Source organism: Apium graveolens, chromosome 4, assembly GCF_009905375.1.
Source record: "Apium graveolens cultivar Ventura chromosome 4, ASM990537v1, whole genome shotgun sequence".
Lineage (NCBI taxonomy): Eukaryota > Viridiplantae > Streptophyta > Magnoliopsida > Apiales > Apiaceae > Apium > Apium graveolens.
Window position 1 is genome coordinate 131,803,481 of NC_133650.1, and position 60,257 is coordinate 131,863,737.

Below are 60,257 nucleotides of genomic sequence, written 5' to 3' on the forward strand. Positions count from 1 at the left end.
TTTTTCCTTTGATTTATGCCCCCTGACCCTGGGGTGTTGTTGGGTACAAGTCTCCGGGGTTGTGTTTGGGTAGGCCCTTTGATTTTTTGTAACTTGGAATTTTTTTTGCATTTTTCCTTTGATTTATGCCCCTTAGCCCTGGGGTGTTGTTGGGTACAAGTCCCTGGGGTTCTATTTGGGTAAGCCCCATTATTTGACTGCTGGGTACAGATGTGACAGGTGCATAGTATTTTGGCATTTATTCCGGGGCGTCAGGCGGCGGTTGAGTTTCCTGTAAGAATATATGTACATATATGTGCATATATACCAAACGTTACAGTTTTCCCCCTCTTTCTCTCCTCAAAAGGCGTGATTGTTAAAAACTTACAGCTATGTAATCATTAACTGCACCAGTTATTACTTGGATGCCCAGGATCCTGCCACGTGGCATCAACCAATGGACACGATTGTTCAGTTGTTTGAGTGGGTTTTTTACCCCACTCTTGCCTATAAATACCTGTACTTGCACATTTCTTCATTCTTTATGCAACCAAACACATCAAACACTCTCTGGATTATTTCTTCAAAGCAAATTTGGAAGCTTTTTCTCATTGAAGCCGCTTTATTTCTCCTGCCTTCTTGTAAGTTTTCGAACTTTTCCTTTCGTTTTTGCTTTCTCGTGATTGTGTTCGATTCAAATGAATAGCATGGGGTGATTTTTCGAATGCATGTGTATCAAATGTCCAAATCGGTTTAATTTTATTGTGCCGAGTTTTGGCGATTTGAATGTAGGACTGTTATTTGATGTTTGGGGTTTTTTGTGCATGTGAACGTAGACCCGACTGTCATCATTTCGGTTTTCCTGACTATGCTTCTAGTGACTCTTCCCCGAAACCTAAGAATATGCCTCCCCGTCGCCAACCTGTAGTTGAGGAGTTGCCCACCTTCCATCTAAACCCCGGGCAGACTTTAGTAGAAGGGACGGGTCCTGGGCAGACATAGACCACTGTTTTATTCAGACCCGGGATAATAGTCCCCCACATGATTTTTATTTTAGGGACCTCTCTGTTATTTATAGGCTCGTGGGGAGGGAACCTTATGATGGGGCACGAATGGATGAGCTGTTTTACAATGCCCCGGGGACCGGGTATGTTCTTGATCCCCGTCACACTGACCTTGGCACATATACCCATGAGCAGATAGACGACCTTGTTATTCCCTAACAATACAACAAGCATTACAGAAGGGGGGTTGAATGTAATTCTAGCTACTTTTTGAGATTTAAAAAATGTTCTAACTCAATATATATAACAGTGTTTAATTTGCAGTAATGCGGAATGAAAGAACAATAGAAATCAAAACACTAAGTAATAAAACACAAGATTTAAAACTTTCTGGTGGATTCGAAAGTATCCACCATATATATATATTAGATAGAGAACTCTATGAAGCTTTGAATAGCTCACAGCTACTTTACAAGTTGAACAAACAAAACTACAGAGAAATTCTTACAAATACAGCCTTATCAGTTTCTCTGAAAATAAGCTTGCTTAGTTATTTGTTCTACTTGCTACACTTGGTTTATATATCACCAAGTTTACATGACAATAAGACAACAAAATAAAACAAAACTATATATTGTCTAACTCCATGCTATTTCATTACTCTATTCCAGCATCTTTGAATATCTTCTTAGTTGCATGAAAATGGTATTGTTTCTTTGTTCTCTGAAACCAGTAATTAGGATGCCACATTCCATTTGCATACAATCAACGCATGTGACTGTCAAGTCACTATCAACTGCTCTTTTGAATTTGAACAATTGTTTGAACTTTATTGGATCATCTGTTGAAGCTATAGTTGATCATCAGTTGATACTTTGGTTGATCATCCGTTGAAGCTTTGTAGATCATCCGTTGAAGCTTGATTGAGCATCCGTTGAAGCTTTGTGAAATATCCGTTGAAACTATTTTCTTGACAGTTAACTCCATTTCACTTATACAAGATTACAAGGCATCATCTATTTACAATTGACCAACCTATCTTGCATATCAATCTAGTAGTTAACATGACTTAAACATTTCTCAGAAATCTAGATCACTAAGCTTACACAAGTATGCAGAAATGTGCTACTAAACTTATTTACATAAGCTACTCTTTCAATGGATAGTGAAAGTAATCATCCGTTGAAAGCTACAAAATCACTAAGTTAAATCTACTAAGGTGTTTTGTTCATCTTATCATCAAGTTCACAACATATTCCTAACAATCTCTTCCAATTTATGTCTACTAGAATTGTAGCCATAAATTAAGAAAAAATTGATGATAAACAAAACACCCTAAATATACAGATTGAATTATAGTAGATAAAACTAATAAGTGCTACAACATTTATTGAAAATTGAACAAAGTAAAAGTGTACAAAGAGTTCTCACAATCATTATCAAGGTGCTCCTCTAGTTTGAGCAAATGGTTTCTATTTCCTTGATTGTCTGGATTTCTTCCCAAGCTTCCTGTTATTTTCCTCTATTTGATTTTGGAGCTGCCTGTGGAATTCAAGTTCTTCAACATCTGACAGATCCATCTTTTCTTGCATTTCCAATAGATTCTCGTTGCTAGAGATACTCAATTGGTCATCCAGTCTGAAGAATCTTCTAACACCCTTGTCATCCATGAATTCCATCATCCAATAAGGCCTCAAATGAACTCTATTTCATGTGAAGGGAATTGATAACATTTTTGGGAGTGCACCTTTGGCTTTATTACTCCTTAGATCTTCTATCTTCTTTAGGACCAATTTCCTTGCAGTTACATTAAAACCAAAGTTTTTCTTGAAGGATGAGAAGACCTTTATCAATACAGATTGGCTTTCTTGAAGAATCCTGTGAAGAGGCCATGTGATCTTTTTCCCTCCCTTGTACTTAAACACTAGTCTTTCAGGAAGATGTCTGTGAGCATCAATTTCTCTTACCTCTTTCAATTCATCCAAGTAGAGATTTATTTTTGAAAATTCCATGATGACACAGATGTATAGTAGATCTCCCTTGTTGACAGTTGGTTGAGTTTTGGCTTAGGTTTTGGTTCTGAGAGTCACAGGTTTGACCTTCTTGGTTGCTCTTGTCTTTGTTTTCTTTGGCTTGTTGAAGATAGGTAAATTTAGTTCAGGAATTGGCAAACTTTCCCAGTCTATTGGCTCATCCTTGGGAATTATAGGCTCGCCATGAAAGTTCTTTATTGGATCCACCTTGAATTCCTCTTGTACCATTGACGACTTGGATGTTTGAGTTGTAGACTGTTTGGGAATGTAGTCTTCCATTTCCTCATCACTAAAGTCTAATTTTCTTTTAGAATGAAGCTTGTATCTGAATTTTCTTTTCTATTGAGGTTTATTTTGCATTTATTGATCTTGAGCTTCAGTAATCACAGGTAGTTGAACAGAAATCTCAGTTGTAGTTTTCACAGCTTGAAGTTTGGCCAATATAGCAGCTTGCTTCTTCTTATGTTTGAGCTTTTTAGCATCTGAAGTAGCCTGCTTCTTTCCTTGCTTAATTTTTTCCTTTTCTTCCTTCTTTGCTTCTACAAACTGAGGGTGTCCAGCCACCACACAGATTTCCTTACCATTCATGTAGATCTTGGCGATTCTTCTTTTCAGCACTGAATCAGTTGGATCTTTGAAGAATGCAATTGACCTTGTCAACAGCTTCTTTTCATCTGGCCAAGGTGTCTCAAACATAAGATCCATATGATTTTTGTCTGAGACTTTGGATAGTTCTTTTTAGGCTTCAAAACCAGATTGGCCTTTGGAGACGTGATGCATGAAGATTGGCCCTTTTCCAAGCTACCTAGACTCATTTCATGTATAGAGATTTGCTTGACTTGTGAGTGGTGATGAAAGATCTTTTCTGGTTTCTGTATCTGACCAAATTCTTCTGAATTTGTTAATCTATTTTCCTCCACTTGTCATCCAATTCCTTCTCAACAGCTGCAACATCAAGCATCTTGAGATTTGTCTTTGAATCAAGCTTAGCAGCTGCTATTTGGATTAGATCAATGATGTCCAATACCGGTGGCTTTGGTAATGTAATTTCTGGAACTATTACTTGGCTGATTTGAACATTTAACACATGCTCCCCCTCACTGGTTTACCCTCCTTGACTAACTGGGATGATTGAATCTTTCTCCCCCTTTTTGTTATCATCAAATAGAGTGGAGGTAGAAGTTTTTGCAGCTACCAGCTTTTGAAGCAACCGAGTTTGCTATGCCTGATGTAGATGAATGGTTATGAGAGAGGCCTCTACTGATTTCAATCTTGTGTCCAAGGAATCCACTTTAGTTGTAAGATTGGAATTCTTCCTCAATTGTCTGTTGATGTCAAGCACTGTTGTATCTGGAAATTTAGCATCCAATCTTTCAGAGACATCCTTCTTGACTTGGTCAATCTTTGTTTTAATTGAAGTGACATCTTGATTGTGTTGAAGAGCTTGGATTTGATGTAGTTGTAGAGAGTTGAGGTGTGCTTGTAGAAGCTTCTTGGTGCTAGCATTAGTAGTGGCTTGAAGAGCAGTGTGTGTCTGTTGAATGATGTGAAAAAGAGTTATCTTGAAATGTTGCTCATCACACTCTTTAGAAAATACCCAGGATGGAATGTTTGATCTAGATCTAGGGCCTGTTTCTCCCCCTATGTTCATGAACTCTTCTTCATCACCATCTTCATCTCCAAAGAACTCTTAAGACTCACTAGTTCCATAGTCAACATCATCACCAGCTTTAGGTGGCATGACTGTGATGGCATCCTTTGCTCTTTGTATTGAAGCAGTTGTATGCACCAAGTTGACCATCTTTTCTGCAGCCACATTATCCTATTCATCTAGAACTTGATATGCTACCACAGGGTGAGTAAACACCTCAGCTTCAAAAGAAACAGAGTCTAAAACAGCTTCATATTCTTGCTGAATTAGTTGTCTCTTGTCAGCCTCATTGACATCCATTAACTCACTTACAATGGGCTCTTCCCATTCAGTTGTATCTAGTTTTCTCTCATTTTCTCTATGTTCTTTTATCAAGGGCTCCCCTTGGCTCACCACCCTCACACCCTCACCTTCACCTACTAAGGTGGAACTCCTCTCACTCTCTTTTGCCAGGCTAGAAGAAATAGCCTGCATGATTTCACTCATTTCCTCTCCTTTTGCCTGGGAGCAACCCGGCCTCTCACTCAATTCACTCCCTTCCCTCAGTCCTAAGAGTGATTGTACTACTACTAGGTCATCTGCACTTGTGAAAATTGTTAAGATTTGAAGTGGTGCAGTGGCTGTCAATGGATGAGGAACATCCGTCGAAGCAGTAGTTTTAAGTGTCAACAGATGACTACTGTTAAGCACATCCGTTGAAGGATAATCACTTGTGAACGGATGAACAATATCCGTCGAGATAGAAGAAATGAATGAGTTTGGAGTGGAAACTACTGTTGCATCTGTGGTGATTGATTTGAGATTTTGCACAGATGTTTCAGTAGACTCGGAAAGAAATGGAAAGTGAGCCAACAAATCATCTAAAAGATGATGCTCACTTGCTTGGATTTTTGGCTTCTCCGAGAGAGTTAAAGATGGAGAATTTTGAAGTGATGTATGAATCATATCTACATCCAGTGAGTGTGTGGGTGAATTTGGTATATTAGGTGCTTCTATAATTAATGAGTTTGGTTGTGACTCCACATTTGTCGGAGCCATATCAAGCTGACTTTGTGATGGTGCATGTACAAAGTCTTTGACTGCAGTAGGTACTGTGTGTGCACCCTGTATATCCCCTAGTTGGTTTAGATTTCTTCTTTCTGGCATAATTTTGGGGTGAGCTAGTGTCCCTTACCCTCTTGGCATGTGCTCTTGGCTGAGAGCTTTGTTCAATAGTTACATCCTTTTGGGAGGATGCAGCTAGCAATGAGCTTAAGTCCTTTTTAAACACTGCAGCTTGTTGGGAAACTGCAGTTTGCCTGGGCTGGGAAACACTCACCTCTCCAACCTTATTCTGAGGGCTTCTTTAATGTTCACCCTGTCCCTCACCTAACTCACTCACCTTCACACTCCCCTCTTGGTGTTTGGTAGATTTTGCAACTGGTTTTTTTTAGAGAAACCAAAAAGGGCTTTCTTTGATTTTGACTTAGAAATTTTAGGTTTAGTGGCTTGGACAGGCATCAGTTTGGTCACATTCACATATGTCATTGCCACTGTTGAAGGCAAAGAAATAGTTTGAGTAGTGGCAAAGACAGGATTAGTTACCTCTCTTACCTGAGGATTCTCCATGATTGTCATGTATACAAGTACAACATCCTTGTGATGATTAGCCATGTTCAAGTCAGCAATAATTTTCCTCTCTTGGACCCAACAATCTAACTTGTTTGTTGGTTTCTCAATGATGAGGTTCTCAGAAACAAAATTAGCTAGCATCATTAAAAATCTAGCATAGTAGATATTCTTATACCTCTTCTTGATATCTCCTAACTTACTCCCTATCTCAAACATGACAGAAGTGCTAAAATTAAAGTACTTATCACTAAGAAGCATATAGAGCATGTGCACAAGTGAGTAAGATACAACATCAAAATTATTGACTTTACCAGAAAATACTATGATAAAAGAGTCACACAAGAAACTCCATTCTTTTCTAAGGCCTAATCTTCTAACTTCACCTAACTTAGTGACAATTAGAGCATAACCCATAGAGACTAGCATGTTACTCACATCAGTGTCTGTGTGTGGAGCAAGTGTGTTATTTTCAGGCAACTTAAAGCACTTTTCAATTATATCACAGTTGACACAGTGTTCATTACCTTTGAGAGTGAAGGTAATAGTCTTGTCATTGGAGCTTAATACTGCAGTAGTCCAGATTTCCTCAACAACTTCACAGTAGATGGTTGGGGATTCAAGCATGGCATAATTCAATTTGCAGTTTAGCATGAAGTCCATCATCTTGTGATAATCTTCAGATGCAGGAATCTGCTTGTTCACCAAAGCTACAAAATTGTTCTTTTCATAGACAAATTCAGTTGAGGACATAATTTTGATTACGGGTGCCATTGCTGTGATTAAGTTTAGTTGCAGAGAGAAAGTATTCACTTTGGAGAAGAAGAGAGTTAGAGAAATTGCTTTGAGAATGATAAAAGAAAAGGATAAAAATGAATTTAGCTTTTATAGTATCTCAGAAATAAACTGTCAAAAGTAATAAAGTAAAATAAAGTAACCAATCAAAGTAGCCCAAAATAGCCGTTTAAAAATTATAAAAACTGTCAAAATTCTAAGATTATCCATTGAAATATACATACAGGCTGTAAGTAATTTCGATGGATAATGTTCAGAATCAACGGCTAAGATTGAGACACTTCAATGGATGATTATAAAATACCCATAGTGATAATTGATACTTCGACGGATGTTATGTTTCAACGGATATTTATTCTCAACGGATAATGAACATCCGTCGAGATACAAATTCTGACTTAGTCAAAATTTTATCAAGAAAGGAAACATCAATTTTAACTCTGGCTACATTATAACTTGCAAAATTATTAAACATGATTTAAGAGTAATTAAGCAGACCTAACTCACTTACCAACCTAGAGAAGGTGGATTTATCAAGTGGCTTGGTAAAGATATCTGCAAATTGCTTCTCACTTGGAACAAAATGAAGTTCCACAGTACCATTTATTACATGCTCCCTAATAAAGTGGTACTTAATATCTATGTGCTTTGTTCTTGAATGTTGTACTGGATTTTCAGTGATGGCAATTGCACATATGTTATCATAGAAAATAGGAATTCTGTCCACTTGCAGACCATAGTCCAATAGTTGGTTTTTCATCCATAAAATCTGTGCACAACAAATACCAGCAGCAATATACTCAGCTTCAGCTGTAGAAGTAGAAACTGAATTTTGCTTTTTACTAAACCGGGATACTAGCTTGTTTCCTAGAAATTGACAGGTTCCTGTTATACTTTTTCTATCTATTTTACAACCTACATAATCTGCATCTAAATAACCAGTTAGATCAAAACCAGAATCTCTAGGGTACCAAATGCCAAGTTTTGGTATACCCTTGAGATATCTGAAAATTCTCTTAATAGCTACGAAGTGAGATTCTCTAGGATCAGCCTGAAATCTAGCACAAAGACAAGTAGCAAATATTATATCTGGCCTACTAGCTTTTAAGTACAAAAGTGAGCCAACCATGCCTCTAAAGCTTGAAATATCCACAGACTTTCCAGTAGTGTTCAATTCAAGTTTAGTTGCAGTGGCCGTGGGAGTTTTTGCAGATGTGCAATCCATTAGATCAAACTTCTTTAAAAGATCATAAATATATTTGGTTTGACTAATGAATATTCCATCACTAATTTACTTAACTTGTAAACCAAGAAAGTAAGTTAGTTCTCCCATCATGCTCATTACATACTTACTTTGCATCAATTTGGCAAACTTTTTGCAAAGTTTTTCATCTGTAGAGCCAAATATAATATCATCTATATATATTTGAACAAGTATACTAAAGCCATTAACATTTCTAAAGAATAAAGTTTTGTCAACAGTACCTCTTGTGAAGTGATTTTCTAAGAGAAACTTTGACAAAGTGTCATACCAGGCTCTAGGTGCTTGCTTCAATCCATAAAGTGCTTTCAAAAGATAGTAAACATATTCTGGAAAATTTGGATCTTCAAAACCAGGAGGCTGACTAACATAGACTTCCTCCTCCAAATCTACATTCAGAAACGTACTTTTGACATCCATTTGATAGACTTTGAAATTGGCATGGGCTGCATAAGCTAATATGATGGCTTGAAGTCTTGCAACAGGAACAAAAATTTCATCAAAATCTATTCCTTCTTGTTGACAGTAGCCCTTAGCAACTAGCTTTGTTCCTGACCACTATGCCATTTTCATCCATCATATTTATGAATACCCGCTTGGTGTCAACTGGATTCTTTTCTTTAGGCTTGGGTACCAGCTTTCATACTTTATTTCTTTCAAATTGGTTTAGCTCCTCCTGCATAGCTAAAACCCAATCAGGATCCAACAGAGCTTCTTCTACCTTCTTTGGTTCTTCCTTAGAAAGAAAGCTGTGATATAGACATTCTTCGTGAGTTGTTTTCCTTGTTTGAACTCTAGAAGATGCATCACCAATAATGAGCTCAAAAGGATGATCTCTAGTCCATTTTCTATGTTGTGGTAGATTAGCTCTTGATGAAGAGGCCTCATTGTTGTCTTGATGATTAGTAGAGTTTTGAAGATCAGAAACTCCCCCTGAGTTTATGGATCTTTGTTTGAAGAAGGGGTTCTTTCTGATTGTGATCTTACTTGACTCCCAAATCCTATCTATCGACGGATGATGTTCTTTCCCTATCGACGGATGATGTTCTTTCCCTGTCGACGGATGATGCAGATTGTCTTGCACTTGGTCTTTCAACAGATATTGAGTTCTGTGCTCCATTAGCTGTAGATTTTCTGCATTGTCCTTGGATATAGGTTCTTGATCACTATCATCATCACTATCTTCACAGATCATCTCCACATTATCAAATTTGAGGCTCTCATAGAAAATCTTTTTATCATCAAACACAACATGTACTGATTCCATAACAATGTTGGTTCTTAGATTGTAGACTCTATATGCTTTTCCAACAGCATATCCAACAAGGATTCCTTCATCTGCTTTGGCATCAAACTTCCCATGTTGATCAGTCTGATTTATTAAGATGTAGCATTTATAGCCAAAGACATGTAAGAAATTTAGAGTTGGCTTCCTATTCTTGAATAATTGATAAGGAGTCATGCATTTGGCTTGATAAACCAAAGAAATATTCTGAGTGTAGTATGCAGTACTCACAGCTTCAGCCCAAAAATATGTTGGTAACTTTGATTCTTCAAGCATTGTCCTTGCAGCTTCAATAAGAGATCTGTTTTTCCTTTCCACCACTCCATTTTGTTATAGAGTTCTAGCTGCAGAAAACTCATGCATAATCCCATTCTCTTCACAAAATGATCTCATCACAGAATTCTTGAACTCAGTTCCATTGTCACTCCTGATTCTTCTTACTTTGAAGTCGGAATGATTGTTGACTTGCCTTATGTGATTGATGATGATTTCACTAGCTTCATCTTTGGATTTCAGAAAATATGTCCAAGAGAACTTTGAGAAATCATCTACAATTACTAGGCAAAATCTTTTTCTTGAGATAGACAATACATTGACTGGTCCAAACATATCCATGTGCACTAGTTGTAAAGGTTCTTCAATTGTTAAATCAAGCTTCTTTCTGAATGTTGCTTTAATCTACTTTTCTCTCTGGCAGGCATCACACAATCCATCCTTAGTAAACTCCACTTGAGGGATGCCTCTAACCAAGTCTTTCTTGACTAACTGATTCAAGGTTTTGAAGTTTAGATATGACAGCTTCTTGTGCCATAGCCAACTTTCATCTTGACTTGCTTTACTGAGAAGACAAGTTACTGATTCTGCATTTGATGAGTTGAAATCAGCTAGGTACACATTTCCTTTTCTCACACCAGTGAGAACCACTTTGTTGCTCTTCTTGTTGGTCACAACACAGGCTTCTGAATTAAAAGTGACTGAGTTGCCCTTATCACAAAGCTGGCTGATACTCAACAAATTGTGCTTGAGTCCATCCACTAGGGCAACCTTTTCAATGATGACATTATCCTTATAAATCAAGACATATCCCACAGTATAACCCTTGATGTCATCTCCAAAAGTAATATTTGGTCCAGCTCTTTCCTTGAACTCAATGAGCAGGGTAGAATCTCCAGTCATGTTCCTTGAGCAACCACTGTCTAGATACCAAAGATTCTTTCTATTTTCCTGCACCCATCCAAACCAAATCAAGTTGATTTTGGTACCCAAGTTCCCTTGGGTCCTTCCTTGTTAGCCTTTTTCTTTGGTTTCTTAGGTTTGACCTCATTTGATTTGGGGATCTCAGATTCATCCTTAGTCATTTGAGTTGGACCTTTGAAACCAGTCATTGAAACAGAATTATCATGCATATTTTAGTTTACATGAAAAGGCCTGCTATTTGCAAACATGTTATTCCAGTAAGGCATGATAAATGGCATTTATGGAAAACTAAATGTAGCATAATAGGGATTAGGTGCAAATGGCATATTAGCAAATTGTGCATTCAAATTCTGAGCAGGCATAACATTCATAGGCATGGCAGGCATGGTAGTCATGTTGGGAAAAGAAGAAGGTGCAGACATGGGAGTAGGCATAGCAAACTTGCAATTAATAGACAAATGATTAACACTACCACACTTAACATATATTTTTCTTGGTGCATATTTATCAGGTGTATAGTTGTTATGTTTATTAATTCCTACCTTCCCATTCTTTTTATTTTTCTTTTTAGATTCTGTTTTAACCTTAATCTTTTCCAATCTGTCATTCAATTGCTTGATAGACAGATGCCCAACATTAACTCTCTTTTATTTTCTCACTTGACTTGATTCTCCTGGAATGAAGTTTTTAGAAACTGATCCATATTTCTCATTCAACTTAGCAAGCTTAGCTTTGCTAATTGGCCTTTTCTCAGTCAACGGATGTGGTTCCTTGTCTTTCGACGGATAATCCATTTGGTCTTTCGACGGATAACATTCATCATCCGTCGAATCCATATCCGTTGACAGTCCTTCAATCAAATTGGACTCAAGATTCTCTTTACTCTTTTTCCAGGTTGCATCATAAAAGGACTCAATGTCTTGAACTTTAGTGATTTGAGCATGAACATCTCTAGATGATTTCCATGCCTTGATCACTTCCTGTTCTCGTTCAAGATGCTTCTTTAAAATCTCTTCTTTCTTCAAGGACTCAGTTAATTCATCTTTAGCAGTTTTACACTCAATTCTCAATTTTTCAAATTCAATAAATTGAGACTCTAGCACATTATTCCTCTCACTTAAAAATAAATTATTTTCTTTAATTTTAGCATTTTCCTTAGTGAGGTACTTAAGTGTAACACGCAGATGATACAATTCAGTAGACATATCATTTATTGCATCATTACACTCAGCTTTAGATAAATGTGCTAGGTTAGTTGTGATTACTTGATTACTTGATGAACTGGTCTCTGTTTCATCTGATTTGGTCATCAGGGCTAGGTTGACATAGCTTGTTTCTTCATCTTCATCCAATCCATCTGCAACCCAGTCATTCTCCTGTGTGATAAAAGCCCTTTCCTTTTACTTGAGCAACTCAAAGTATTTCTGCTTATAATCAACAGGCTGAAACTTCTTTGTGCTGGAATCAGACTTTCTACACTCACTAGCAAAATGACCTTCCAAGCCACATTTGAAACACTTGAATTTAGACTTATCAACCATGTTTCTGTTTGGCTTGGCTGCTCCAAAATTCTTCTTTAATTTGAGCTTGGAAAATATCCTGGATAAGAATGCTAGATGTTCATCAATATCATCCATGTCATCTTGGCTCAACTGATCTTCATTTTCAGCTAGCAGCCCTTTACCCTTGCTTTCACTGGCCTTTGATGTAGACTCAACAGCTTCTACCTTCATCTCCTTCTCCTTTTCCAACTCAGCAACAAGTGTAATGGATCCTCCCTTCTTCCTTTCTTTCTCCATCCTTTCATCTTGCTCTATTTCAAGCTCATAGGTTTTCAGGATGCCATACAGTCTTTCTAAGGTGAACTTCTTGTAATCTTGTGAATTTCTCAATGAGACGGTCATTGGCTTCCACTCCTTTGGGAGAGATCTAAGGAACTTGAGATTAGAGTCTTTTTTCTGATAGACTCTTCCATGCAGTTTTAGAGCATTCAGTAGTTTTTGAAACCAACTGAAAATATCAGTGAGTGACTCACTTTCTTCATAATGAATATGTTCATATTGCTGAATCAGGAGCTGCATCTTATTTTCTCTTACTTGCTCAGTTCCATCACAAATTATTTGAATTGTGTCCCAAACCTCTTTTGTTGTTTTACAGTTGATTATATTGTCAAACATATCACCATCAACACCATTCAACAATATGTTCATGGCCTTTTCATCTTTCCTGACTTGTTCAATGTCTGGATCAGACCATTCATGCCTAGGTTTTGAAACTGATGGTTCATTCCCTGTAGCAGCGCTCATAGGGACATGAGGAGCTCTTTCAATGCAATTCACATAAGCTTCATCTGGAGAAAGAAGGTGTAGGTGCATCTTCACCTTCCAGTGGTGATAGTTGTCTTTGTCCAGAAATGGAATTTTAACTCCAAAATCCTTTTTGTTTATCTTGTTGATTGTTGTGATCTTTACACTCTTTGTACTTCAAGAGCTTGCTCTGATACTAATTGTTATTCCCTAACAATACAACAAGAATTACAGAAGGGGGCTGAATGTAATTCTGGCTTCTTTTGAGATTTTAAAAATGTTCTAACTCAATATATATAACAGTTTTTAATTTGCAGTAATGCGGAATGAAAGAACAATAAATCAAAACACTAAGTAATAAAACACAAGCTTTAAAACTTTCTGGTAGATTTGAAAGTATCCACCAAAGATATATATAAAATCAGATAGAGAACTCTGTGAAGCTTTGAATAACTCACAACTACTTTACAGTTGAACAAACAAAACTACAGAGAAATTCTTACAAATACGGCCTTATCTGTTTCTCTGAAAATAAGCTTGCTTAGTTATCTGTTCTACTTGCTACACTTGGTTTATATATCACCAAGTTTATATGATAATAAGACAAGATAATAAAACAAAACTAAATCTAGTCTAACTCCATGTTATTTCATTACTCTATTCCAGCATCTTTGAATATCTTCTTAGTTACATGAAAATGGTAATGTTTCTTTGTTCTCTGAAACAAGTAATTAGGCAACCACATTCCATTTGCATACAATCAACGCATGTGACTGTCAAGTCACTATCAACTGCTCTTTTGAATTTGAACATCCGTTGGAACTTCATTGGATCATCCGTTGAAGCTGTAGTTGATCATCCGTTGATATTTTGGTTGATCATCCATTGAATCTTTGTAGATCATCCGTTGAAGCTTGACTGAGCATCCATTAAAACTTTGTGAAACATCCGTTGAAACTATTTTCTTGACAGTTAACTCCATTTCACTTATACAAGATTACAATGCATCATCTATTTACAATTGACCAACCTATCTTGCAAAGCAATCTAGTGGTTAACATGACTTAAACATTTCTCAGAAATCTAGATCACTAAGCTTACACAAGTATGTAGAAATGTGATACTAAACTTATTTACATAAGCTACTCTTTCAACGGATAGTGAAAGTAATCATCCGCTGAAAGCTATAAAATCACTAAGTTAAATCTACTAAGGTGTTTTGTTTATCTTATCATCAAGTTCACAACATATTCCTAACAGACCTAGTTAAGACAGTATTCCACTTCGGGAAAGGGATGAAGTGGAGGTGGCCCGAACCTTATGAGAGGGTTTAGCATCGTCCTGTAGGGGTTGGGTAGCTATTCCACTAGAGCACCTTCGCAGTATGAGGCCTAACCTTCACCAGTTCACTAAATCTCTTTGTCGTGATGTCTACGGGATCCCCTTCACCCAACTTGCCCCGAACTCGGTTAAGTGGATATCCTAGTTTCTTGCTTGCTGCCACGTAAAGGGTTATCTGCCTACCTTCAAACTTTTTCACTATATTTTTAAAATCATAAAGTCTACCCTTCCGCCCTTGTATGAGTTCACCTTTAATCTAGATGGTTGTGGGTTTCCTGTTGATGCCCGAAATTCTCCTATTTTCATGTTGAATTCGCTCTGGGGTTGGCATCAGGAGTTCATCTTCTTCCGGGGTGGGGACCTGGATTTTATGTCGATGTACAAAAATGTTCTTAAAAATAACAGGTTCCCAACCGAACGGCTCGGGAGAGCTACCCTGGCGAAGATGTACGACTTTGTCATGGCTCTTGGGGCTCAGTGAACTCGGGACACCTTTTTAAATAATCAAACATTATTTAATGTCGGATGTAAGTGTTTAATTATATGTAGCTTTTCATTATATCTCTTTCTGCTATGTACTTGTGTTCCTTCCGCTTTAATTCTCTGAATCATTTTTTAAAGTGCAGGTCTTCCATTGCTCAGCCCCTTCCATCACGAGATGTTGAAGCAATTTTAGGATTTTAATGGCAGGTTTAAGAAGATTGGCGGTGTTGTGCAACTTGATTCAGGAAAGAAGAAGGTTGACGGTGTGGCAAGTGGCTTGCAGATTCGGGACACCGGTTCATCCGGAAATAATGTGAGGCAGACGGTCCCGGAGCGTTCTGCTCCTGTTGTTGTTGAGCGTGAGGAGGTTGAAGTTCTGGAGCTGGAGGAAGAATAAGTTGGTGCCTTGAACCCTCGCAAGAGGAAGGCTGCTGAGGATGTTGCTGGCGGATCTGGGACCCCGCAGCGGAGGAGGGTGACAAACCCGACTCCAATAGAGGAGGAGAGTCAGAAGCTCGTAGAGGAGGAGGCCCTGAAGAACCTCCCGCCCGGTTGACTCTTGATGACCGCAGGAGCGAGATGTTCGATAACTACGCCACTCCCACTTACTTTGAGGTTTATGTTAAGGAGGATACTGATACCTTTTTGGATCATCTTGTCCGGGATGTCACAAAGGTTTGTGTATTTTATTATTTGTGCATTTTTTTCTGCCTTATGTTTTTGTTGAGCTTTTTCGCTTTTTTGCTTTCAGGCTAATGCCCGGATCATCAGCTGTTATACCATCATCCACAATTATCGGGTGAGGGTGGCTAAGGCAAAGACCGCTTTGAAGGATTTAGCTGAGGAGAAGGATAGGTTTGCGAAGTATCGGGATGCTAAGGAGAAAGAGTCCCGGGAGCACAAAAAAGCCCTTGCGGAGGAGGTGAATGCCCGGGAGGCTGCTGAGCGGGTTGTTGGATCCCTTCGGGCGGAGGTGGAGAATTTACAGAAAGAGCTTGCTGCCAAACCTCAGGCAGAGGAAGTCCTTACAGCCTTCCAGGGTACTCCTGCCTACTACGAAGAGCTGAACAACAAAATCTTCGAGAAGGTGAACTAATGCTGGGATATCGCTTCTTCTTATATTGCTGAGAAGCCTGATGGTAACCTGGAGGGCTTTGTTGAGCTGTACCTCGAGGAAGAGCTTCATAGCGAGAATGCCCGGGCTGTTGGAGAGGGCACCTCCAGGACACAGCCACCTCCTCCTCCCGAAGAAGGCCGTGAGAAGACTCCTCCTCCTCCCGAGAACTGACTGATGAAGATCTAGGCCTAGAGCCTTGTAACTTCCTTTCCAGCTTTTTTGTGTTTAAGACTTAGCCCTTATGGCATTTAGACTGATTGCTTGCTTTAATTTCCTGCATGGTGACTTTGGTTTGGATTTGGTCCGGGGCGGGTTTGCTCCGGATAAGCATGTAAATATATTTCCCTTTCCTTGCCTTTGTTATCAGTTGCTTTACTAAGTGCTTGTTTATTTTAAAAGTTACACATGGTTTGTGTATTCGTCCCCGGGATGGGTTGAAACCTTTAACTGAATAAAAATTTTCTAAGTACACATGGTTTTTGTATTCGTCCTCGGGATGGGGTTAAAACCTGTAACTGAATAAAAAATTTCTAAGTATACATGGTTTGTGTATTCATCCTCGAATGGGGTTAAAACCTTTAACTAAATAAAATTTTTGTGCATGTGGGTGTGCGAATGATAATTGAAATGTAATCATAATAACAACATCATTTTGGTTTGAACAAGCATGGCATATTTCATTGCAAAATATGTATCGAGTCTCGATTACATTCTGGATGGGGAAAATACAGATTTGCGTTTCTTATTGTTCAACAAAAACTATATAGCCATGCACACCTTTCTACTGATAGAATTTCCTGAGACGGGCGTCGTGCCAGGTGTTCGGGACCTTGGTTCCGTGGAGGTAGTTTAACTTGTAGGTTCCCGGGCGGAGCACCTCTTTAACTTTATAGGTCCCTTCCCAGTTGGGATGTAGCTTTCCTTAGTTGGTCGGGTCTGAAGCCTCGGTGTGCCGGAGTACTAGATCGCCCATTTCATATTCCCTGATCTTAACTTTCTTCGCGAAATAGAGCTTTGTCTTTTCCTTGTAGCTTTCCATCTTATCCACACTCAGATCCCTTACTTCATCCAAGAGCTCCAGGTTGGTTTTGAGGCCTTCAATGTTTGAGACTTCATCAAAATTAATAACCCTGTGGGAGGGGGATCCAGTTTCAATCGGTATCCGGGCCTCAATGTCGTAGGCGAGCTTAAAAGGGGTTTCCTCGGTGCCCGTCTTGGGGGTGGTCATGTAGGACCATAGGACTTTTGGGAGTTCATCTGGCCAAGTTTTCTTGGAATCTTCCAGTCTTTTCTCTAGGCCCCGGAGTATGGTCCTATTAGTCACCTCTACTTGTCCATTTCCCTGAGGGTGTGCCACATATGCCCTTTTGTGCTTGATTCTGAGCTCTTTGAAGTACGCTTTAAAATCTGTTCCGACGAATTATGGGCCGTTGTCTAACACTAAAACCACTGGGATCCCGAACCTCATGATGATTGAATTCATGAATTTAATGCAATCTTGCTGATTGATTATCCTCATCGCTTTCACTTCTGCCCATTTAGTCATATAGTCAATGGCCATGAAGACGTAGCGGAAGTCTCCTTTCACTCGGGGGAAAGGGCCTATGATGTCTATGCCCCAAACGGCAAACGAGATCGGAGATAGCACTGATGCTGGTAGGCTCGGGTTTTGCTTGGGGACATTTCTGAATTTCTGGCATTGATGACACTTCTTGACATAAGCAACGGAGTCGGAGTGGATTGTGGGCCAGTAGTATCCTTGTATGATAATTTTGTAGGCCAGAGCTTTGGCCGCCAAGTGATATCTGCAGATGCCTTCGTGGACTTCCCAGAGACAGTAGTCTGCCTCCTCCGTGTCTACACACTTCAGAGTGGGTACTGAGAAAGTTCTTCTGTACAACTGATCATTCTCCAGGAAGAAACGGGAATCCTTGTGCTTCAGGTATTTGGCTTTGTTCTGGTCTTTTGGGAGTGTTATGTCTCTTAGGTATGCTATGAAGGGAGTCATCCAGTTATCCGGGTTGTCGATGCATAAGATCTCTGTCTTTTCAGTGCTTGGAGTTTGCAACTCTTCAAAGTAGACTGAGGAGCTCAGGTCCGAGGAATTTTGCACAAGTTTTGAGAGCTCATCAGCTTGTCTGTTTTCTTCCTTGTTGATCTGTAGGATGGTGGTGTTCGGGATGGATTTCAAGAGACCTCTGACCAGGGTCTGGTATCGGGCTAGCTTTTCATCCTTGGCAATATATTCACTACTCATTTGTCTAACGACTATCTGGGAGTCGTTGTGTATGACTATTCTCCTTACTCTGAGAGATTTTGCTAGTCTCAGTCCGGATATCAGGGCTTCATATTCTGCTTGGTTGTTTGTTGCTTTAAAGGCGAAGGTAATCTCCTGCTGGATGGTGAACCCTTCCGGGCTAATCAGAATGAGTTCAGCCCCGGACCTTTCGGTCGTTGATGACCCATCCACATAGAGCTTCCAAGAGTTGGTGGTTGTGTTTGGGTTGGTGTTTTCAGGGGTGGTCCCGCTGGGAGCGGGTAGCTGCTGATCCGGGAAGGTACATTCCATAACAAATTCCGCCTGGGCCTGGGCCTTGATTGTCGTTTAGGGCATGAATTTAATGTTAAACTAGCTCAGCTTGATGGCCCAGTTAATTAGCCTTCCAGATGCATCTGGCTTGTGAATTAATTTCCTAAGCTGCTGATCCGTGACCACACTAATCTCTCGGACTTAGAAATATTGCCTCAACTTTCTGCTAGAGTGCACCAGAGCTAAGGCAAATTTTTCCAAGTTTGGGTACCGAGTTTCGTCATCTTTGAGGACCTGGCTGACATAGTAAACGGGGTTCTGGATTCCTCCATTCTCCCAAATGAGAGCGGAAGAGATGGCTCTTGGGCCAATAGCGATGTATAGAGACAATAGTTCTCCAGACTTAGCTTTTGACAGCACCAGGGAGTTCATCAAATGCTGCTTGACCTTCTCAAAAGTTGTGTTGCACTCTGGGGTCCAATCTACTATTTTCTTATTTCGGGCACCTTTCAGCAGTTCGAAGAATGGGAGACATCTTTCTGCAAGCTTCGGGATAAACCTGCGCAGGACTGTTAGGCATCCTGCCAACTTCTGGATGTCTTTTTGAGTGCTGGATATCTTCATTTCCATTGTGGTGTTGATTTTCTCTGGGTTCGCTTCGATCCCTCTTTCACTGACTAGGAAACCCAGGAATTTGCCCGAAGGTACTCCGAACGCACATTTCTTCGGATTAAGCTTCATCTGGTATTTGCGCAGATTTTCGAAGCACTCCTTGAGGTCTTTTACGTGATATGGGGCTAATACCGACTTAGAGATCATGTCATCGATGTACGACTCCATGTTGCGCCCCAGTTGATCCTTGAAGATAGTGTTCATCATTTTCTGGTAGGTGGCCCCGACATTGATAAGCCCGAAGGGCATCATGATAAAGGCATAGACTACCCGATGGGTAATTAAGGATGTTTTAGTGATGTCTTCGGGATTCATGCGGACTTGATTATACCTCGAAAAGGCATCCATAAAACTGAGCATAGTGTGACCAGAAGTTGCATCGATCAGTTGATCGATGTTTGGGAGGGGATAAGAATCTTTTGGGCATGCAGCGTTGAGGCTTGTGTAATCCACACACATTCTCCATTTTCCGCTCGGTTTTTTGACTAAAACCACATTGGCGGGCTAATCGGGGTACTTGATTTCGCAGATGATATCGGCCTTGAGCAATTTTTCCACTTCTTCATCTATAGCTTATTATCGTTCCAGGGCAAAGTTTCTCCGCTTCTATTTAATTGGCTTCTTTCGTGGATCTGCATCTAGACTGCGCATCGCCACAGACTGGTCTATCCCGGGCATGTCCTCTAGCGTCCATGCAAACACGTCCGCGTACTTTTTTAGTAGCTGAATGAGTTCTTGTTGGAAGGATGTTTCTAAGCCTTTTCCAATCTTCAATTTTCAGGTGGGGTTCCCAAGCTCCAGTTTTATCTCAACAATCTGTGTAACAGGTTCTACTTTGGTATTTTCCTTTATCTCCACGAATTTATGTATCTGGGCATCGGCGTTGGTTACGCCGTATCCCGAATCTTCTATCATGTTGACGTCCAGCTTTGGCCTTTTGCTGAGATGTTCACGATGTTTCTTGCGGCTTTGGCCTTTGGGTAAAGCCATCACCTACTTCCTGTTCTCAAGATCAATTTCTTCCATGACCAGAGCCTGCCCATAACATCTTCCGGATATATCCCGGTCTCTCTTGAGCTCTCCGATGACTCCCGGGATGGGAAATTTTAGCTTCAAGTGAATCGTAGAAGGGATGGCCCGGAGCTTGGTGATGGTGGACCTCCCGAGAATCATGTTGTATGAGGACGCTGCACTTATCACCTACAACTTCATGACATGAGAAACTTGCTGGGGCGCAGTACCAAAGACTACGGGAAGGTAGATTACCCCTCGGATCGGGATCATGTTATTCCCGAACCCGTAGAGGGGGTCTTCAAGGCAAGGATCCATACGAAGATGTCCCCGTTTCATCCTGTTAAGTGTGTGCTCAAAAACAATATTAGCTGAGGAGCTGTTATCAACCAAAATTCTTTTTACCTCATTGTCGGCGATATCGAGAGTCACGACTAGAGCTTGTTGTGTCCGGGATCCAGGCCCTCATAATCTGCGTAAGAGAAATATATGGGTTCATCTTCGAAGGGCTGGATCATCATGATATCGTTGTCCATGTCTGGATTCCTGGGCGGAGAGGAGGCTCCTCCGAAGATCATGTTGACCACGTGCTTGCCATTGTTATTGGTTTTATCTTTATCAGTTAGTCTCCTTTGCAGGTACTGGTTCAGGTTACCTTTCTTGATCTGATCTTCAATAAACATTTTGAAGGATAAGCAGTTTTCGATTGTATGGCCATGATCCTCGTGGTACCCGCAATGTTTGTCACGTGCTCTATTCTCCGGGGATGCCATTAACGGTTTTGGGGGGTAATAAAAGGGTTTCCCTTTAACCTCTCTTAAGATGTTGGCCCGGGGTCTGTTGAGCGGTGTCCACTCGGGCTCTAGCTTAGGCTCTTTCTTGGGCCTTGGCTTTCTTTCATTTCTCTGGGGTCTGGAGTAGTTGTCTCGGGGTGGGGTTCCCTTAGACTGCTGGATGTAGTTGGACTGTCTGTCTGTCTTGAATGTTTTCTCTTTCTTGTACAAGGAGCGTCGCTCCGGAGACTCATCATCATCCCGGATTCGCCTATTCATCCTCATGGAAGTTAGGAAGTCATTTTCCTTGATAAACTTTTAGGCGAGTGCATAGGCTGAAGCAAGGCTTTAGGGTTCTCTGTGGATCAAGTCCTTGACATAACCCTCGCATGAAACCGGGTGGATGTTTCGTCGGAAGATATTAACGACTTCCTTTTCCTTGAGGTTGGAGAGTTGGTTGATTACTTCCTGAAATCTCTTGATGAACTTGGGCAGTGTTTCTCTACTTCTTTTTTGAATGGTTTCCAAATGACACATCTGGAACTCGTTCATGCGGTTTGCCCGAAATCTCTTTAAAAACATCTCTCGAAAGTCTTTCCAGGAGTCGATGCTTCGAGAGGGAATTTTGCTGAACCACTTCTGTGCCCCTCCCTTTAATGTTGATGCGAAAAAGAGGCATTTGGTGAGGTCGTTATAATCGTAGATATTCGAGATCTGTTCAAAGTAGTTCAGGTGCTCTTCGGGATCTGCAAGTCCATCGAAAGAGTCAAAGTTGAAGTGCTTAAGGTTGGGCTCCCTGGGGGTGGACTCCAGCTTTCTGGTGAATAGTGTGGCCGCTACCATGACTTCCATATCTCCTTCAACCTTCCTTTTGAGGTCCCGAAGAGCCCGGACCATCTGCTCCTATTTAGATTCCTTTTCTGTCTCGGAGTCTGAGGAGACATGCACCCTGTAGGTTTTCTTTTTCAGCTTTGCCTCCTCTTTCTGCATTCTTTTCTTAATGTTAGATTTGCCTTGGCCTCTTGTTCTTTTCGGATCCGGTCCCGGAGTGCAGCTCTCTTGATTTCGTCCCGGGCATCTTCAGGGGGCCTTTTCAGATTCTTTGCAATTAGGTCCAGGATCGAGCCCCGGGATTCTCCGGAGTGCTCTTCCTGATCCCCTGGGCGGGTTTCAGGATCACGGTTTTTTTCTTTCCACATGCTCACCGCTGTTTGAATCTGCTACGGGGTCATACTCCCCTAAGGGTTTGCAGAAGTCTTTGCATACTTATGGGCAACTTTCTCAATGGTTAGCCTCTGGTCTCCGGGATGGAGTTGAGATGAAGCACGAGTTATGGGGGCTCCACTTCTATCTCTTCCATTTCTCCGTCCCTGGGGGGACAACGGTGGGCTAAACGGTCCCGGAGACTGATGTTTTACTCTTTCACATGGCCATTTTTCGGAGCAGAGTAAAGGAGAGAGGCCACAAGTATAACGAGGTATATTGTTGTAAGGAACGAAAAACATGAAAAGAGGGTAAAAAGAAAGTGAGGGTATTGGCCTTACTTGGGTGTGGGTTTTCTTGATTCTTGAGGTCGTACGGTATGACTGGGAACGACTCCACTACACCGGAGGTTCGACCCCTCCTTCTAGCGCCAATGATAACTCTATTTCTTCCCGGGTCTTCTCCTCTCTCACGTAAGCTCGAGTCCAGTCCACGTAGCAGATGATGTGTGGTGAAGCTGTTATGTAGGAGGCTCTACAAAACAAAACCGGAGGGGGGTTATAACCCCGCGGCAACTCCGGTGTGAGAATAAGAATGAAGTTTCTTGAAGAAGAAGAAGATGGAAGAAGGAGCTATCCAAAATATGTATGTATAGTGGTGTGTATATAGGTGTGTAGCAGACAATATTTTCTAACCCCTAAAACCCTTTTCTTGGGGCCTTTTATAGGCCTCAAGATTTTGGATTTTAGGGGTTTGTACCTCTTCATCCTAGCCCTTGATCGTTCTTGGTTGGTGAGTGATTGGATGGATCAGATGGCAAGTGGGGCCCTGATATCCTTTTGGAGCTGGGGTGACTTGGGGGTCATACACCAGGACAGTTGGGATGTGGTTGTTCCATTTTTGGTAACATGAGACAGTTGACATTTTTGTCATAGCCACGTGTACCGGGGAGGACCCCAGTTTGGGACCGGGTTGTTCTCTACTTGGGTTTTTGTACCATTGTACTTGGGCCTGATTACTTATGGCCTATCATTATTGTAAATATTAAGAGTAAATTGTCTAGCTCAGATTGGTTTACTAGACATGCCAATTCATCTCTCACTAGTTTTTGGCTAGATTTTGTGTAGTAGGCTCTTTTCTTATTGCATCTAGTTCATGGTAAGTCCTTTTTTTTGCTTTCTATTTTTAATCTATCCTTAATAGACTGACTATATAAATGTCTCTATGGTTTGTCATGGAGTAAGGGAAAATCCATGTATATTCTTTGTTTTTAATATATATACCATTTAGCAAAAAAAAATATAAGCAAACGATTAATGAAATCAATTTGTAATAAAATATTGCAAATGATATTAAATGAATTTTTAAAACTATTGAAAGAATAAAAATAAAAATGAATTCAAGAATAAAAAAATATTAAAACTCATGAAATTTAGGTTGAAATTTTATTATCAAGTAATTTAGTTTATGAATTATTATACTCTATGTCTTATCATGGAGTGTCAAATGAATAATACGAGGCCCGGTGCTTTCTCCTGTCTGGTAGCTTAACACTCTTGTTAATTGATATGGATAGAAAATATATCCTAAAGACACATTAAATGTCATATTAATTACACTTGGGCTTCTTGTCCGAAAATTCCAACACAGACCTGTCTGGTCCAAGCTTCATAGCAGGCATGTCTGGTCCGAAGTTTCGTAACAGGCCCGTGAAGGCCCAAACAGCCAAGGCCTACCAGCGGAGGTCGTCCAAGTTCACAAACACGAGATGATCACGGAATAGACCCAATACGGCAAGAAGAGCAGATACATGTGTTCTAAACGGACTCAAAGTCCTACATAGAAGGTTTTGGAACTCCATCCTCAATGGGACTCCTAATCACCATCTAAGTTGGAGACTTGTCCACCAAGTCTCCCAACAGAAGTCTAACCATAGACTCAACTCTATATAAAGGGCTCTACCCCTCAACCTAGAACTACGTTTTTGGCTTGATTCTCTACAACACAGAGATACGTAGGCATCTTGTAAGGATCGATAGTCTCTAACGCAAGAGCAGCCATTAAAGCTCGAAGCTCATCAACCCTAACATTAAATACTAAAGTACTCGCGTTTTTATTCCACAACATTTGGCGCTGTCAATGGGAAACTTACAACAACCATGGTGAACACACGGTGCAGAAACACTAGTGGGGCAGACACTCCTGTCCCATCGTGAACAATCGCATCAGTGGTGAACATACCACCGCACTCAACTTACGCCTCCACCCAAGGAGGAACCCTAGTAGGGGCAACTGAGGCTCAGCTACAAGGGACGAATCCCCCGGCTCCTTAAGGGATGAATCCCCAACTTCAGCAGCTACATGCACCTGTGAACTCTCAACCCCTTGGGTATGAGTACTCGACAATTGTGAGTACTAATCACTAGTAGAAAAATGACTTTCCGCATCGCCCCTTTAGCGTCGGTTAAAGACAGAACCGACGTTGTAGTTACTTTTATGCGTCGGTCGGGCAAAACGCCGACGCTATTGGTTCACTTGTAGCGTCGGTCGAGAGAATGCCGACGCTATAGGTTCACTTGTAGCGTCGGTCTAGAGAATGCCGACGCTATAGGATCACTTGTAGCATCGGTCGGAAGAATGCCGACGCTATAGGTTCACTTGTAGCGTCGGTCGGGAGAATGCCGACGCTATAGGTTCACTTGTAGCGTCAGTGAATAGAATGCCGACGCTTTAGGTGTTATATCGATTTTAAAATTATATTATATTTATTTAATTTTATAATTATCATGTAACATATGATTATAGCTATAAATTTGAAATATAACTATAAATTTGAAATATTTATCAATAAAAATATAATCTTATAAAAAATAAGTCTTTATTTCTGAAAAATAAGATGAGCTAGACGGCCCCAATTATTTTTTATATAAATAATAATACCTAAAATAAATTAGACTACTATAGTGTCTTTTTTTTTGCGTTGGCCTGAACTATTTATAGTGTCGGTTGGGCAAAATGCCAACGCTTTAGCTGTTCTACTAATTTTAAAATTATATTATATATAATATGTAATTAAATTAATTATATATGTTATAATATGAAAGTTATATTTTTTTATTATAATTTTCAAAGTAGTATATATTATATTATTGTAAAATTATATTTTAATGTATAATTGAAAATATAATAGCATATATAATTATATATAATATAATGTTAAATTAAAATGAAAATTATATTATAAATAAAATTATTTTAAAATATTATACATAATTTCAATGATACAAGCATAAGGTATATTTATTTTGGTCAAGGAAAAAATAATATAAATATATAATTATCACAGGAGAAGCATTACATTAGTTTAGTACTGGGCCTCGCCTACCACGTTTAAGACCATTAATCAGGTCCACAAATAACTTCTCTCTCAACCAAATACAAAAACCACAGGCCCTTTTATACTATACCCTGAATTCATTTACACGAAGCAGTGGCGGGACGCAGAAGAAGAATCAGCAGGCATGGTTAGTTCAAATTTCCGGTAATAATTGAACTTAATTATTTTTGTATGAATGTTTTGTATATAAATTTTAGAAACTGTTTCAATAAAATAGAGGGTATCAATTTGATAGCTGGTGGAAAAAGCAAGAGGACGGAGAGGACCCCGAGATCCGATGATGTTTGAAGCTCATCGTCAAGGTTTGTATGTATACCTTGTGTGTATATATAATGTTAATTGTTAGAATCTAGGTTATTGTACCTGATGTGTATGCATATGTTCATTTTGCTATATTTCTTGCGAGAAGGACCGGGAGTTAGTTCATTGCGGTTATTTTGAAGAGGCTGTTTATGAGCAAAACTAATAAGCCTCCGATTTCGCTTTCTCGATTGATTCGATTCATGACTGGAAAGAAGTCCTTCCCTATGCACCTAGCTTTTGAATAAAGGTCTTGATTTTACTCTTTTTAGATCTTTTTTGATCTACTTATCACTTTATATAAATGGGAAAAATTTAGTAGTTATCACAACCATTCGTTATTGATAATCTAATGGTTCTTATACACTGAGAAAAAGGAAAATGTATTAGCTCTGTAGTTTCATTTTTATGCAAGATTAGTTCTAAGAATTATTTATGGCAGCAATTGTATCTGCAAAGATTCAACTTCTTTCTCTAATATTCTAACTAGACTATGAAAAAGATAGTGATAACTAACCTAGTGCCTGCCGCATACTATTACAAGTTCAAATGTTCATGATCAGAGCAAATTGAACATCTCAACTTTGTATTCTGGACTAATACTAGAAACAACTACAAAGTTATTATTAGTTTGAGATATAAAGGTTTGCAGTTCTTAAAACCAGAGAGCATACCAAAACTATAGTACTCTTGAAGTATTACGTAAAAAATAAACTTACCACCAATATTTTCTCCTCTCCTTGTACCATGTGATTGCAGAGTCTCTATGCTACATGTAGAGGTTTCACCTTTCATGACTGGTAAGCTTCTATTGCAAATTTCTTTGTATTTGTTCATTAGCAGGTGAGCCTTAAATTTTCTGTTTACTCAACAACATATGTTTGATGTGGCAGGAGGCTATGCTAGTTGCAGGATATTATATGCATTTGGAAATTGTTCTTTAACTTATGATTATCATTCTCTTATCTCCTTGTTTGGGGCTTGCAGGCACACTTTATCGACAAATTTCTTCTATCGAAGGTCCTAAAATACGTGGAGTTGGTGTTGTGTGAACTTAACTCTTGAGATACAAGATGAGAGAAGTCATTAAGCTTTGATTGAGTTTTGATTGTCTTTTCTGCTCTTTCGCTTTTAATGAATATATTGTAAATGAAGGTCTCTTGCTGAGACATTTATTTTGATGTAATAAATTATTGTGTAATATTTTTTTATTATTAAGATCGAATTGATGGTTCAATTTTTTTTAATGCAATTTAAGTATATTCTTGTCAAATTCGTACAAGAAAATTGTCAAATGCTTAAAAGAAAACAAAAATGTTTTTTTTTCAAAAAAATCACTTTAGGCATCGGTTATTTAGATACCCGTCGCTATTGGGCAGGACAGTAGCGTCGGCATTTCAGACAGCCGACGCTATTAAGTAAGGCTATAGCGTCGGCGTTTCAGGCAATCGACGCTGTTGGGCAGGCCTATAGCGTCGGCATTTTAAATAACTGACGCTGTTGGGCTGCCTTTAGCGTCGGCTGTTTGAATAACCGACACTAATGTCAAGACTTTAGCGTTGCCTACTTAACCGACGCTAAAGGCCTGTACCTATAGCGTCTCCCACATTTGCTACGCCACTTAACCGACGCTTTAGGGGTTATTTGACCGACGCTAAAAGTTCAGTTTGTACTAGTGAATCCTCCTTACGGGATGCCTCTATACTTCGAAGTCGGAGGGAGTGGGCACTCTAATAGGAGTGAAGCACAAGGGTGGACGCCCCAATACATACATGGCTTGGCTCCTATTCCAGAGGATCAAGAGTTCTCTGGACCTTATACTAAAAGAGACTCCGAGTCATCGGATGATGATATTGCTCCAAGAAGGAGGTGTGCTGACAAAGAGCCGATGGCTGACACTAAACAACGCTCAAGGGGCATTCAAGGGATGAATTCCCAAGATGTTCAAGAGAGGATCAGGGCTCATGAAGCTGAGATCCAAAAGCTAAAGCGTGACCTGGAGACACATCTGGTCCCAAGAGCCCCATACGCTCCAAGGCGGAGAAATCCTCCTCCAATCATAGACCTGGATGGTCCAATACCAAGAAGGGCAGCTGCCCCAAAGGCTGATCCAAGTGATCTTATGCCCTTAGGAGATCCTGACGATCCAAACCCACCATTCACTGATGAGATAATGAATGCCCACATCTCAAGAAAGTTCAAGATGCCCACCATCAAAGCATATGATGGTACTGGCGACCCTGCTAATCATGTTAGGACATCCTCTAAAGACATTTTGCTACAGCCCGTGAACGACGCTATTAAGTGTCGGGCTTTCCCTCAAACCCTATCGGGCATGGATCAAAGGTGGTACAGTCGTCTGCCCATAAACTCTATTGGATCCTTTAAGGACCAGAGTCAAGCTTTTATCAAGCAGTTCATAAGTGGCAGAGTGCACGAGAAGAGTTCAGCATCTCTCATGGGCATAGTCCAAGGGGCGAAGGAGTCCCTGAGAGAATATCTGAATCGATTTACGAAGGAGGCTTTGAAGGTCCCTGATCTTGATGATAAAGTAGCTATGATAGCCCTGTAGCAAGGGACTAGAGATGAATTCTTTAAGATTTCCCTGGTTAAGCGTCCTCCTGAAAGTATGTTGCAGCTCCAGGATAGAGCCAGAAAGTATTTCAAGGTAGAGGAGAGTATGAAGAGGACAACTGTGAACAATGAACCTACTGGAAATAAGAAGAGGAAGTCGGATCAGGAATACGATGCTAAGGACAAGTATCCACGAATTGGTAAAAGCTCAGACTCCTCCTCTTCTAAGAAGAATCAGCAACCAAGGTTCGCTGAATATGCAAGTTTGAATGCTCCAAGGAGCCAAATCCTTATGGAAATTGAAAAGGACAAAGACTTCAAATGGCAGAAGCCACTGAGGGGAGACCCCGAGAAAAGAGACAAGAGTCGGTATTGCAGGTTTCATAAAGATGTCGGTCATGATACTGACGATTGTAGACAACTCAAGGATGAGATTGAGTATCTGATCCAAAGGGGAAAGTTTGGATGTTTCACCAAGGGTGAAGAGGCCGGAGGCCAGAAGAGAGATAATGATAAAAAAGATGATGATCGAAGGGGTAACGACAGAGATCACAACCCACAGCCCCGAGGGCCAGTAATCAATATGATCTCAGGAGGACTTAAAACAGCTGGTACTATAAGAAACTCCCGAAAAGCTTATACAAGAGAAGTGATGAATATAGTTGGAGAGCCATTTAAGCGTTCTAAGTCAAAGATGACACTTGAATTTGGTGACCCAGACCTTGAAGGTTTGAAATTTCCTCAGGATGATCCTCTAGTTATCACTCCGATAATTGGAAATTATCCTGTTATAAGGGTCCTAGTGGACAATGGAGCTTCCGGGGACATCTTGTTGCATGACACATTCATAAGGATGGGCTACAATGATTCTCGGCTAACTCCGTCCGACGCGCCCATCTACGGGTTTCACGATGTGGAATACAAAGTCGAAGGAGCAATACAACTTCTCGTAACCATCAGAGAAGAGCCCAGGGAGGCCACGCAGATGTTGAACTTTCAAGTTGTCAAGGAAACCTCTACTTACAATGCTATCATGGGTAGAATAGGGATCCATGCTTTTAAGGCTGTGCCCTCGACCTACCACATGGTACTCCCAACTAGAAATGGTGTTGGAGAAGCAAGGGGAGATCAAAAGATGGCCCGTAGTTACTATGTTACAACACTTAGGCCCGATGGAACAGGGGGCAGGTCCTCCCCATAGAAGACATGGATGTCCGAGAGAATGACGAACTACGAGGAAAGCCAGTTGAGGACTTGGTCCTAATTCCCTTAGATCCCTTAGACCCGGAAAAGGTCACATACATTGGGGCATCTTTGGACAAGCCCTTGAAGGGTCGAATGACAACTTTCCTCCAGGAGAACAGTGATGTATTCGCTTGGATAGCAGCTGATATGTCTGGGATTTACCCGAACCTTATAACTCATAGGTTGAACGTTGATCCAACTCGGAAGGCTATAAAGCAAAAGAAGAGAAATTATGCCCCTGATAGGCTGGAGGCCATTAAATAAGAGGTAGAGAAGCTTTTAGAAGCTGGATTTATTGAGGAAGTATAATTACCTGAATGGTTGGCCAACCCCGTAATGGTTAAGAAGGCCAATGGAAAGTGGAGGATGTGCATTGACTTCACTGACTTGAATGATGCTTGTCCTAAGGACTGTTACCCTCTACCGAGGATTGATACCCTGATAGATGCCACTGCTGAACATGAGATGCTAAGCTTTATGGATGGCTTCAGTGGTTACAATCAGATTAGAATGCATAAGGATGACACCCCCAAGGTTTTTTCATAACTGACTTTGGTGTATTCTGTTCTCTTGTTATGGCTTTTGGACTTAAGAATGCAGGAGCTACTTACCAAAGACTGGTAAAAAAGATATTTCCCCATTTAATTGGGAAGACCATGGAGGTCAATGTTAATGACATGTTAGTCAAAAGCCTAAGCAAGGCCGATCACATTAGTCACCTCAAAGAGGCATTTGAAGTGCTGAGGCACCACAAGATGATGTTAAAACCAGCCAAGTGTGCTTTTGGCGATGGGTCTGGAAAATTTTTGGGTCATATGGTCTCTAAGAGGGGAATAGAGACCAACCCCGACAAGATCAAAGCCATCCTAGACATGGAGCCACCACGCTCCATTAAGGACGTTCAAAAGCTGACGGGAAGAATCGCAGCACTAGGGAGGTTCATCTCCAAGTCTGGAGACAAATGCATGCCCTTTTTCAAAACCCTAAAGAAGGTGAAGGACTTTGAATGGACAGCTGAGAGCCAAGAGACCTTGGAACAGCTGAAGAAGTACATGACTGAAGCCCCGTTGTTGGCTAAACCAAGTCCGGAGGACACTCTTTATTTATTCCTCGCGGTATCTGAACAAGCCGTGAGTGCAGTCCTCGTGAAGGAAGAGCAAAAGCTCTAGAAGCCTGTATACTATGTAAGCAAGGTGCTCAATGGAGCAGAATTGAATTACTCCACCACGGAAAAATTCACACTTGCTTTCACCACAGCCTCGAGGAAGTTAAGACCCTTTTCCAGGCTCACAAGATCGAAGTCCTGACGGACCAACCTTTGAGGAACATTCTTCATAGCCCAAAGGCCAGTGGAAGGCTCATCAAGTGGGAAGTTGAGTTAGGAGAATTTGATATCAAATACAAGCCTCGAACGACCATCAAGGCTCAGGCCTTAGCATACTTCGTGGTCGAATGCACCATTAACGACCAAGAAGTCAGGGGGCAAGGGATAGTAACCCCAGAAGGAGAAGGATGAAGAAACAACCTTGAAAGAGTATTGGGTTCTCCATTTTGACGGAGCGTCCAAAACAAAATATAGTGGTGCATGTCTAGTCTTGCAAAGCCCTGATGGGTTTATGATTGAATATGCTTTGAAGTTGGACTTCCCGACTACGAACAACGAAGCAGAATATGAAGCATTGATAGCTGGCTTAGGCTTGGCTAGAGCCATGAGGGCCAAAAACCTGAAGGTCTGTAGAGACTCGAGACTTGTAGTTGCTCAAGGGTTATACTGTGGGATATGGCTTGATTTCAAAGGACAATATCATCATTGAGGAAGTTGCCTTAGTGGATGGTCTCAAACACAACTTGTTGAGTATCAGCCAGCTTTGTGATAAAGGCAACTCAGTAACCTTCAACTCAGAAGCCTGTGTTGTGACTAACAAAAGGAGCAACAAAGTAGTTCTCACTAGTGTGAGAATAGGAAATATGTACCTAGCTGATTTCAACTCATCTAATGCAGAATCTTTTACTTGTCTTCTCAGTAAAGCAAGTCAGGATGAAAGTTGGCTATGGCACAAGAAGCTATCCCATTTAAACTTCAAGACCATGAATGAGCTAGTAAATAAAAAACTGGTTAGAGGAATACCTCTAGTGGAGTTTTCTAAGGATGGATTGTGTGATGCCTGCCAAAAGGGAAAGCAGATTAAAGCATCATTCAGGAAGAAACTTGAGTCAACAATTGAAGAACCTCTGCAACTGCTACACATGGATTTGTTTGGACCAGTCAATGTGTTGTCCATCTCAAGGAAAAGATTTTGCCTAGTAATTGTAGATGATTTCTCAAAGTTCTCTTGGACATATTTCCTAAAGTCTAAAGATGAGGCTAGTGAAATCATCATCAATCACATAAGGCAAGTCAATAATCATCCTGATTTCAAAGTTAGAAAAATCAGGAGTGACAATGGAACTGAGTTCAAGAATTCTGTCATGAGAGCATTTTGTGAGCAAAATGGGATTTTTGCATGAGTTTTCAGCAGCAAGAACTCCACAACAGAATGAAGTAGTGGAAAGGAAGAACAGATCACTTATTGAAGCTGCCAGGACAATGCTTGAAGAATCTAAACTGCCAATATATTTCTGGGCTGAAGCTGTAAACACTGCATGCTACACTCAGAATATTTCCCTTGTTAATCAAGAAAGATGCATGACTCCCTATCAATTGTTCGAGAACAAGAAGCCAACTCTAAATTTTCTTCATGTCTTTGGTTGCAAATGCTATATTCTGAGAAATCAAACTGATCAAAATGGTAAGTTTGATGCTAAAGCTGATGAAGGAATTTTGGTTGGATATGATGTTGGTAAAGCATAAAGAGTCTACAATATAAGAACCAACATTATTGTGGAATCAATACATGTTGTGTTTGATGATAAAAAGATTGAAGGACTGCAAGATGGAGATTACCATGAGAGTCTCAAATTCGACAAAGTGGAGATGGTTAGTGATGACAGTGATGATGAAAGTGATTAAGAAACAGTATTAAAGGATAATGCGGAAAAATCCACTACCAATGAAGCACAAAACTCAACATCTGTCGAGTTGCATAATGCTTCATCCGTCGGGAGGCAATCTGCGTTATCCGTCGGGAGACAACCAGCTTCATCCGTCGGTACTCAAAATTCACCATCCGTCGGGTTATCAAGAGAAGCTGGAAATCAGCATAGATCACCTGTAGAAAGTTCCCCTTTCTCAAATCAAAGATCCACAAACTCAGGGGGAGTTTCTAACAATCAAAACTCAATTACACATCAAGACAGCAATGAGGCCTCTTCATCTAGAGCAAATCTACCTCAACAAAGAAAATGGACAAAAGATCACCCCTTTGAGATCATAATTGGTGATGTTTCTTCTAGAGTTCAAACCAGGAGAGCAACTCAAGAAGAATGTCTATACAGCAGCTTTCTTTCCAAGAAAGAACCAAAGAAGGTAGAAGAAGCTTTGTTGGATCCTGATTGGATTTTAGCTATGCAGGAGGAGCTAAACCAATTTGAAAGGAATAATGTATGGAAGCTGGTGCCCAAGCCTAATGGAAAGAATCCAATAGACACCAAATGGGTATTCAGAAATAAGATGGATGAAAATGGCATAGTAGTCAGGAACAAAGCTAGATCGGTTGCTAAGGGCTATTGTCAACAAGAAGGAATAGATTTTGATGAAACATTTGCTCCTGTTGCAAGACTTGAAGCCATCAGAATCTTCTTAGCTTATACATCCCATGCCAATTTCAAGGTCTATCAAATGGATGTCAAAAGTGCCTTTCTGAATGGAGATTTTGAGGAGGAAGTCTATTTCAGTCAACCTCCTGGTTTTGAAGATCCAAATTTTCCAGAACATATCTATTATCTTTTGAAAGCACTTTATGGATTGAAGCAAGCACCTAGAGCCTGGTATGACACTTTATCAAAGTTCCTTTTGGAAAATCATTTCACAAGAGGTACTGTAGATAAAACTTTATTCTTTAGAAATGTTAATAGCTCTAGTATACTTGTTCAAATTTATGTAGATGATATTATTTTTGGCTCGACAGATGAGAAACTTTGCAAAAAGTTTCCCAAATTGATGCAAAGTAAGTATGAAATGAGTATGCCGGGAGAACTAACTTACTTTCTTGGTTTGCAAGTTAAGCAAGTTAGTGATGGAATATTCATTAGTCAAACTAAATATATTTTTGATCTTTTAAAGAAGTTTGATCTAATGGATTGTACATCTGCAAAAACTCCCATGGACATTGCAACTAAACTTGAATTAAACACTACTGAAAAGTCTGTGGATATTTCAAGTTATAGGGGCATGGTTAGCTCACTTTTGTACTTATCGGCTAGTAGGCCAGATATAATGTTTGCTACATGTTTATGTGCTAGATTTTAGGCTGATCCTAGAGAATCTCACTTAGTAGCTATTAAGAGAATTTTCAGATATTTCAAGGGAACACCAAAACTTGGCATTTGGTACCCTAGAGATTCTGGTTTTGATCTAACTGGTTATTCAGATGCAGATTATGCAGGTTGTAGAATTGATAGAAAGAGTACAACATGAACCTGTCAATTTTTAGGAAACAAGCTTGTGTCTTGGTTCAGTAAAAAGCAAAATTATGTTTCTACTTCTACAGCTGAAGCTAAATATATTGCTGCTGGCAGTTGCTGTGCACATATTTTATGGATGAAAAATCAATTCCTAGATTATGGTCTGCAAGTTGAAAGGATTCCTATTTTCTGTGATAACACAAGTGCAATTGCCATCACTGAAAATCCAGTACAACATTCAAGAACAAACCACATAGACATCATGTACCACTTCATAAGGGAACATGTAATGAATGGTACTGTGGAACTACATTTTGTTCTAAGTGAGAAGCAGCTTGCGGATATCTTTACCAAGCTACTGGATGAATCCACATTTTCAAGGTTAGTAAGTGAGTTAGGTATGCTTAATTATTCTTAAATCTATATGAGATAATTTGCAAGTTGAAATCCAGCCAGAAATTTAATTGATTTTTCAGTCTTGGATGAAATTTTGGCTAAGTCAAAATTTACATCTCGACGGATGATCTTTATCCATCGAGTTTGATCATCCGTCGGTATACTATTTTCTAATAAAAATCAATTATTTTTCTGGAATATTTTATGACTCGACGGATAACAGTTTAACCTCATCCGTCGAATTGTCTTAATCTCGGCCGTTAATTTCCTGAACATTATCCATCGAGTATACTTGCAGTTTGTAAGCATGACACGACGGATAATGGGTGAAATTTGTACAGTTTATTTTTTAAACGGCTATTTTAGGCAATTTTAATTGGTTACTTTATTTTAATTTATTATTTTTAGCAGTTATTTTTGAGATAGTATAAAAGCCTATTTCATTTTCATTGCTTTTCTTTTATCATTCTCAAATCAACTGCTCCAAATTTCTTTCTCTTTCAAAGCACTTACTCTCTCTCTTCAAGCTCTTATTCTCTAACAATGGCGCCCGTTGTCAAGATTATGTCTCAAACTGGGTTCATTTATGAGAAGAACAATTTCATTGCATTAGTAAACAAGGGTATTCAGCAATCTGGTGATTATCACAAGATGATGGACTTTGTGAAGAATTGCAAGCTTAGCTATGCCATGCTGGAATCTCCCACAATCTTTTGTGAAGTTGTTTAAGGGATGTGGACCACTGCTACATACAACTCAACAGATAAGACCATCACTCTAATCATTGAAGGTAAAGAATTCTGTATCAATAGTGATGTTATAAAAGTATGTTTCAAGATTCCTGATAACACTGTGACCTCACCACACACTGATACTGATATAATTAATATGCTTACTTCCATGAACTATGCTCTTTCTACTTCTAAGTTAAGTGACATTAGGAGATTGGGTCTTAGGAAGGAATGGAGTTTTATGTGTGATGTAGTGACAAAGGTATTTTCAGGTAAAGTCAGTAATTTTGATTCAGTCAATATCTCCATGCTTAACATGCTCTACATGCTAGTTACAGATAAGTTCTATAATTTCAGTGACCTTGTTTTGTTTGAGTTGGGTTTCAAACTAGGAGAGTTAAATAAGAGAGGTAAGAATGTGTATTATGCTAGATTCTTTATGATTTTAGCTAACCATCTCTCTGAGGGTATTGTGCTTGAGAAACCTAACAACAAATTAGATTGTTGGGTTCAAGAGAGAAGGCTCATTGCAGATTTGAACAGGGCCAATCATCACAAGGAGGTGTCACTGTTCTATTTCCCTGTAATGGAAGCACCTCAGGTAAGTGAGGTAAGTTCATTTATCCCTACTACTATTCTAACCTCCCTAATTTCTTTGAGTTCTAGTGTGGCTATGGAAACTGTGTCAATGACCCAACAGTTGCCTACCCAAGCTACCAAACCAGCAAAAATTTCTAAATCCAAATCAAAGAAAGCCCCCTCTGGTATCTTTCAAAAGGTGCCAGTTGCAAAATCCACCAAAACCAAACAGGGGAGTGTGCAGGTGGGTAAGACAGGTGAGGGAAGGGGTGAAGATAAAAGAAACCCTAAGGATAAGGATGGAAAGTTGAGTGGTTCCCAGCCTAGCCACACTGCAGTTTCCCAACAAACTGCAGTGCTTAAAAAGGATAAAAGCTCATTTCTAGCTGCATCCTCCCAAAAAGATGTAGTTATTGAACAAAGCTCTCAACCGAGAGCACAGGCCAAAAGGGTTAGGGACACAAGCTCACCCCAAACTTATGCTAGAAAGAAGAAATCTAAAACCCTTGGGGATGCACAGGGTACACACACTGTGCAAACTGGTGCTAAATACACAGTCACCGCACCTCCATAAATTCAGTTTGATGTGACTCCAATAAATGCGGAGTCACAGCCAAAATCTCTAGTAATAGAAGCACCTCAAACACCAAACTCACCCACAAACTCTCTGGATGTGGATATGATAAACACATCAATTCCTGATTCCCCTTCTTTAACTTTGTTGGGGAAGCCAAAATCTAGTGCAAGTGAGCATCATCTTTTAGATGATTTGTTGGCTCACTTGCCAATTCTTTCAGGAACTGTTGAATCATCTGTGCCCAAAATATCTTCAATCAGCATAGAGTCCACAATAGTTTCCTTTTCTAGTTCATTCATTTCTACTCTCTCGATGGATATTGCTCTTCCATCGAGTAGTGATTGTATCCCGACGGATAAGCTTAACAGCAGTTATCCGTCAGATAGCAAGACCACTCACCCGATGGATATCACTCATCCATCGAGTGTCTCTGCACCACTTCAAACTTCATTTATTTCAAGTGCAGAAGAATTAGTGGTTGTACAGTCACTATTAGGATTGAGAGATAAGAGTGTTATGAGTGAGACTCTGGGTTGCTCCCAGGAAAAAGGAGAGGAAATGAGTGAAATTATACAATCCATTTCTTCAGGATTGGCAAAAGAGAGTGAGAGGAGTCCCACCTTAGATGGTGAAGGTGAGGGTGTGAGGGTGGGGAGCCAGGGTGAGACCTTGATGCAACAAAAGAGAGAAAATGAGAGAAATGCAGGTACTGGAGCTATAAGGATGGATGTCATTGCTAGTGAGTCAATAAATTTCCAGGATGCAGACAGGGAGGGACTATCTCAGCAACCTAAAGTTGTTATAGATTCCACCTCCCTTGATGCTGAGGCATTTACTCACCCTGTTCCAGCTTATCAACTTCTAGCTGAACAGGGCAATGACAATGCAGAAAGGATGCTCAATCTGGTGCATACCACACAGTCTATGATAAGAGCTAAGGATGCCATCATAGGTTTGCCCTTTACAGCTGGTGATGTGGATTATGAGACTGGTGGCTCAGCTAATTTCTTTGGTGATGAAAGTGGGGATAGTGAAGATGAAGCAATGGACATAGGGGGAGAAGTATGTTCCAGTTCAAGATCAGGTATGCCATCATGGGCATTTTCAAAGCACTGTGATGAGTACTACTTCAAGACAACCCCGATCCAACTAATCAATCAGAAAAATACTGCTCTTCAAACCACTTTAAATGCCAGCACCAAGAAGCTCCTTCAGGCACATCAAGCCTCTCTGCAACTTCAACAAATTCAAGGCTTCCAACATGCTAGGGATGTAAACACCATCAAGGGTGATGTTGAGGAGATCAAGAAGGCCATTTCAGACAAGATGGATTCTAAGCTTCCAGAAGCTACAATGCTTGACATCAAGAGGCAATTAAGGAAAAATTCTGATCTTGCAACAAGATAGATGCCTTGGATACAAGAATGTCAGCCATGGAAGCATCTTTAATAGCCATTCATATTCATCAAGCCCAACAGACAGATTTACTTCAAAAACTGGTGGCTGCTTAAACCCCCTCATCTACTCAACTTGATGATAACAAAAAGGGAGAAAAAGGACCAAGTGAGGGGGAGAAGCTTCAAATACAAATCAATAAAGTAATTGTGCCTTCAAATACTATCTCAAAGCCACCAGTTACAGACAGTATAGATCTGATAAATGCAGCAGCAGCCAACTTTAGAGTAGCTGATATGAAACAGTTGAAGTCAATCAACTGGGAGAGGATTGATGAGGATATACAAAAGAAGTTTGGACTAGTCAAGGAGCCAGTAAAGTCAGCCATCCATCACTCTCAAGTCAAGCAAATTTCTGTGAATGAGATGAGCATGAACTATCTAGAAAGGGGACAATCATCCTGCATCAAATCTCCAAAGGCTGAAATAATTCTGAAACCAAGGGTGAACTATCCAAAATCATCATTGAAGAACCCTTTGGATACTGTGTATGAGACACCTAAGCCTGATGAAAAGAAACTTCTGTCAAGGTCAATTTCTTTCTACAAAGATCCAGCTGATTCAGCTTCGAAAAAGAGAATTGCTAAAATTTTCAGGAATGGGAAAGAAATTTGTGTGGTGGCTGGACATCCTCAATTTGCTCAAGAAAAGAGAGAAGAAAAGGCTAGATTGAAGCAGGAAAAGAAGCAAGCTGCTCTAGATGCTAAAAAGGCTAAACAAAAGAAAGAGCAAATTGCTATCTTGGCCAAGTTACATGCTGCAAATTCATCACAACAAATTCCTGCCCAGCCATCTGAAATCATTGAATCTCAAGATCCAAAGAAGCAAGTTGAACAACAGAAGAAATCTCCAAGAATCAAGAAATTGTCTAAAAAAAACAAAAGGAAACTGGACATTGTTGATAAGGAATTGGAGAATCAGTTTCCCAAGGAATCTACTCCAACTATGATCTGGAGCCTGATGATATAGACCAGTTCATGATGCAAGGAATTGATCAAAATCTGTCAGAAATGGTTGATGAGGAGGATTCAAGGAATCTGGATAATCCATATTTAACTTGATCTGTTGGTGGTGTTGTTGTTCTTAGCTTGGAACTGTTTTTTGTTTTTTTGTTTTTTTCTGGAGGTTTAATGATTTGTTAGGTTTTAGATATATCTGTGTTAAGATTTTTGCTCTGCTGTCAAGATGGTGCTCAGGGTGGTGGGTTGTTTATTATCTGGGTTTGTTGATTCTGCTGTTTTTGTTCAAAATTTGTTCAGCTGGAGAGGTTTTGAAGAATTGCAAGAGAGTTTGCAGACTCTGGAATTCTGTCTGGCTGGTTTTTTTGTTGTTGGAGGCTGTTGATTCTGGTTTGGGCCAGTTTATTTTTCTGTGGATGTTTCTTTATGGGTTGTTTTGGGCTTGTTGGATTTTAGTCAGATGTCTAGTCTTTGATTTAATTAGTTGGGCCCTGCTTTGGTTTGTTGGGCTGTTTTTGGTTTCTGTCAGGCTGGTTGTTATGGGTTGGTGTCTCCGGTTGGGCCTGGTGCCTTGGTTCTGGGCCAGCTGGAGGCTGTCCAGATCTCTAGTTCTGGGCCTGCTGTTTTGTTTAGTTGGGTTGAGGGTTCTGGTCTTGGATCTTTGGAGCTTGGATAGTGCGCTTAGGAGCTTTTTAGGTTGGGTTGGTTTTTGGGCTGGTTGTGTTTGGTGTTTTGTCTTGGGAGCCCAAGTTTCCACTTGTTGGACTTGGTTTTTTCTTTTTATTTCTATTTTTGGTCCTTTTCTTTATTTCTTTTGGAGGCTTGTTCCATAGAAATATTGAATGGGACCACCCCTTGTAAATTTTTCTCTCTTTTAGTTTAATATACGAGGCTTAGACCTCATTTACCCAAAAAAAAACTACAACTCAAGCATCAAAACCCTCTGTGGTATTTGAAGATATCAAGGTGGTGGATCCTTACAGGAACATTTATGGTGAACCTATTGTGCCTAAGGATGAGCCAATAGAATGGGAAAACATACCAATTCCTGACTTCAATCTGCCAATCCTTAACAAGCCAAAAAGAACAAAGTCAAGAGCAGTCAAGAAAGTGAAGTTGTCACCTCTCAAATTCAAATCTCTAGTCAAAGCTCAATCTAAAGTCAATAAGGGAGATTACCTGTACTTATGTGACATCAAGGAGTTTTCTGATTTAAACCTCTATCTAGATGAACTGGATGAAGTGAGAGGAATTGATGCATACAAAAACCTACCTGAAAGGTTAGTGTTCAAGTACAAGGGAGGAAAGGAGATTCAGTGGCCACTTCACAGGATCCTTCAAGAAAGCCAAGCTGTACTGATTAAGGTTTATTCATCTTTCAAGAAGAACTTTGGGTTTAATGTTACAGCAAGAATATTGGTTCTGAAAAAGATTGAAGAACTAAGGAGTGTTAGAGCTAAAGATGCACTCCCAAAGACTCTAATCATCCCTTACACAGGGAGAAGAGTGCATCTAAGGCCCTACTGGCTGATGGAATTCATGGATGACAAAGGAGTGAGAAGATTTTTCAGATTAGAAGACCAATTGAGCATCTCTAGCAATGAGACTCTCTTGGAAATGCAAGAAAAGCTAAATCTCTCAGAATCTGATGAACTGGAATTCCACAGGCAGCTCCAAAATCAGATTGAATAAAACAACAGAAAGCTTGGAAAGAGATCCAGACCTTCAAGGAACTAGATAAATATGCTCAGGCTAGAGGAGCATCTTGAAAATGACTGTGAGCAAAACTTTGTACATTTTGTTAATTGAAGCACTTTTCAGTATTATCTACTTTCTCTTAAAGTTGTATTTTTAGGGTGTTTTGTTATCATCAAGTATCTCTTAATTTATGGCTACAATTCTAGTAGACATAGATTGGGGGAGATTGTTGTGTATATGTTGTGTACTTGATGATTTCATGAACAAAATACCTTGGTAGATTTTACTTAGTGAAAATGTAGCACTCGACGGATAAGAATTATAGTCCCGACATATAACTCATTTTAGTCTCGACGGATGATGACTTATTATCCATCGAGTGAGTAGCTTATGTAACAATAAGTCTGTAGCACATTTCTGCATACACATTGTTTAGAATCTGTAGTAGTTCCTAAGTCATGTTGACTGTAACTAGATATGCAGAATAGGTTGATTAATTGTACATAGATGATGTATTTTAATTCTGCATAAATGAAATGATGTCAAGTGCCTGATTGCTACCCGACGAATAAACAACAATGAATTCGACAGATGATCAACAACCCGACGGATGATCATTAACTCGACGGATGATCATAAACCCGACGGATAAAGAATTCAAATATTTGTTGACAGTGACAACACAGTCACATGCGTCGAGTGTATGCAAATGGAATGTGGTAGCCTATTCAACTGGGTTTCCGAGGACAAAGAAGCTTTGTCATTCCATGCTATTATGAAGATATTCAAAGATGCTGGAATAGAGTAATGAAGTAGCATTGTATTAGACTTGATAGTTTTTGTTTTATTATCTTGTCTTGTTGCTTTGTAATCTTGGTGATATATAAACCAAGAAGCAGCAAATAGAATAGTAACTAAGGAACTAAGAAACTCAGATAGAGAGAGAGAGGGAAATATTTGTAAGCTGCATTCTTAGCATTTCTCTCATTCTTAGTTGTTATCATTTTGTAAGCAGTTGTGAGCTTTTTGCACACAGAGTTCTCTCGATATATATTATATATCTCTGGTGGAATCATTCAAATCCACCATAAAGTTTTTAAAGACTCATGTTTTTAATTACTTGTGTTTTGATTCATTTCAAGTAACTATTCTGCATTCTGCTAATCAATTCACACTTATATATATATATATAAGTTAGAACATTTTTATTCAAGAAAAAGTTTCAAAAATTCCATTCAACCCCCCTTCTGTAATTCTTGTTACATTGTTAAGGGACTAACAGACATAAAAAGGTATGTAGATACCTTGAACTTCTAGTGAGAAGCTCAAAAAAAAGTGAGGGGCGGGAACCCCTGGGCAACCACCTCCAGGCCAACCAAGAAGTGGCCGACCAGGAGGTAGCCGACCAGGAGGGTCTCCTCCAAACTGGCCTAGCAGCCCACAATTGGTGGCATGAGGCCGAGCAGAGCCTCCTGCTCAGGAGGTTTTGCTCAATCCCGACGACCCCCCTTCGAAAATTTTGAAAAATTTCGAAAAAATCAGAAAAATTTTGAAATTTTTTAAATTTTCAGAATTTTAAGATTAAGCCCAGATTAGGGCCGATTAGTGAAATTAAGCCCCGATTAGGGCTGATTAATGTATATTAGGCGTAATTAACTCAAATTAGGGATAATTAGTGATTTGTATGATGAAATTAGCCCAGATTAGGGCCGTTTAACCCATTCGCTCCTATAATTAGTGTAAATTAAGGTAATTAGTGTCTTATGCATACTGATTAGTCTTAATTAGCCCTGATTATGACAGATTAGCCTCGATTAAGGCCAATTAGTGCATTGTAGCTTAAAATTAGGCTCTTTCAAGCCTAATTAGCAACTTGTACATGGAAATTAGCCCTGATTAGGGTCGATTAGCCCCAATTAGGGCCAGTTAGCAGCTTTCACTCTATAATTAACCTTGATGAAGGTTAAGGGGTGATAAACGCTCGCTTTATAGTCCCAATTAGGACCGTTTAGTGTTGAACACCATTCAAATAGCCCCTATGAGGGCCTTAAGTGTGTATGCTCACACTAATAAGCCATTGTAAACGTGTAGGTCGTTCCACACTTTACGATAACGCGGAGATACCCATGAAGGGCTGATACCCATGAAGGGCCGATACCCGAGAAGGGCCAAAAGTACCCCGAGTCGCGAATAGACCAATAACTTCCACGAAAACTCAAGCAGTATTCACGGAAGTTGGGGGGCAAATGATATTGATAGTAAATACATCCTAAAGACACATTAAATGTCGCATTAATTACACTTGGGCTTCTTGTCCGAAAAGTCCAACACAGACCTGTCTGGTCCAAACTTCATAGCAGGCATGTCTGGTCCAAAGTTCCGTAACAGGCCCATGACGGCCCAAACAACCAAGGCCTATCAGCGGAGGTCGTCCAAGTCCACGAACACGAGCTGATCACAGACTAGACCCAATACGGCTGGAAGAGCAGAGACATGTGTTCTAAACGGACTCAAAGTCCTACACAGAATGTTCTGGAACTCCTTCCTCAATAGGACTCCTAATCACCATCTAAGTTGGAGACTTGTCCACCAAGTCTCCCAACAGAAGTCTAACCATAGACTCAACTCTATATAAAGAGCTCTACCCTCAACCTAGAACTACGTTTTTGGCTTGATTCTTTACAACACAGAGATACGTATGCATCTTGCAAGAATCGATAGTCCCGAACGCAAGAGCAGCCATTAAAACTCGAAACTCACCAACCCTAGCATTAAATACTTAAGTACTCAGGTTTTTATTCCACAACGTTAATCAATGCCATCACCATAACCAAATTAAAGGTTATTTAGTGTAAACATGCCACAGATGTTTGTTAACCAACTCACGTTTATTGCTGATATGTTTGATGTCTATTGCCGAAGCTGATCTTGTTGATGCCAAGCTTTTGCTTAGGTTACCGATGGATCATATATATGAGCTGATACCAGTGATGTCTTTGGTGATTATCGCGGTACTTGCATAAAGTTTGGAGGAAAGTCTGTACGAAAGTCTGTAAACTGACATATTTTCTAGTTTCCTGTCCTGATATCAGTTTGCAATATTTTAAGCACTCTAGGCTTGGTATTGCCTACAATACTAATGTACATACATGACCTTAGTCAGTCACACTATCTATAAGAGAATGAATGCAACGAATTTAATGAAATCAGAAGTAAACAATGCTAGGTAGGAAGAAGATTTGAGAAAATAGGGAGTACACATTTTCTATGAGAATTTGCGAAGAGAATGGGTAATGACGGAGAATGGAACATTTCCAGATCTGCCCTGGTATGTGAAAAAAAATATTTTTGAAGACCTTACCTGATAGAATTCTCAGAACAATTTGCATATGATGTTTTTATCTGCAACAATTTCTCTATTTTTATCACTTGCCCGCGCTAGTAGGATACTCTTGGTAACACTCTTGGTAGTAGTACATTTTAATTCTTCTTCATACAAAATGACACAATAATTATACCATGGAGCTTAGTTCTATAGCGAGTTATCAGCTTACAGGCCTCTTGATCCAGGAATATCTATCCAGTGCAATTGAAGTTCTAGTTCACCTTGCTCAACATTTCGAAGTCTAAGAATCATGTTCTGTATAACCTTGTCATCTTCCCACGTAATATTGCTCTCTTCCGCCAACCAGTTCTCTCTGTTTGGTTTCACTTTTGTGATGATGGTTCCGTTAGGGAGGCTTTCTAACCGCATTTTGACAGCTTCTAGAAACGGGTTAATATCCAGTTGTGCATCACCCATTTTGTCATCAAGGGAGAATGTATCTTGGTCATAAACTTGCTAACAAATAATTAAAAAAGAAAAATGATTTAAATGTTTTACTAATGAAATGTTCTCAACTAACGTATATGTCAATAAAGTAGAAATAATAAAATATGCATACCAGCTTAACTGGGAGGATTGGATCTGTAACAGTTAGTGTAAGATCTTCATTCCACTCAGGATTGATACTCTTAGAAATGACACTTGTTTTCAGCTTCTGCTTCAACATGGAACAATCAATACTTGGTACTTAGAAAAACAGTTTACATATACCTAATATATTAGTAGTACTTAGTAACTATCATATTTGCGCCAAAAAACACATTTGATTATTTCAGTAAAACATGATATATGTAGCTAATAACTCATTACTTTCCCCAAAAAGACAGAGTTACAAGAGTTTAAAGAACTCCCAAGTATACTTGTCTTAACTTAAGTAGAAGATCTTCCTCTCTTCCGGGTACCAAGCGACATAGTTATTAGTTCCCCTAGCCCTTGTGATCTTCTATAATTTTTCATATCATGATTTCTTTATTACTAATTATGTCTTCCTTTTTAAAGCGATAATGCAACACAGAAAAATTAAGAGGGCGTAGATTGTAGAAGCCCCCATCAGTCACTTTGAATAACAGTCTATCGTCGAAGATAACAATTAAGTGAAACTTAATTTGGACAATTTGTGCTACCCTGCTGCAGGTCAAATCAAAATATAGAAACTTAAATTACATGAATCACTAATTTACAAGCGAGATGGTTTGACAAAGTCTCGAGTTAACAGAAAGCTGATACTAGTAAAACTGTAAAAGAATACAAGGAAAAGACAGAGATTGTGAGAAAAAGAAAACCTGTTTGCCCATCCGAACAATAACATAAGGATCACTGCTTAGGGTATCTCTTACAGCAAGACTGATGCCTCTTTTAATGCGAATTCTAAGTAGACCCAAAAAGTTCTCCATCTTATATTGATATATATTTTCAACTCAAATATTATTTCGACGATAAATCTCTCTCTGTGTGTGGTGTTTTGTTACAGAGTCGCAGAGGAAATGCTAGCTAGCTTAATAATGAAGCTTAAATGGACCAAGACTTTGAAGAAAAAAAGAGAGGAATAGATCATTGATGTTAGTATTGTTTAAGGCGGGTTCGTGCTTCTTCCATATACAACGTAGAAAAACCATGACTTTTCTTTGAACTTGTCAAGTCAAGAAGCCTTGTTACGCCGCTGCATTTGACTAAAATAAAAATAACTAGTTCTCTGCGTGACCGAAATAACTGTCCATGACGATTCGGATAACTGGTTCGATTTCGTATCGGATCAATTTCGGATCGGATCTATTTTCGAATTATAATATATTTTAAGACCATTTAGATCGGATCGGATGTGATTCGATTCGGGTCTAATTCGGATTAAAATCGGATTAAGATCAGACAAAATTCAGTTCGGATAATATTCGGTTCGGATATTTTCGGGTCATAACTTATTTATTTTTTCAATTTTTGAGATTTAAAAATTATATTTTTTATTTAATTTAGTATTTTTAATATAATATAATATAATACACTTTTATAAAAGAAAATGATTAAATAAGTATGTTATCATAAACATAAAATTGTTTAAAGTATAAATTTTACTTATTTCGGGTCATATTTGGTTCAGGTAATATATTATTCGGTTTTAATCAGTTCAAAATTATAATCGGATCTTGTATTTCAGATCAATTTCGGTTAAATATTCGGTTCAAATAATTTTCGAATCGGTTTAAATCGGTTTTCGGATAATTATCAAATTGTATGATTCGGATCTCGGATCGAATCTCGGTTTCATAAATTTCGATTCGATTTTTCGGATCAAGACCCATTTAACCATGCCTAGTCCAGCCACCCTAATTTTGAAGTGGTCAAGGGTTCAAACATTGTGTGCCTATAAATTCATTTTGGGAGAAAAAAGGAAATGACTGACCAATGAACTTGTACACAATAATCTCAGAATTTTTATAAAAATAGTAGAATCTCCCGTATTATATACTATTCTTTTTGGAAAATTTAGTATATTAAGGAAAATGTTAGTTGAATAAAATTTTCTACCAAATATTTAATGCATTGAAATTTGAGATTTGAGTTAAATTTTAAAAAGTCAAATCTTGAAATTAATAAATAATTTGAGATTTGAGTTATATTTTAAAAAGTCAAATCTTGAGAATAATAAATTTAGGGAATGTTTTGAAAAACTACCTTTAAATTTGTATTGAAAAAAGAGATAGGCAAATAATTTGAGACAATTTTTTTAAAAAAGGACATCTATATTGGGACGGAGGTAGTAGCTTATATGTATAATAAATATTAGTATAAATTAAATTTACTAGCTTACAGCCCGTGCAATGCACGGGTCTTAGTTAATATTTATATATTTTCATTTATATTTTATGTAAATTTATTAAAATTTTATATAAATAATTAAATATTAAATAATGATTATATAATTATATTTTCATTGCGTATAATTTGAAGTTAAGTTCAAATAGTATAATTAGTATATGATTGATGAGATCTATGTTAATGTTTGTTGTTAGTGAGATTCGAATCTGAAAAGCTATATGTATCTTTATACATAATAATATAAATGTTTGTTGTTAATGGGATTCGAACTTGAGAATTTATATGTGTTAGATATATTTGATAATGTCATGTCTAATATGATTTGTGTTTAGTTTTCAGATCTTACTTAAACAGGACAAATCAGTACTTAACTGAATATCAACACTTATACTGAAGTCAGAATTTAAGTTATCAGTACTTAAGATTCAGGAGATATTTATCAGGAGATAATATCATAACTTAAAGGAAACTTTCAGATAAGGAAGGCGGCTGATTGAAAGGAAAGAAGATCAAGACAAACGCAAGAAAAGATATGCATGAAGAAGGAATTCTGTGAAGAATGGAATACTTGGAAGAAAAGATATCTGATTGATATATTTTATGAAGCAGAATTATATTCCATATTAATTAGCGATTATCTTGTAACTGTGTAGTATATAAACACATATATAGGGTTTACACTATAAATGATATCATTATCGACAATATTATTCATTGTAACCCTAGCAGCTCTCGTGATATTTGTTCATCACTAAGAGAGGACAGTTCTACATTGTAACAGAGTTTAATAAAGTTTGTTTTGTTAGATATATTTGATAATGTCATGACTAATATGATTTATGTTTAGTTTTCAGATCTTACTTAAACAGGACAAATCAGTACTTAACTGAAATCAGCACTTATACTGAAGTCAGAACTTAAGTCATCAGTACTTAAGGTTCAGGAGATATTTATCAGAAGATAATATCAGGACTTAAAGGAAATGTTCAGATAAGGAAGGCGGCTGATTAAAGGAAGAGAAGATCGAGACAAACGTAAGAAGAGATATGCATGAAGAATGAATTCTATGATGAATAGAATACTTGGAAGAAAAGATATCTGATTGATATATTTTAAGAAGTAGAATTATATTCCATAACAATTAGCGATTATCTTGTAACTATAAGTGTTATCATTATCGAGAATATTATTCATTGTAACCCTAGCAGCTCTCGTGATATTTGTTCGTCACTGCGAGAGAACAATTCCGCATTATAACAGAGTTTATTGCTTTGAATAAAGTCTGTTTTTCTGTTACTTGTGTTATTAGAATTCGATTTGATTGTGCTATACACTGTATTCAACCCCCTTCTACAGTGTGTGTGACCTATCAAGTGGTATCAGAGCCTATCTGTTAACACACAAACAGTTTAAGATCCAAAAACAATCATGTCTGAAGTAGAAACTCCAACTAAGCCCACCAAAACTGAAGAACCTCCAAAGACACAAATCCATAGTCGATATGAGACTATTAGAGTTCCCATTCTGAAGCCATCTGAATATCCCGTATGGAAGGTGAGGATGACCATATTTCCTGAAAACAACTGGTCCAGAATATCTTGACAGAATCAATGAAGGGCCTCACAAACCAACCAAGCTCGATGTTGCAGTTGCAGGTGAAGCAGCAAAGTCAGTACCAAAGGAGAAGAGCGACTACACTGCCGAAGATATCGCTTCAATTGCTAAGGATGCTAAGGTACGACACTTACTGCATAGTGCCATTGATAATGTAATGTCAAATAGGGTAATTAACTGCAAGACTGCAAAGGAGATATGGGATGCCTTGGAAACAAGGTGTCAGGGAACTGATTCGATTAAGAAGAACAGGAAAACAATACTCACTCAAGAGTATGAACACTTTGACTCAAAGGTTAATGAGTCATTGAATGATTTATATGACAGATTTGTCAAACTTTTGAACGATTTGTCACTGGTTGATAAGGAGTATGATCTTGAAGATTCAAACCTTAAATTCCTGTTAGCTCTTCCTGAAAGCTGGGATTTGAAGGAAACAACTATAAGAGACAACTATAATCTTGATGAAATGACTCTTGATGAAATTTATGTGATGCTCAAGACTCATGAACTTGAGATGGAACAAAGAAGCAAGAGGAAAGGAGGAAAGTCAAGGACAGTTGCTCTTAAGGCTGCAGAAGAATCCCCCAAGGCAACTACCTCAAGGAAAGGCAAGGGAAAAGCGCTCATCACAAAGACTGATACTGAGTTATCAAGTTCTGATAGTGATGATGACTCAGAATCTGAAAGTTTTCCTGAGACGGATGTTGATGAAGAGATGATGAAGCTGTGTGCTCTTATGGTGAAAGGAATCACAAAGATTGCATACAGGAAGTTCAGGAAGGGAAAGAAGTTTTCCAGGAAAGGTGCAAGTTCTGATAAGAAGAATTTCAGAAAATCTGAAGGCAAATGAGGGAAGTCTGAAAGAGGAGATTACACAAATGTCAAATGCTACAATTGTGGTGAGAAAGGCCACATATCTCCTGATTGCAAGAAAGTGAAGAGTGACAAAGGCAAGGCTCTTGTCACAAAGAAGAAAAACTGGACAGATACCTCAGATTCTGAAAGTGAGGAGAATTATGCCTTGATGGCAAATGCTGATATAGCCTGTGCTGAAAGCAGTTCTAAAGCTGCTGAGTTAAAGGTACCTCAAACTACTTATGCCTTTCATACTGATGATATTAATGAGTTGAGAAGATATCTTAAAACCATGTTCATTAGCTATAGAGATCAAACTTTAACATTTGAAAGATTAACTTCTGAAAATCTTGCTAGTAAAAAGAGGAATGATTATTTAGAAAAAGAGTTAGTCATGTTCCATCAAACTCAGAAAGATAGAGATGATGTTTTCTATGTTAGGGATGAATTACTTAAAATGAATGAATCTCTAAAAACTGAGTTAGAGAAGGAAAAAGAGATTATCAGGACTTGGACTAACTCTGGCAGAACAACTCAGAATTTGTTAAGTAGTGGAAATTGGAAAGAGGGCTTAGGTTATGGAGATGATAAGAATGATAAAGGAACTGTAGAAATTAAGCCTATAGTTGTTAAACAAAAATCAAAGTTAAAACCTGTTAAATTTGTAGTTGTAAAGTCTTATACTGAGAAATCAGAAGTTAAAAAGGAATTAACTTCTGACAAACTAAAACAGGAAAAGACAATTGAAGTAAACGTAGGCTTAATGACAAAGAAGCAGCTTAAGCATAAGCTGAAAGAATTTAAGAATGCAAACAAGGTAAAATCACCTAGGAAAAATAGGAATGGAAAGGAAGGTGTGAATAAAAGCAATGATTATAAGCCTGTTCCTGATGCTCCTAGAAAAACATGTCATAACTGTGGAAGTTCTAACCATCTGGCTTCTTTTTGCAGGAAGAATAAGAACATAAACTCCTTACCTTCAAAGTCAGGAGTTAAGAGTCAGTATGTTAGATATAAGCCACAAAATCCTTATTTTTATTGTGGTAGTTTATGGCATTCTATTTATACTTATAAGGAATATCATAGTTTGTACTATGATTATTATCAATTAAAACCTTCTTTAAAGAAAGTTAGCATTGTTCCTTCTAGTATAAGTTCTGATACAAAGTCTGATAGTGTAAATGCTGATAAGAAAAATGTTAACATAAACTCTGATGCTAAATCCGCTGCAAATGTTAACAAACTTAATAAGGCCACAGGATCCAAGCAAGTCTGGGTCCTTAAAACTAATCATTAGTGGTCGTTGTGATTGCAGGGCAACAGGAAAAACATCCTAGTTCTGGATAGTGGATGTTCAGGACATATGACTGGAAATAAAGCCCTGTTATCAGACTTTGTGGAGAAGGCTGGCCCAAGTGTTTCTTATGGAGATGGCAACATTGGAAAAACATTGGGATATGGCAATATCAATCTTGGGAATGTCATCATTAAAGAAGTAGCTCTGGTCTCAGGACTTAAACACAATCTGCTGAGTGTTAGTCAAATCTGTGACAGAGGTTATCATGTGGATTTCTTTGAAGAACACTGTGAAGTTGTAAGTAAATTTACAGGCAAAGTTGTTCTGCAAGGATACAGGCGTGGTAACATTTATAAAGCCAAGCTTTCAACAAGTACCGGTGGTTCTGCAATCTGTCTGATGAGTAGAGCATCAATTGAAGAAAGCTGGAAATGGCACAAGAAACTCTCTCATTTAAATTTCAATAATATAAATGAACTGGTCAAGAAAGATCTTGTGAGAGGACTGCCAAAGTCAGTATTTGTTCCTGATGGCCTTTGTGATTCTTGTAAGAAGGCTAAACAAAGGAAATCTTCATTCAAGAGCAAGACTGAATCATCAATTCTTGAGCCTTATCACCTACTACATGTTGATCTATTTGGTCCAGTGAATGTCATGTCTATTGCAAAGAAGAAATATGCTATGGTCATAGTAGATGAGTTCACCAGATACACATGGGTGTATTTCTTGCACACTAAAAGTGAAACTCCATCTATCTTGATTGATCATGTCAAGCAACTGGATAAATTGGTCAAAGCTTCTGTGAAGATAATAAGAAGTGATAATGGCACTGAGTTCAAGAATTTGATCATGGAAGAGTTCTGCAAAAACCATGGAATCAAGCAGGAATTTTCTGCTCCTGGAACTTCACAGCAAAATGGAGTTGTTGAAAGAAAGAATAGAACTCTTATTGAAGCTGCACGAACTATGCTTGATAAAGCAAAGCTACCAACCTATTTCTGGGCTGAAGCTGTGCAGACTGCTTGTTTTACTCAGAATGCAACACTCATTAACAAGCATGGAAAGACACCATATGAGATGGTGAAGAAAAATAAGCCAAATCTGAAGTATTTTCATGTATTTGGATGCAGGTGTTTTGTTCTTAAGACTCATCCTGAACAGCTATCCAAATTTTATCTAAAAGCTGATGAATGTATCTTTGTTAGATATCCACTTTCCACAAAAGCCTTCAGAGTCTATAACTTGAGAACAAGGGTGGTCATGGAATCTATCAATGTCTCTTTTGATGATAAGAAGATTACTGGACTTGAAGATTTCAATGATCATGATCAGCTGAGATTTGAAAATGAAGACTTAAATTCTGATACTGAAAATTCTGACAGTCTAAATCCTGATACTGCAAACTCTGATGGATTAAACTCTGATGTTATTGAAACTGTGGTGACTACGCCAAAGGAAGATGCACCTGTGTTGGGGGAGCATACTGAAGATACAACCACATCTCAAGAAGCATCAGAACATACAACTGGCTCTTCAAGTTCTGATTCGTCAAGTTCTGATAAGCCAAGTTCTGATAGTTCTGAAAACTTAAATTCTGAAGGATCCAACTCAGAGAGCATAGTTTCAGGGGGAGCATCATAAAATGTTGATGAAGATAGCATGGATCATGGGGGAGCATCTAGTTCTAGAGAAAACCTTCCATCTACAAGGAAGTGGACTAAATCACATACACCCGACTTAATTATTGGAAATCCCGATGCATGTGTCAGAACTAGAACATCTACTTCAAGTGAATGTCTTTACAATTCTTTTCTTTCTTAGACTGAACCAAAGAAAGTGGAAGAAGCTCTTTAAGATGCTAATTGGGTGCAAGCAATGCAGGAAGAGTTGAATAAATTTGAAAGAAACAAAGTCTGGACCCTAGTGCCAAGACCAAAGAACAGATCTGTTGTTGGTACAAAGTGGGTATTTAGAAACAAAACTGATAGTGATGGCATAATTACAAGGAATAAGGCAAGGCTGGTTGTAAAAGGATATTCTCAACAGGAGGGAATTGATTATGATGAAACATTTGCACCAGTTGCTAGACTGGAAGCCATAAGGATATTTTTGTCTTATGCTGCTCACAAAAAGTTTACTGTCTTTCAAATGGATGTGAAAAGTGCTTTTCTCAATGGAGAATTGGAAGAGGAAGTATATGTTGAACACCTCCAGGCTTTGTAGATCCCAAATATCCAAATCATGTATACAGGCTTGATAAAGCACTTTATGGCCTTAAGCAAGCTCCAAGAGCATGGTATGAGACTTTAGCTCAGTTTCTTCTGGAAAGTGGATTTAACAGAGGAACTATAGACAAAACACTGTTCTACCTCAACCATGGAAAGGACTTACTTCTAGTTCAGATATACGTTGATGATATCATCTTTGGTTCTACAAATAACAGACTTTGCAAGAAGTTTGCCAAACTGATTCAGTCAAGATATCAAATGAGTATGATGGGGGAACTTAGCTATTTTCTGGGCCTTCAAGTCAAGCAGAATGAAGAAGGCACTTTTATTTGTCAAACCAAGTACACCAGAAATTTGCTGAAGAAATTTGGAATGCAAGATTGTTCAAGTGCATCCACTCTCAAGGCCACTGCAACAAAACTGGATAAGGATACTGGTAAATCAATAGATATTACTGATTACAGAGGTATGATTGGCTCTCTACTCTATCTAACTGCTAGTAGACCTGATGTCATGTATGCTACCTGTCTTTGTGCAAGATTTCAAGCAGATCCAAGAGAACCTCACTTAACAGCTGTGAAAAGAATTTTCAAGTATCTTAAAGGAACAGCTGATCTGGGATTGTGGTATCCCAGAGAATCAGATTTTAAACTAATAGGTTACTCAGATGCAGATTTTGCAGGTTACAAAATTGACAGGAAAAGCACAAATGGAAGCTGCCAATTTCTTGGAGGCAGATTGGTTTCTTGGTTTAGCAAGAAACAAAAGTCAATTTCCATATCAACTGTAGAAGCATAATACATTGCTGCAGGAAGCTGTTGTGCATAAATTCTTTGGATGAAGAATCAGTTACTGGATTATGGGTTAACATATTTTAAAATCCATATTTACTGTGATAATCAAAGTGCTATTGCTATGACAGGTAATCCAGTTCAACACTCAATGATAAAGCACATCAGCATTAAGTGCCACTTCATAAAGGAACATGTGGATGAAGGTACAGTGGAATTGCACTTTGTTCCAACAGATCAACAACTAGCAGATATCTTCACAAAACCACCATGTGAAGCTACTTTTAAAAGATTGGTAAATGAACTTGGAATGGTTTCAAGTTCTTTCTCTAAATCTGCTTAGCTTTTGTTCTGATGCATCAGACTTTATGATCAGTATTTACAGATATTACTCTCTTTGTGTATTCTGTGCCTAATTAAAAATTGCTTAAGTACTGATTGTTGTCTGAAGTGAATTTCTAAACTCTGATAGTGAAATGACTGTTTCTGTGACTATTCTATCCTATGAGGATAACTGTGCTAGATGCTGACCAAGTAGTCTTTAATATACTAAAGATCCCATATTTGAAGTAATTATTTATGTGGAAATCTCTTAACACAAGCAAACTCTGATATTGAGCTTAGTTCAATTTACTTTTTGTATCTTACTACTAAGTCAAAAACTAGAATAGTGCTTCTTAACTGTTAAGTTCTGATGTTAGTAAATCTGATGGATGTACTAAGTGCTGATAAACCTCACTTATCAAAAGAAAAAGGAAAAGAAAAGGGAATAAAAATCAGGCACTCCTTTGAGATCTAGAGTAAAAAATGTGGAAGGGACGACCCAAGTGCATTGCTGGTATTAAGTAATATGCATCAGAAAAGCAAAAATAAATATTTTTCTTGGTGACTTTTCACACTCTATGATTACTGGAGAAATACTCTGATAATAGCATAAATTCTGATAAGCAGTCATGACTCACTTACACTGAGAAGCCACTGTAAAATGGAATTTCAAAAGATGCATAAAATAAGTACAAAACAGTTGAGGTGGACTCATACATGAACTCATTCAATAGTAGGCTTCAGAATAATGACAGATTATAAGTAAAGTTCTGAGTTATGCCTTATTTCTAAGATGTACTGAAGTGAATCAGACTTTACTCTTTGTCTGATATTTCGCTTAATGCACACACTTACACTCCATATGAATGATGAAAATTACTGTGGCGATCAATGTTATTTTAGATGAACAGTTTATGTGTCAGATTGCATAAATTCTGAGGACAGGTTCTGATGGAAGTTCTGATGGTTAAGTTCTGAAGAACCGAAATCAGAATTGTGTGAAGAATTACAGAAATAGGCAGTCAACTTTTCGAGTTAAGAAATCATATTCTGATGACTGTTAAGTTCTGATATAAGTCTAAGTGCTGATATTAAATTCTTATTCTTTACTTGACTTATTTGTGGTTAAAATCTGAAACAGTTTTATTTTAAATCAGAATATGTTTGGGTGGAATATTAACAGTCAATACAATTAGGGTTAGTAGTACATGTCCATGCCCAGTAATATTTACTTGTTTCTTGTGCGCATTAAACCCTGTTTTACACTTCCAATGGCTGTTTTTATTTTCCTCAGTCTAGGGAGACGAGGTAGAATTATTTCTACCTGTCAGCATTAAATTTTCCTTGCGTCTCCTAGCATTCTATTGCCTATATAAACCAACACTTCACTCCAGTCAGTACATCTCTCATTTTCTCTCATTTTCTCTCAAACTCTCAAGCTCTCCATCTCATCTATTTCTTTCTCATCACAATCATGGTGAACTACAACTTAGCTCTAAACTATGATACTTTTTCTCTCACCATGAGCTGTCCAGAATGGCAGCAGGAATGGCATGTTACTTCCATTCTTGATGAGGTTTGGGACTCTGTTCCCCAAGAGGTTTTGACAGACCTCTTGTTCTTCTATATGGATTACCATCGCCATGTTGAGCGATTGGAAGAAGCACGAATGGAAGCTCTTCGACAGCAAGAGCGAATCATTCGTCTCGCTGTTCTGTTTGTAGAGAGTAGGAAGAAGAAATAGGCTTTGTAGCTTAGGACAATCTTGTAATGTTGTGATGTAAATTTAAATTTCATGAATGTATTTTTTCAATATATTAATGGAATTTTATATTTTTGCAAGATGTCTTTGAGTCGTTTGAAATTCTGATGCATTTTTAAATCCTGATTTATCCATATTCTGATGACCATTTTATTACTGATACAAATCAAGTTCTGATTCTGACGTGGCAGTACCTGTTTACTTGATTTTTTTTTGGTCATTCTCTCACTTGGTGTATTTTTACAGAATATTGGTTTCGTAGTAAAAATGATTTAATAAGTGGGAACAGTTTAAATTTTAAATTAAAACTGAATTACCATAATTAATGGGATTATTTGGTAAGTGGAACAGTTTTTCCTTGAAAAACTGCATGTGATAAGTAATGATTACTGTTTTCCCGTGCCCATTAATTATTCTTTACTGCTGCATGTCTGACAGGTGTCCAACGGTTACTTTTTATACCGTGTATAAGTAAAAGAGAGAGAAGATTGTAAATTTTTTTATTTACTTTCACAATTTATCTCTCTTTCTTTACTTCTATTCTCTCTCATCTCCTGACGTTGTTTTTCATACAGACATTTTATTAAACACCTTACAGGCAACCTTAATTCTCAATTTTTCTAATGGCACCTAAGGATTTGATTATAGATGGAGCCAAGTTCGTTCCCAACAACTATGCTGCAATCTTAAATCATGATGAAGCTCCATCTGAGTTGCACTTTGTGCAAGATCTGCTAGCACACAGTGAAATTGGGTATGCATTGACCCAGCCTCAAGTCATTTCCAGCCAACAAGTTCTGACATTTTGGCGGACTGGACATTTTGATAATGGTGGTGCTACTGGTACTCCAAGCATTATTTTCGAAGTAAATGATGTCGAGCATGTGGTAACTCCGGGAGCAGTTCGCAAAGCTCTACATTTACCAGAAGGCTGCATTTTCTCAACAGCGGAGGAACCAGTTCTACAGCAGCTCATGGCCAATTTGGGGTATGAGAAGAGTTTGACCAAGCTTGGACAGTTGAAAAGAGCACATATCAGAAAGGAATGGAGCTTTTTCTTTGACTGCATCACTAAAGCCTTCGGGAATAAGTGTTCCAACTTTGATGCCATTCCAATCATGAGTCAGCACATCGGGTATGCTATTATTCACCAAACTCATTTTGATTTTGCAAGTGCTGTGCTAGGCTTTATTGGGGATAGGATGACAGAGGATAGAAATGTAGTTTACTTTGCTAGATTCTGTCAGCTTATATATGCCTTTTGCTGTGATAATGAACCCCAACCAACCAGTTCTTTATTTCCACCTTTTAAACTTGTAAAACGTGCTTTTAATGACTTGGTAAATGCTGACCTTAAGAAAAAAATGGTTAGACCCTTACAGATACCTCAGTCTGTAAAATAGATCTTGGTAAATGCTGATCCTCTCACCTACAGATCTGTTTACCCTGATGTACAACCCACCACCACAACCAGACAACTCAACAACCATCAGAACATACCATATATACACCTCACTCTACTCAACCTTCTGTCAGAACACATCTCAAAACTTCACAGATAACTCAACCATCATCATCATTAGCACATACTGTGAAGCCTTCATCTTCCAAGCCCAAGAGGACAAAGACTGTACCTCAAACACCACAGAAGAGAAGGAGGATTGTTCTGAGAGATGAATCAGATAGTGAGGAACAGGTTCCTGTATCAGAACCTGTCATGAAAGAAGCTGAGAAGGTCTCTTCTCAGAAGGATACTGGTATTGGGGGATCTAAGCTTCTCAAAAGGCTTAGAAGAATGTCTTATGCTGAAACTCCCATAGAATCTCCATCTTCAAAGAGATACAAGAAACAGAGAGCTCACAGGCTAGTTTCAGAGGATGAGGATGAAGCAGCTACGGAAGGAGATCAGGAATCTCTGATCTCAAAAGAGCCAGAAATTGCTACAGCTGCTGCTTCTACACCTCCATTGACACCAACTCAGGAAGCTGCTACAGATACAGCAACTACACCACCCGTGTCTCCTATTCATGAACTAGTATCTACTGCAGACCCAGGTACAAGTGCTGAGATTGATATTTACAACTTAATTGTGCCTGAGGTTCTTTACTTGGAAGCTCCAACAACTCAAATACATCCATCAACAACACCACTTACTGATGCTAATGAAACTCCAGAATTGTCTACAACACCTTCTCTGCATCTAGATACTGATGATCAGAATATAGGTGAGCATCAGACTATGGATGTTGATCAGAACTTGGAAGCAGATCAGCACTTAGAGGATGATGTTGATGCCTCTATAGCTTCTCATACTGTTCTTTTATCAGAAGATGCTGAATTTGTAAGTTCTGATGCTGCAAATGCTGTTACTACTGGTGATGCTGCTATAAATGAAGATGCTACTGTAGCTGGTCCATCAGGACATGCACCTCAACAAACTATTCACAAAAGTGAGATAGTCAAGAAGTTTGTTACAGGGGAAGCACCAGTACCTTGGAGTGAAACTCCTAGAGGACAGAAGTGGACTAAGGAGTGGAACACAGCTACTTTTGTTCCTTCTCAATCGATTCTTGCTGAGCACTTGGAAAAAGCTGATGAGATGCTAATTAATGATGATTTCAAGACACAGCCTCGAGTCACTGCATTGAGTACTAGACATCTTCAAGATCTACATTCAACAACTTATGCAGAGGTGCATAAAATTCAGGAAGAATTGCTCAAGCAAGAAATGACTAATAAAATTGACAAGAAAACTTTCTTCCAACCTACCTTTGACAGAGTTGCTTACATTGAGAAGACCCAAGAGAAGCAACAGTCTCAGATTGATGAAATTTTGAAAAATCAAGCTTCTCAGCAATCTCAACTCGATGAAATCCAATCCTCAGTGGAATTGCTTGTCTCTCTTCTCTTACCTGCTGATGCCAAAAAGGGGGAGAAGGTAATTAAGTCCAAATGCAAAACTGTTAAGACACTGAAGGGGAAGGATGATGAAAAAGATGACCAGGGAAACTCTGGAATGAGTGGAGGTCATAATCAAGGTGGAGGTCTCTCATCAAGAAGAGCTGAAGCTACAAGTCATATAACAAGTTCTAATACTGGAAAAAGAATTACTTCTAATACTAGTAAAAGGATAAGTTCTGATAAACTTTTGGATCTTGATGAAGAAATTTCAAGACAGTTATTTCTGAAGGAAAATCCAGGAATGGACTTTGAGAGTCTGATGGAAGAAGAAGCTAGACTTAAGTCAGAAAAATTCAATTCTAAATCTGAAGCTTCTGTTGGTAAAAAGAAACTTCCTAAGGCCAAAGGCATTGTGATAAGAGAAAGGACAAATGTTGAGACAACCAAGGCTAAATCACAATTGCAGATAGATCCAAGGTTCAAAGGCAAAGAAAAAGTTGGTGAACCTATAAAGGTTTATTTGCCTCCTGTGGATGAAGAAATTACTGTTGAAGATGCTGATCTTACTCTGACTTCAAGGAAGATTTCTAAGACAACCTCTGACATGGCTCAAGTTGTTCAGAGTCAAGAGATAGTTAGTTCTGATATTACAAAGAAGCAAGTAACCTCTGACATAGCTCAGGTTGACTTGATATCAGAAGATAAGGAAAAGGAAACCTCTGACATTGCTCATGTTAAACCTTCAAAGTTACTCCTACCAGGTTTCACCAAAGCCAAACAGACTCAATCTTTGAAGACTGCATCAAGTGGTTTTGAAGCAAGAGTGGTTACTGGAAAGGAAGCAAGAGATAAATCTGGATTGGGTAGTGCTGATGAAAGAAGAGTACAGAACACAACCAATAATCCAACTTCCTTAAGTGAACCAGGTATTGGAGCAACTCCTGAAAGATTGAATCAACTAGAATCTGTACAGATGGTTTACCATACCTACTTGAAAGAACACATCTGGTTGTACTTCATGACAGATGGTAGGGTTTACCATATAAGGGAAAATGCTATTTCACTGAAGTATTTTGAAGAATTGGAACATGTATTATTCTTACTTCAAGTGAATGACAGAATAACAGAAAGTGCTGCAAACTATTTGAAGACTCAAATTCAGAGACAGAAAAGGCTTTATTCTGTAAAGTCTGACAGCACATATCTTCCAAAGTACAGAGATCACAAGGGTGATATTGTTGAGATGAAGCCTAACTCTGCTAAGATTATAACTACCTTTCTGGGTTATAAGGCTGTATAATTCAATCTTGAGTCTGACAAGGCATATTTGATCAGACTGGATCAGGACACGAGGAAAGCTAGAATTAATGATCTCAGATATGCTGAGAGATGTTTGTTAAAGAACTATCTCAGAACAACTCCTGACATCAGAGAGATCAGAAAGTGAAGCCAAGTCAAGATCTACAACTACTCAAATTCTGATATCTATACAGACTGAAGTTGTTATCAGAAGTTAAAGTTGGTAAAGCTTTAAGGACTGTAAGTTGTAGTTATCTAGTCA

The 60,257-nt window shown here is 38.7% G+C and overlaps 3 protein-coding genes across 3 annotated transcripts; 1 reads left to right on the plus strand and 2 right to left on the minus strand.

The window, feature by feature from the left end:
* Nucleotides 1-17,480: 17,480 nt before the first annotated feature.
* Nucleotides 17,481-18,629, minus strand: LOC141718993 (uncharacterized). Its single transcript, XM_074521371.1, has one exon. The coding sequence runs from the start codon at nucleotides 18,627-18,629 to the stop codon at nucleotides 17,481-17,483; it is 1,149 nt and encodes a 382-aa protein (XP_074377472.1).
* Nucleotides 18,630-28,575: 9,946 nt separating this feature from the next.
* On the plus strand, nucleotides 28,576-29,721 carry LOC141718995 (uncharacterized). The gene has a single exon (XM_074521372.1). It carries the CDS (start codon nucleotides 28,576-28,578, stop codon nucleotides 29,719-29,721), a length of 1,146 nt encoding a protein of 381 aa, XP_074377473.1.
* Nucleotides 29,722-44,053: 14,332 nt separating this feature from the next.
* Nucleotides 44,054-45,746, minus strand: LOC141719887 (protein C2-DOMAIN ABA-RELATED 4-like). Its single transcript, XM_074522249.1, has 3 exons — nucleotides 45,391-45,746; nucleotides 44,667-44,762; nucleotides 44,054-44,563 (listed from the first exon to the last, which is right to left on the minus strand). Exons 1-3 carry the CDS (start codon nucleotides 45,499-45,501, stop codon nucleotides 44,273-44,275), a joined length of 498 nt encoding a protein of 165 aa, XP_074378350.1. The 5' UTR covers nucleotides 45,502-45,746; the 3' UTR covers nucleotides 44,054-44,272.
* Between the last annotated feature and the right edge of the window lie 14,511 nt (nucleotides 45,747-60,257).

What these genes read in the sequence shown, in the direction of transcription:
- LOC141718993 (XM_074521371.1), bottom strand. Translation starts at nt 18,629, where the DNA reads ATGGAATGTACCTTCCCGGATCAGCAGCTACCCGCTCCCAGCGGGACC.
- LOC141718995 (XM_074521372.1), top strand. Translation starts at nt 28,576, where the DNA reads ATGTTGCAGCTCCAGGATAGAGCCAGAAAGTATTTCAAGGTAGAGGAG.
- LOC141719887 (XM_074522249.1), bottom strand. Translation starts at nt 45,501, where the DNA reads ATGGAGAACTTTTTGGGTCTACTTAGAATTCGCATTAAAAGAGGCATC. An exon ending in TTGTTCGGATGGGCAAACAG is followed by an intron (nt 44,763 to 45,390) that starts GTTTTCTTTTTC and finishes ATGTTGAAGCAG; the next exon opens with AAGCTGAAAACAAGTGTCAT. An exon ending in CAATCCTCCCAGTTAAGCTG is followed by an intron (nt 44,564 to 44,666) that starts GTATGCATATTT and finishes ATTATTTGTTAG; the next exon opens with CAAGTTTATGACCAAGATAC.